At 39.1% G+C, this 60,948-nt stretch overlaps 1 protein-coding gene and 1 pseudogene across 2 annotated transcripts; both read right to left on the bottom strand.

Annotated features, from left to right (window-relative positions):
• Positions 1 to 17,170: 17,170 nt before the first annotated feature.
• On the bottom strand, positions 17,171 to 21,444 carry LOC119877196 (annotated as a pseudogene).
• Positions 20,888 to 60,552, bottom strand: FMO5 (flavin containing dimethylaniline monoxygenase 5). 2 transcript variants are annotated; one of them, XM_038561965.1, is made up of 9 exons: positions 60,399 to 60,552; positions 59,798 to 59,970; positions 37,517 to 37,705; positions 34,858 to 35,020; positions 33,942 to 34,084; positions 30,565 to 30,764; positions 26,953 to 27,305; positions 25,379 to 25,451; positions 20,888 to 22,495 (listed from the first exon to the last, which is right to left on the bottom strand). In XM_038561965.1, exons 2-9 carry the CDS (start codon positions 59,930 to 59,932, stop codon positions 22,150 to 22,152), a joined length of 1,602 nt encoding a protein of 533 aa, XP_038417893.1. In that variant the 5' UTR covers positions 59,933 to 59,970; positions 60,399 to 60,552; the 3' UTR covers positions 20,888 to 22,149. The 2 variants fall into 2 exon arrangements, with proteins under 2 accessions (XP_038417893.1, XP_038417894.1); XM_038561966.1 differs by lacking the exon at positions 60,399 to 60,552 and adding an exon at positions 60,216 to 60,356.
• Between the last annotated feature and the right edge of the window lie 396 nt (positions 60,553 to 60,948).

Here is a 60,948-nt window from a genome sequence, read left to right on the forward strand (position 1 = left end):
TTTCGATGGACACCGAGGCTCCTTCCACAGTTTGGCTATTGTGGACATTGCTGCTATAAACATCAGGGTGCAGGTGTCCCAGCGTTTCACTGCATCTGTATCTTTGGGGTAAATCCCCAGCAGTGCAATTGATGGGTCATAGGGTACTTCTATTTTTAACTCTTTGAGGAACCTCCACACAGTTTTTCAGTGTGGCTGTCTGTACCAGTTCACAATCCCACCAACAGCACAGGAGGGTTCCCCTTTTCTCCGCATCCTCTCCAACATTTGTTGTTTCCTGTCTTGTTAATTTTCACCATTCTCACTGGTGTGAGGTGGTATCTCATTGTGGTTTTGATTTGTATTTCCCTGATAGCAAGTGATGCAGAGCATTTTTTCCATGTGTTTGTTGGCCATGTATATGACTTTTTTGGAGAAATATCTGTTCATGTCTTCTGCCCATTTCATGATTGGATTGTTTGTTTCTTTGCTGTTGAGTTTAATATGTTCTTTATAGATCTTGGATACTAGCCCTTTATCTGATAGGTCATTTGCAAATATCTTCTCCCATTCTGAAGGTTGTCTTTTAGTTTTGTTGACTGTTTCTTTTGCTGTGCAAAAGCTTCTTATCTTGATGAAATCCCAATAATTCATTTTTGCTTTTGTTTCTCTTGCCTCCGTGGATGTATCTTGCAAGAAGTTGCTGTGGCCAATTCAAAAAAGGGTGTTGTCTGTGTTCTCCTCTAGGATTTTGATGGAATCTTGTCTCACATTTAGATCTTTCATCCATTTTGAGTTTATCTTTGTGTATGGTGTAAGATAATGGTCTAGTTTCATTCTTCTGCATGTGGCTGTCCAATTTTCCCAGCACCATTTATTGAAGAGACTGTCTTTCTTCCAATGGATAGTCTTTCCTCCTTTATCAAATATTAGTTGACCATAAAGTTGAGGGTCCACTACTGGATTCTCTATTCTGTTCCATTGATCTATGTGTCTGTTTTTGTGCCAGTACCACACTGTCTTGATGACCACACTGTCTTGATGTCTTGATGATATGGGTCTTGATGACCACAGCTTTGTAGTACAACCTGAAATCTGGCATTGTGATGCCCCCAGCTATGGTTTTCTTTTTTAATATTCCCCTGGCTATTCAGGGTCTTTTCTGATTCCACACAAATCTTAAGATGATTTGTTCCAACTCTCTGAAGATACTCCATGATTATTTGATAGGGATTGCATTAAATGTGTAAATTGCCCTGGGTAGCATTGACATCTATGAAAAGCCCACAGCAAATATCATTCTCAATGGAGAAACATTGGGACCCTTCCTCTAAGATCAGGAACAAGACAGGGATGTCACCACTGCTATTCAGCATAGAACTAGAAGTCCTAGCCTCAGCAACCAGACAACAAAAATAAATAAAAGGCCTTCAAATTGGCAAAGAAGAAGTCAAACTCTCCCTACTTGCCCTGGGTAGCATTGACATTTTCACAATATTAACTCTTCCAATCCATGAGCATGGAATATTCTTCCATCTCCTTGTGTCTTCCTCAGTTTCTTTCAGAAGTGTTCTGTAGTTTTTAGGGTATAGATATTTTACCTCTTTGGTTAGGTTGATTCCTAGGTATCTTATGCTTTTGGGTGCAATTATAAATGGGATTGATTCCTTAATTTCTCTTTCTTTAGTGTCATTGTTAGTGTATAGAAGTGCCACTGACTTCTGGGCATTGATTTTGTATCCTGCCACACTGCCGAATTGCTATATGAATTCTAGCAATCTTGGGGTGGTCTTTTGGGTTTTCTATGTAGAGTATCATGTCATCTGCGAAGAGGGAGAGTTTGACTTCTTCTTTGCCAATTTGAATGCCTTTTATTTCTCTTTGTTGCTTGATTGCTGAGGCTAGGACTTCTAGTAATATGTTGAACAACAGTGGTGAGAGTGGACATCCCTGTCGTGTTCCTGATCTTAGGGGAAAGGCTCCCAGTGTTTCCCCATTGAGAATGATATTTGCTGAGGGCTTTTCATAGATGGCTTTTAAGATGTTGAGGAATGTTCCCTCTATCCCTGCACTCTGAAGAGTTTTGATCAGGAATGGATGCTGTATTTGTCAAATGTTTTCTCTGGATCTATCGAGAGGATCATATGGATCTTGTTTTTTCTGTCATCAATATGATCTATCACGTTGATGCTTTACGAGTGTTGAACCAGCCTTGCATCCCAGGGATAAATCCCAGCCTTGCATCCCGGGGATAAATCCCACTTGTGAATAATCTTAATGGACTGTTGGATCCTATTGGCTAGTATCTTGTTGAGAATTTGTGCATCTGTGTTCATCAGGGATATTGGTCTATAATTCTCCTTTTTGGTGGGGACTTTGGTTTTGGAATTAAGATGATGCTGGCCTCATAGAACGAGTTTGGAAGTATTCCGTCCCTTTCTATCTTTCAGAGCAGCTTTATTAGAATAGGTATTTCTTCTTAAAACATTTGATAAAATTCCCCTGGGAAGCCATTTGGCCTTGGACTTTTGTGTCTTGGGAGGTTTTTGATGACTGCTTCAATTTCCTCCCTGGTTATTGACCTGTTCATGTTTTCTATTTCTTCCTGTTCTAATTTTGGTGGTTTTTGGTTTTCCAGAAATGTGTCCATTTCTTCTAGATTGCCTAATTTATTGGCATATAGCTGCTCATAATATGTTTAAAATTGTTTGTATTTCCTTGGTTGGTTGTGATCTCTCCTTTTTCATTCGTGATTTTATTAATTTGAGTCTTTTCTCTTTTCTTTTTAATAAGGCTGGCTAATGGTTTATGTATCTTATCAATTCTTTCAAAGACCCAACTCCTGGTTTTGTTGATCTGTTCCACAGTTCATCTGGTCTCTATTTCATTGAGTTCTGCTCGAATCTTTATTAACTCTCTTCTTCTGCTGGGTGTAGGTTTTTTTTTTTTTTTTACTTATACTAAAAATTTATTTATCTGAAATTCTAATTTAATTGGGCATCCCTCCTATTATCTCTACCCCAACCTCAAGCCCTCTGCCTCTGCACCCTTAGAACCTACACAAGGGCCTCATCCTTCCCCAGTTCAGGGAGTCAAGAGGATTTTTTTTTTTTTAGGAAATTTTAAATTTAATTTAATTTAATTTTTTTAAATAAATTAATTTTTTATTGGTGTTCAATTTACCAACATACAGAATAACACCCAGTGCTCATCCCTTCAAGTGCCCCCCTCAGTGCCCGTCACCCATTCACCCCCACCCCCTGCCCTCCTCCCCTTCCACCACCCCTAGTTCGTTTCCCTGAGTTAGGAGTCTTTTTCTTCTCCTTTCCCTTATATTCCCTTTCACTGTTATTTATATTCCCCAAATGAATGAGACCATATAATGTTTGTTATTTTCCGATTGACGTATTTCACTCAGCATAATACCCTCCAGTTCCATCCACGTTGAAGCAAATGGTGGGTATTTGTCGTTTCTAATGGCTGAGTAATATTCCATTGTATACATAAACCACATCTTCTTTATCCATTCGTCTTTCGATGGACACCGAGGCTCCTTCCACAGTTTGGCTATTGTGGACATTGCTGCTATAAACATCAGGGTGCAGGTGTCCCGGCGTTTCATTGCATCTGAATCTTTGGGGTAAGTCCCCAGCAGTGCAATTGATGGGTCGTAGGGCAGGTCTATTTTTAACTCTGAGGAACCTCCACACAGTTTTCCAGAGTGGCTGCACCAGTTCACATTCCCACCAACAGTGTAAGAGGGTTCCCTTTTCTCCGCATCCTCTCCAACATTTGTGGTTTCCTGCCTTGTTAATTTGCCCCATTCTCACTGGTGTGAGGTGGTATCTCATTGTGGTTTTGATTTGTATTTCCCTGATAGCAAGTGATGCAGAGCATTTTCTCATGTGCATGTTGGCCATGTCTGTGTCTTCCTCTGTGAGATTTCTCTTCATGTCTTTTGCCCATTTCATGATTGGATTGTTTGTTTTTTTGGTGTTGAGTTTAAGAAGTTCTTTATAGATCTTGGAAACTAGCCCTTTATCTGATACGTCATTTGCAAATATCTTCTCCCATTCTGTAGGTTGTCTTTTAGTTTTGTTGACTGTATCCTTTGCTGTGCAAAAGCTTCTTATCTTGATGAAGTCCCAATAGTTCATTTTTGCTTTTGTTTCTTTTGCCTTCGTGGATGTATCTTGCAAGAAGTTACTGTGGCCAGTTCAAAAAGGGCGTTGCCTGTGTTCTCCTCTAGGATTTTGATGGAATCTTATCTCACATTTAGATCTTTCATCCATTTTGAGTTTATCTTTGTGTATGGTGAAAGAGAAAGGTCTAGTTTCATTCTTCTGCATGTGAATGTCCAATTTTCCCAGCACCATTTATTGAAGAGACTGTCTTTCTTCCAATGGATAGTCTTTCCTGCTTTATCAAATATTAGTTGACCATAAAGTTGAGGGTCCACTCCTGGGTTCTCTATTCTGTTCCATTGATCTATGTGTCTGTTTTTGTGACAGTACCACACTGTCTTGATGACCACAGCTTTGTAGTACAACCTGAAATCTGACATTGTGATGCCCCCAGCTATGGTTTTCTTTTTTAAAATTCCCCTGGCTATTCGGGGTCTTTTCTGATTCCACACAAATCTTAAAATAATTTGTTCTAACTCTCTGAAGAAAGTCCATGGTATTTTGATAGGGATTGTATTAAACGTGTAAATTGCCCTGGGTAACATTGACATTTTCACAATATTAATTCTCCCAATCCATGAGCGTGGAATATTCTTCCATCTCCTTGTGCCTTCCTCAATTTCTTTCAGAAGTGTTCCATAGTTTTTAGGGTATAGATCCTTTACCTCTTTGGTTAGGTTTATTCCTAGGTATCTTATGCTTTTGGGTGTAATTGTAAATGGGACTGACTCCTTAATTTCTCAATTTTCAGTGTCATTGTTAGTGTATAGAAATGCCATTGATTTCTGGGCATTGATTCTGTATCCTGCCATGCTACCAAATTGCTGGATGAGTTCTAGCAATCTTGGGGTGGAGGCTTTTGGGTTTTCTATGTAGAGTATCATGTCATCGGCAAAGAGGGAGAGTTTGACTTCTTCTTTGCCAATTTGAATGCCTTTGATGTCTTTTTGTTGCTTGATTGCTGAGGCTAGGACTTCTAGTACTATGTTGAATAGCAGTGGTGAGAGTGGACATCCCTGTCTTGTTCCTGATCTTAGGGGAAAGGCTCCCAGTGCTTCCCCATTGAGAATGATATTTGCTGAGGGCTTTTCATAGATGGCTTTTAAGATGTTGAGGAATGTTCCCTCTATTCCTACACTCTGAGGAGTTTTGATCAGGAATGGATGCTGTATTTTGTCAAATGCTTTTTCTGCATCTTTTTTTTTAATTTTTATTTATTTATGATAGTCACACACACACAGAGAGAGAGAGAGAGAGAGAGAGAGAGAGAGAGAGAGGCAGACACACAGGCAGAGGGAGAAGCAGGCTCCATGCACCGGGAGCCCGACGTGGGATTCGATCCCGGGTCTCCAGAATCGCGCCCTGGGCCAAAGGCAGGCGCCAATCCGCTGCGCCACCCAGGGATCCCAGCTTTTTCTGCATCTAATGAGAGGATCATATGGTTCTTAGTTTTTCTCTTGCTGATATGATGAATCACATCAATTGTTTTACGAGTGTTGAACCAGCCTTGTGTCCCGGGGATAAATCCTACTTGGTCATGGTGAATAATTTTCTTAATGTACTCTTGGATCCTATTAGCTAGTATCTTGTTGAGAATTTTTGCATCCATGTTCATCAGGGATATTGGTCTGTAATTCTCCTTTTTGGTGGGGTCTTTGTCTGGTTTTGGAATTAAGGTGATGATGGCCTCATAGAACGAATTTGGAAGTACTCCATCTCTTTCTATCTTTCCAAACAGCTTTAGTAGAATAGGTATGATTTCTTCTTTAAACGTGTGATAGAATTCCCCAGGGAAGCCATCTGGCCCTGGACTCTTGTGTCTTGGGAGGTTTTTGATGACTGCTTCAATTTCCTCCCTGGTTATTGGCCTGTTCAGGTTTTCTATTTCTTCCTGTTCCAGTTTTGGTAGTTTGTGGCTTTCCAGGAATGCGTCCATTTTTCTAGATTGCCTAATTTATTGGCGTATAGCTGTTCATAATATGTTTTTAAAATCGCTTGTATTTCCTTGGTGTTGGTAGTGATCTCTCCTTTCTCATTCATGATTTTATTAATTTGAGTCTTCTCTCTCTTCTTTTTAATAAGGTTGGCTAATGGTTTATCTATCTTATTAATTCTTTCAAAGAACCAAGTCCTGGTTCTGTTGATCTGTTCCACAGTTCTTCTGGTCTCGATTTCGTTGAGTTCTGCTCGAATTTTAATTAACTCTCTTCTTCTACTGGGTGTAGGATCTATCTGCTGTTTTTTCTCTAGCTCCTTTATGTGTAAGGTTAGCTTTTGTATTTGAGTTCTTTCCAGTTTTTGAATGGATGCTTGTATTCTGATGTATTTCCCCCTTAGGACTGCTTTTGCTGCATCCCAAAGATTTTGAACGGTTGTATCTTCATTCTCATTAGTTTCCATGAATCTTTTTAATTCTTCCTTAATTTCCTGGTTGACCCTTTCATCTTTTAGCGGGATGGTCCTTAACCTCCACGTGTTTGAGTTCCTTCCAAACTTCTTGTTGTGATTTAGTTCTAGTTTCAAGGCATTATGGTCTGAGAATATGCAGCGGACAATCCCAATCCTTTGATATTGGTTCAGACCCGATTTGTGACCCAGTATGTGGTCTATTCTGGAGAAAGTTCCATGTGCACTTGAGAAGAATGTGTATTCAGTTGAGTTTGGATGTAAAGTTCTGTAGATATCTGTGAAATCCATCTGGTCCAGTGTCTCATTTAAAGCTCTCGTTTCTTTGGAGATGTTGTGTTTAGAAGACCTATCGAGGGTAGAAAGAGCTAGATTGAAGTCACCAAGTATAAGTGTATTATTATCTAAGTATTTCTTCACTTTGGTTATTAATTGGTTTAAATATTTGGCAGTTCCCACATTCAGGGCATATATATTGAGGATTGTTAAGTCCTCTTGTTGGATAGATCCTTTAAGTATGAGATAGTGTCCTTCTTCATCTCTCACTACAGTCTTCGGGGTAAATTTTAGTTTATCTGATATAAGAATGGCTACCCCTGCTTTCTTTTGAGGACATTTGAGTGGTAAATGGTTCTCCGACCTTTTATTTTCAGGCTGTAGGTGTCCTTCTGTCTAAAATGAGTCTCTTGTAGACAGCAAATAGATGGGTCCTGCTTTTTTATCCAGTATGACACCCTGAGCCTTTTGATGGGGTTATTAAGCCCATTCACGTTCAGAGTTACTATTGACAGATATGAGTTTAGTGTCATCATGATATCTATTCAGTCCTTCTTTTTGTGGATTGTTCCATTGAACTTCTTCTTAAAGGGGAATTTTAAGAGTCCCCCTTAAAATTTCTTTTCTTTTTCCTGGTTTGGAGGTCACATATTCTTTCAGTTCCTGCCTGTCTTGGAAGCTCTTTATTTCTCCTTCCATTCTGAATGAGAGCCTTGCTGGATAAAGTATTCTTGGTTGCATGTTCTTCTCATTTAGGACCCTGAATATATCCTGCCAGCCCTTTCTGGCCTGCCAGGTCTCTGTGGAGAGGTCTGCTGTTACCCTAATACTCCTCCCCATAAAAGTCAGGGATTTCTTGTCTCTTGCTGCTTTAAGGATCTTCTCTTTATCTTTGGAATTTGCAAGCTTCACTATTAAATGTCGAGGTGTTGAACGGTTTTTATTGATTTTAGGGGGGGATCTCTCTATTTCCTGGATCTGAATGCCTGTTTCCCTTCCCAGATTAGGAAAGTTTTCCACTATGATTTGTTCAAATACATATTCTGGCCCTCTGTCCCTTTCGGCGCCCTCAGGAACCCCAATTAAACGTAGGTTTTTCTTCTTCAGGCTGTCGTTTGTTTCCCTTAATCTGTCTTCATGGTCTTTTAATTGTCTGTCTTTTTTTTCCTCAGTTTCCCTCTTTGCCATCAACTTGTCTTCTGTGTCACTCACTCCTTCTTCCACCTCGTTAACCCTCATCGTTAGGACTTCTAGTTTGGATTGCATCTCATTCAATTGATTTTTAATTTCTGCCTGATTGGATCTAAATTCTGCAGTCATGAAGTCTCTTGAGTCCTTTATGCTTTTTTCTGGAGCCACCAGTAGCTGTATAATAGTGCTTCTGAATTGGGTTTCTGACATTGAATTGTAATCCAGATTTTGTAACTCTGTGGGAGAGAGGACTGTTTCTGATTCTTTCTTTTGAGGTGAGGTTTTCCTTCTAGTCATTTTGCTCAGTGCAGAGTGGCCAAAAACAAGTTGTATTGGGAAAAGGAGCAATAGAGGAGAGAAAGAAGGAAAGAAAAAAGAGAAAGAAAAAAGAAAAAGGAAGAAAAAAAGGAAAAAATAGAAGAAAAAGAGAAAAAGAAAGAAAGGGAAAAAAGGGGTGGGGGAAGCAATCAGAAATAAAAAAAAAAACACGGGGGAGTTTCTTCTGATTCTGTGTACTTTAAGTCCCTTGGCTTCCCCTGGAACTTGTCCATCTAGCTGGTCTTCTGGGGGAGGGGCCTGTTGTGCTGATTTTCAGGTGTTAGCACTCGGGGGAGCTGCTCTGCCCCCTGACTGGTGTAGGGCTCAGTGGGGGTTGTTTACCCCGTGAAGCCCCTGGAGGAACAGCCCCAGTGGCAGGGGCAGCTCTGGAAACCTGGATTCAGCCCCCGCAGTAACTACTGAGCTCTCCGTCTGCGGGGCCTGGATGCTCCGGGGCGGGGCCGCTGATCTGCTCAGCTCTGGGCAGGAGCGTCCTTGCTGTCCTGGCCCTCCCGGCCTCTGCCTCCCCGGGGGAGGCCGGATTCTGGGCTGTGTCCTGGCGCCCTGTGCTCCGGAGCTTGCGCTGTTGGATTCGCGCTCCCGCCCCGCAGCCCCCTCCGCGGAGCCGCCGCCCGAGCCCCCTCGAGCTGCTCCGGGTCCCGCCGTGCGCGCTGCAGCCCTTAGGGAGCTCGGCGCACTCTCCCGGGGTGCAGGTGTCTGTTAGTGTCCCAGGGAGCCCGAGGGCATCCCCGCCCTCCTGGGTCCTGCTCTAACTCCCTGCGGGTGCCTTTCCGCCGGAAAGATTAGTGCAGCTCCTGCTTCTTCGGGACGGGGCTCTCCTGTCCTGGGGTCACTCACCCTGGCCTCAGCCCGGCTCCTCGCGGGGCCCCTCCCCCTTGGAGGCCTTTTGTTTCTTTCTTTCTTTTTCCCCGTCTGCCTACCTTGATAGAAGCGCGAACTCTTCTCACTGTAGCGTTCCAGCTGGTCTCTCTTTAAATCTCAGGCCGAATTCGTAGATTTTCAGGATGATTTGAAGGTTATCTAGGTAATTTGGTGGGGACAGGTGACTTGGGGACCCTACTCTTCTGCCATCTTGCCCCTCCTCCCGGGTGTAGGTTTTATTCGCTGTTCTTTCTCCAGTTCCTTTAGTTGCGAGGTTAGCTTGTGTGTTTGAGTTTTTTTTCCAATTTTTTGAGGGAGGCATGTATTGCGATATATTTCCCTCCCAGGACTGCTTTGCCGTATCCCAGAGATTTTTAACAGTTGTATTTTAATTTGCATTAGTTTCCATGGATATTTTTAAGTTCTTCTCTAATTTCCTGGTCGACCTTTTCATCTTTTAGCAGCAATCTCTTTAACTTCCACGTGTTTGAGTTTCTTCCAAATTTCTTCTTGTGATTCAGTTCAAGTTTCAAAGCATTATGGTCTGGAAATATGCAGGGGACAATCCCAATCTTTTGGTATCGGTTGAGACCTGCTTTTTTACCCAGTATGTGGGCTATTCTGGAGAAAGTTTCATGTGCGCTTGAGAAGAATGTGTATTCAGTTGCATTTGGATGTAAAGTTCTGTAAATATCTGTGAAATACATCTGGTCCGGTGTATCATTTAAAGCTCTTGTTTCTTTGGAGATGTTGTGCTTAGAATATCTGTCATTTGCAAAAAGTGCCGTGTTGAAGTCTCCCATTATTAGTGTATTATTATCTAAGTATGTCTTTACTTTGGTTATTAATTGATTGATATACTTGGCAGCTCCCACATTAGGGGCATAAATATTCATGATTGTTAGGTCCTCTTGTTGGATAGATCCTTTAAGTATGATGTAGTGTCCTTCTTCATCTCTTACTACAGTCTTTGGGATAAACTTTAATTTATCTGATATGAGGATGGCTACCCCTGCTTTCTTTTGAGGACCATTTGAATGGTAAATGGTTCTCCAACCTTTCATTTTCAGGCTGTAGTTGTCCTTAGGTCTAAAATGAGTCTCTTGGAGACAGCAAATAGATGGGTCTTGCTTTTTTATCCAGTCTGATACCTTGTGTCTTTTGATGGGATCATTTAGCCTATTCAAGTTCAGAGTTACTATTGAAAGATATGAATTTAGTGTCATCGTAATACCTATTCAGTCCCTGTTTTTGTGGATTATTTCTTTGGGCATCCTCTTTCTTTTACATAATCCCCCTTAATAATTCTTGCAGAGCTGGTTTGGTGGTCACATATTCTTTCAATTTCTGCCTATCTTGGAAGCTCTTTATCTCTCCTTCTATTCTGAATGGGAGTCTTGCTGGATAGAGTATTCTTGGCTGCAGGTTCTTCTCATTTAGGACACTGAATATATCCTTCCAGCCCTTTCTGGCCTGCCAGGTGTCTGTGGAGAGGTCTGCTGTGAACCTAATATTTCTCCCCATATAAATTACGGATATCTTGTCTCCTGCTGCTGCAAGGATCTTCTCTTTATCTTTGGAATTTGCAAGTTTCACTATTAAATGTCGAGGTGTTGAATGGTTTTTATTGATTTTAGGGGGGGGGGACCTCTCTATCTCCTGGATCTGAATGCCTGTTTCACTCCCCAAATTAGGGAAGTTCTCAGCCAAGATTTGTTCAAATATGCTTTCTGGCTCTCTGTCCATCTCAGTGCCCTCTGGAACCCCAATTAAATATAGATTTTTCCTTCTGAGGCTGTCATTTATTTCCCTTAACTTTTCCTCACGGTCTTTTCATTGTTTTTCTCTTTTTTTTTTTCATCCGCTTCCTTCCTTGCCATCAACTTGTCTTCTATGTCACTCCCTCTTTCTTCTGCCTCATTAGCCCTCATCGTTAGGACCTCCAGTTTGGATTGCATCTCATTTAATTGATTTTTAATTTCAGCCTGATCAGATCTAAATTCTGCAGTCATGAAGTCTCTTGATTCCTTTATGCTTTTTTTTCCAGAGCCTCCAGTAGCTTTATAATTGTGCTCCTGAATTGGCTTTCTACCTCAAATTGTAATCCAAATTCTGTAACTGAGTACTGTTTCTGATTCTTTCTTTTGTGGTGAGTTTTTCTTTCTAGTCATTTTGCTCAGTGCAGAGTGGCTGTATGAGCAGGCTGAGTCAAGAATATCAACCATGACCTAGGTAAATTTCACCCTAGATGATTCTGCCAAGGTCAGAGACTAGAAATTGAAAACAAAGATCAGAAAAAAATAAAACAAAAGGACCACTAAATTGAAAAACGAATTTTAAAACAAAGTAGTAAAAAATAAAAGGCCAGGAATCCTAAAGAAGAAGAGAGAGAGAAAAAAAAAGGAAAAGAGAAAAAAGGGAGAAGGAAAAAAAGGGCGGTGGGATTGGGAGATGGTGGTGGTGATGAAGTTGTAGTGGAGAGGGAATGTAGTCTACCTGAGGGGTTCTAGAGGGTGATCCTCTTGTTTCTGAGTAAATTAAGTTCTGTATGCTAGAAGACGCTCAGTCCCAAATTTATATAAACCAGAAATATGTGTAGAGTGCCCCAACATTGACCACCAAAACATAAATGAGATAAAAGAGCAGGGCAGAATGGGAATGAGGACCCTCACAGAATGAACCAGCATGGTATACCACTTGGCTCTGTGTGCATGCTGGTCATGAATCAGAAGGTATTAACTTCCGCTATTGTAGAACAAAATGAGGCAGAGAAAAAAAACACAAAACAAAACAAAAAAACATATCTTGTATATCTCCCAAAACTGAATTGACTATGTTGAAGGAAATCTAGAAGTGGAAAATATATCTAGGACCTGTAATTGTAGAAATATGAAAGTCAAAAAGGAGATCTTAAAAATTAAGCGGTGGTAAAATATTATAGTTAAGGTGGGGAAAAGAGAAAAAAAATAGGAAATTTACAGTCTGATATAAAACGAGTTGTACTGGAAAAAGGAAGAAAAACAATAGGAGGGATACTCTCTGGTTCTATATACTGTATGTTCCTCGACTTCCCCTGGAGCTTTCCAGCAATGCTCGGTCAAGAACTTGCTCTTCCCCTGTCCTTCCAGCTGGTCTTCTGGGGAAGGGGCCTGCTGTGCTAATTCTCAGGTGTGTGCACCTGGGGGAGCTGCCCCACCCCCGCCAGGTCCCGGGCTCAATGGGAGCTGCTTACTCCCTGAGGCCTCTCTTCCCTGGCAGCCCCACCCCTCCCAGGCACAGGGTGACACCAGGAGGAACAACAACAGTGGCGGTGGCCAGCTCTCCAGGACTGGAGTCAGCTCCTGCAGTAACTACCCCAGCTCCCAGTCCGCAGGGGCTGGATGCTCCGGGGGCGGGGGGGCGCCGATCTTCACAGCTTGGGGGAGCCCTGCGCCAGGAGCGTCCTCGCTGTTCTGTGCCCTCCCGCCTCCGCCTGTCCCGGGGGGAGCACAGGATCATGGGCTGTGTCCCCGGCACCCTGGGATCTGGCCCCTGTGCTGCAGGAATCGCACTCCCAGGGCTGCGTCTCCCCAAGGCAGCAGGGTGCAGATCCCTCAGCCTGGAGCTGCCGCCTGACCGACATTTGTTATTTTTAATGGCTGAATAATACTCCATCATATATGTATACCACATCTTTACCCATTCATCAGTCACTGGACATTTGGGCTGTTTCAATAATTTGGCTATTGTTAACAGTGCTGCTATGAACATTGGGGTGCATGTGCCCCTTTGAATCAATATTTTTGTATCCTTTCACTAAATACCCAATAGTGGGGGCACCTGGGTAGCTCAGTCAGTTAAATATCTTAGTCTTGATTTAATAATCTCAGGGTTGTGGGATTGAGCCCTGCCACAGGCTCTATGCTGGGCATGAAGCCTGCTTAAGATTCTCACTCCATATTCCTCTGACCTCCCCCCCTCAAATATCCAGTAGTGCAATTACTGGATCATAGGATAGTTCTATTTTTAACTTTTTGAGGAACCTCAATACTGTTTTCCAGAGTGGCTGTACCAGTTTACATTCCAACCAGTGGTGCAAAAGGGTTCCCTTTCTCTACATCCTTGCCAACATCTGTTATTTCCTGAGTTGTTAATTTTAGCCATTTTGACTGCTGTGAAGTGGTATCTCACTGTGGTTTTGATTTGTATTTCCCTGATGATGAGCGATGTTGAGCATTATCTTCTCATGTGTCTGTTAGTCATTTGTATGTCTTCCTTTGAGAAATGTCTGTCCATGTCTTCTGCCCATTCCTTAACTGGATTATTTATTTATTTATTTTTGTATATTTTTTATTGGAGTTCAATTTGTCAGGATTGTTTATTTTTGAGGTGTTGATTGTGATGAGTTCTTCATAGATTCTGGATACTATAACCCTTTATCTGATATGTCATTTGCAAATACCTTCTCCTATTCCATAAGTTGCCTATTAGTTTTGTTGATTATTTCCTTCACTGTGCAGAAGCTTTTTGGTTTTGTTGTTGTTTGTTTTTTTTTTCTTGTTTTTTAGAGAGAGAAAGAGCACTGTGGGGAGAGGGGCAAAAAGAGAGGGGGAGAGAAAGAGAGACTCTTTAGCAGGCTCCATACTCAGCCTGATGCAGGGCTCCATCTCACAGCCCTGAGATCATGACCTGAACCAAAAGTGAGTCAGATGCTTAACTGACTAAGCCAGCCTGATGCCCTTGTGCAGAAGCATCTTGTTCATTTTTGCTTTTGTTTCTCTTGCCTCTAGAGATATGTCTATTAAGTTGCTGCAGCTGAGATGAAAGATGTTGCTGCCTATTTTCTGCTCTAGGATTTTGATGGTTTCCTGTTTTACATTTAGGTCATTCATCCATTTCTAATTTGTTTTTGCATATGGCACTTTCATTCTGTATGTTTCTGTCCAGTTTTCCCAACACCATTTGTTAGAGACTATCTTTTTTCCTTTGGGTATTCTTTCCTGCTTTGTTGAAGATTAATTGACCATATAGTCATGGGTCCATTTATGGGTTCTCTGTTCTGTTCCATTGATTTATGTGTCTGTTTTTGTACCATGCTCTTTTGATTATTACAGCTTTGTAATATGGTTTGAAGTCTGGAATCATACCTCCACTTTGCTTTTCTTCTTCAACATTACTTTGGATATTTGAGGTCTTTTGTGGTTTCATACACATTTTCAGATCATTTATTCTAGTTCTGAAAAATGCTGGTGTTATTTGGTCAGGATTACATTGTATTTGTAGATTGCTTTGGGTAGTATAGACAGTTTAACAATGCTTGTTCTTCCAATCCATGAGCATGGAATGCCTTTCAATTTTTGTCTTTTTCAATTTCTTTCATAAAGTTCTATAGTTTTCAGATCTTTTACCTCTTTGGTTAGGTTTATTCCTAGATATCTTATGGTTTCTGGTGCAGTTTCTTTCTCTTTCTGCTGTTTAATATTGTTGTATAGAAATGCAACAAATTTCTGTACCTTGGTGTTATATCCTGCAACTTTGCTGAGTTCATATATCAGTTCTAGCATTTTTTTGGTTGGAGTCTTTTGGCTTTTCTACATAGAGTATCTTGCGAAGAGTAAAAGTTTGACTTCTTCCTTGCTGATTTGTATGCCTTTTATTCTTTTTGTTGTTTGATTTCTTTTTTTTTGTATATATATTTTTTATTGGAGTTTGATTTGCCAACACAGAGCATAATCCCATGCTCATCCCGTCAAGTGCCCCCTCAGTGCCCGTCACTCAGTCACCCCATCTCCCCATCTCCCCTTCCACCACCTTGTGTTCGTTTCCCAGAGTTAGGGGTCTCTCATGTTCTGTCACCCTCACTGATATTTCCCAAACATTTTCTCTCCTTTCCCCTTTATTCTCTTTCACTATTTTTTATATTCCCCAAATGAATGAGACCATATAATGTTTATCCTTCTCCGATTGATATGCTTCACTAAGGATAATACCCTCCAGTTCCATCCACATTGAAGCAAATGGTGGGTATTTGTCATTTCTAATGGCTGAGTAATATTCCATTGTATACATATACCACATCTTCTTTATCTATTCATATTTTGATGGACACTGAGGCTCCTTCCAGAGTTTGGCTATTGTAGACATTTCTGCTATAAACATCGGGGTGCAGGTGTCCCAGTGTTTCACTGCATCTGTATCTTTGGGGTGGATCCCCAGCAGCGCAATTGCTGGGTCATAGGGTAGTTCTATTTTTAACATCTTGAGGAACCTCCACACAGTTTTCCAGTGTGGCTGTACCAGTTCACATTCCCACCAACAGTGCAAGAGGGTCTCTCATTCAGAACAGAAGAAGAGATAAAGACATGTTGTTTGATTTATGAGGCTAGGACTTCTAGTACTATGTTGAACAACAGTGCTGAGAGTGGAAGATCCTTGTCATGTTCCTGATCCTGCAGGAAAGAAAATCGCTCAATTTTCTCCCATTGCGGATGGCATTAGCTGTTCTTTCTCCAGATATTTTTTTTTTATTGTGAGTGGAAGGAATTATTTCATTGTATCTTTTTTTTAATAAATTTATTTTTATTGGTGTTCAATTTGCCAACATATAGAATAACACCCAGTGCTCATCCCATCAAGTGCCCCCCTCAGTGCTCGTCACCCAGTCACCCCCACCCCCCGCCCACCTCCCCTTCCACCACCCCTAGTTCGTTTCCCAGAGTTAGGAGTCTCTCATGTTCTGTCTCCCTTTCTGATATTTCCCACTCATTTTTTCTCCTTTCCCCTTTATTCCCTTTCGCTATTTTTTATATTCCCCAAATGAATGAGACCATATAATGTTTGTCCTTCTCGGATTGACTTATTTCACTCAGCATAATACTCTCCAGTTCCATCCACGTCGAAGCAAATGGTGGGTATTTGTCGTTTCTAATGACTGAGTAATATTCCATATATTCCATTGTGTATACATATACCACATCTTCTTTATCCAGATATTTTAGGTGTAAGGAGAGGTTATGTATTTTATACTTTTCTTGCTTCTTAACTAAGGTCTGTATTGCTAGATACTTCCCTCCTGGGGCTGCCTTTGCAGCATCCCAAAGATTTTCAACTGTAATGTTTTCATTTTCATTTATTTCCATGTATTTTTAAATTTCCTCTTTAATTTCCTGGTTGACCCATTTATTCTTCAGTAAGATCTTTAACCTTCATGTATTTGTTGTCTTTATAATTTTTTTCATGTGGTTGACTTCAAGTTTCACAGTGTTTTGTTCTGAAAATATGTGTGGTATGATCTCAATCTTTTTGTACTGGTTCAGGTCTGATTTGTGACCCTGTATGTGATCTATTCTGGAGAATGTTTCATGTACACTTGAAAAGAATGTGTATTCTGCTGCTTTAGAATGAAATGTTCTGAATATATGTTAAGTCAATCTGGTCCAGTGTGTCACTCAGAGCCATTGTTTCCTTGTTGATCTTCTGCTTAGATGATCTGTCCATTGCCATATGTGGGGTATTAAAATCTCCTACTATTATTGTATTATTATCCCTGAGTTTCTTTATGTTTGTTATTAACTCTTTCATATATTCAGCTGCTTTCAAGTTGGGAACATAAATATTTAACATTTTTACATCTTCTTGTTGGATAGATCCTTTTTTATTATGACATAGCACCTTTCTTCATCTCTTATTACAGCCTTTGGTTTAAAATCCAGTTTGAGGTAAGCATGGCTACTCCAGATATCTTTTGATGTCCATTAGCATGATAGATGGTTCTCCATCCCCTCGCTTTCAATCTGGAGGTATCTTTGGTTCTAAAATAATCTCTTGTAACTAGCATATCACTGGGTCTTTTTTTTAAATCCATTCTCATACTCTGTGTCTTCTGATTGGAGCATTTAGTTCATTCACATTCAGAGTGATTATTGAAAGATATGAATTTAGTGCCATAATATTACCTATAAAGTCACTGTTCTTCTATATTGTCTCTGGTCCTTTCCAGTCTTTGTTGCTTTTGGTCTTTCTTTCCCACTCAAAGGGTCCCCTTTCATATTTCTTACAGGGCTGGTTTAGTGTTCGTGAACTCTTTTAGTTTTGTTTGTCCTGGAAATTCTTTTTTCTTTCTTTCTTTCTTTCTAGCTGAGTTAGTGATGGATGTAGGGAGGGGGGAGTGGTGGAGGGGAGGGAGGGGAGGGCGGCGGGAGGGAGGTCGGGGGGGGAGGGAGGGAGTGTAGGGGTGAGGGAGGGAGGAGGGCGGGAGACTGCGGACGGAGAGGGAAGGGGCGTCGTAGTAGTCTGCTTATTCTACTTATTGTTGTCTGTCTTCTTCTTATTTCTTCAGTCTTTTCTTATTCGTCTCTTCTTCTTCTTCTTCTTCTTCTTCTTCTTCTTCTTCTTCTTCTTCTTTTCTTCTTTATTCTTTCTTTTTTTAAGATTTTATTTAAGGGGCACCTGGGTGGCTCAGCAGTTGAGTGTCTGCCTTCAGCTCAGGGCATGATCATGGGGTCCAGGATCGAGTCCCACATCAGGCGTCTTGTCTCTCTGTGTGTCTCTCATGAATGAATAAATAAAATCTTTAAAAATTTTTATTTATTTATTTGATAGAGAGTGAGAGTGAGAGAGAGCATGAGCAGGGCAGAGCGAGAGGAAGAAGCAGATTCCCCACTGAGCAGAAAGCCCAAAGTGGGGTTCAATCCCAGGACCCTGGGATCATGACCTGAGCCTTAAGCAGACACTTAACCAACTGAGTCACCCAGGGACCCCTGTTCTAGAAACTCCTCATCTCCTCTATTCTGAATGACAGCCTTGCTAGATAAAGTATGCTCATCTGCCTATTTTTCTCATTAAGCACATTGAATATATCATGCTATTCTCTTCTGGTCTGCCAAGTTTCTGTGGGCAGATGTACTGCTAAGCATAGGTGTCTACCTTGTAGTTTAAGGACCTTTTGTCCCTAGCTGCTTTCAGAATTCTCTCTTTATCTTTGTATTTTGCAAGTTTCACTATGATATGTCTTGGTGTTGACCTATTTTTGTTGATTTTGAGAGGGAGTTCTCTGTGACTCTTGGACTTGAATGTCTATCTCTTCCCCCAGGAAAGCAAACAATTTCCCTTCCTGTGTCCCAAGCTCTTATCAGATCCCCCCCCCCAACCTATCTGTGCCCAGGCCATTGGCATACTCTGTTCTCTTATGTTTTATCTCTGGCCAGCAGCTGGGATTCAAAACTCCAAATCATAAAGAACTCAGCAATGCATGGACCCACTCTCCTCTCCCAGAGTGGAACCTCAGAGCATTACACCCAGCGCCATTCTGTCTCAGAAAAGCAATTGCATGGCCACAAAAGTGCCTGGTGTCCATGGTGAAGCATAGTGAAAAGCTATGACCATGTTATCTGCCTTCTGTGCATGTCTCTGTGCCTGACTTTTGAATGGCTGCTCAGTGGCACCTGGTGGGTCTTTTATCCTTGGAGAGGTAATATACCGTCTTCCAAATGTAATCCAGGAAGGGAAATGTTCTCTCCCAATGTGACTCAGGGGATCCCCACACCACAGCCTCATAGACAAAACCAGTGTACCACTCTATCTTCCGTTCTCTCCTTCTCTCCATGACTTCTCTCTATGAAAAGGGCTCCGTCCTCTCTATAGGACTGTGGATTTTCTCTTCCCCATTTCATATCTCTGAACCTTGCATCTATCAAATTCCCTCCCTCCACAATTGTGCAGATTTTCTTAATCCTCAGATTGACTTCCTAGTTGTCAAAAATGATTTGATGTTGATCTAGCCGTATTCAAGGGATGAGGAGGCCTAGGGTCCCCCTTCTACTCTGCCATCTTAACTCCTCCAAAACATAGTAATTTAAATAAATGGTACTATCCAATAGTTTTCCTCTTTCTGAGACAATTCCACTAGAATGTGGTTCTGGTTCAAATTCTGAACCAAATAAATATATTTCTTTTTTTAATTTTAATTTTTTAATTTAAAATTTTTGGCTCAGCTCATAATCTCAAGGTCATGAGATCAAGCCCTGCATCAGGTTCCATGCTCAGTATGGAGTTGGGTTGGTATTCTCTGCCCCTTCCCCTGCTTGCACGCACACTCTAAAATAAATAAATCTTTGAGATAAAAGGTCAATATGAAATCATTTGATTATAATAGCAATATCTAACATGTGACATGCATCCATGCTCTTTTGTATAATCATATTAGAATCAAATATATTTATTTTCACATCCATTATAACTGCTATTGCAAAGGAAGAATATTGTCTTATTTTCCAAAAGATATACAGAGAACAATTTTGTTTCTTCAGGGGATTCATGGAAACCTACATAAGATTTCATTTCTTCACAAAATGTGTAAAACAAGAGAAGCCTCTTCAGCTTCCATCCCATTTGAAGTTGGAATGCTAATACTTCCCAGTTAGGCAACAGTTCATACCTGTAATCTGGCCCAGAGGTGCTTATTACATGTCTAAAGTAGGAGATATGATTTCTTTCCTATTTATCTATGTGAGCAGATCATAAATATCTCATTAATGTTGATCTTTGACTTTGCATAAGATTCTAAAAAGGTATAGTCACATCACTGTCGTGTTAAATTCTGACCTATTCTTTGCCAACTACTCATTCATCTTCCAGGCCACATTTATTGGCAACCAAAATCATTGGAACATCCTCTGTGCCCTTCACCCATCAAATGGTCCCATAAGTCATTAAACATGGGTCGAGCTATATAGAATATACTAGTGCAAACCCTTGGCCATTCTTCATATACAAATCCCTCATCGCTGTAAATTTCTCTGTCCTGCTGTGTCCAGAATTTTGAACATGTGCTGTTGGCAATCTACTTCAACTTGCTTTCTGTAGGAATCTTCTATCATTAGATCATATTTTTCAACAAAAATTCCAGGAACAAACTGAACTGTCACACCTCCTTAACCAAGGACTACTAGTTGGTACTCATGCACGATGTCTTTTTAAATACTGACATTCAGTGCCATTGAAGGTGCAGTGAGATACACACTGTTATATACAGAGTAACCACCCTCTGATCCAGTTATCCTAATTCTGAGAATCTATCCCCGCCTGCCCCACCGAGGTCTGGGCCTCTTCCCCCTCTTTGTAGTGGCTCCTGCTCTGGCTCAGCAGAGTAGCAGCATCACTGGCTGCACCTCCAGAACACACTTGCCCGTTTAATTTTTACTTAATCTTCTTTTTATGTTCCAGTTCCCATCCAGGATATATTACATTAGGTCATTTATTTTGTTGTTCAGATTGTCTTGTCTTTGACCATTGAGACCACTTTCAGTTGGCTTCTGTATCCCTTTGACATATTCCTATCAGGTTTGCTTTTTGAGCACTTGCTTACTTTCTGGCACAACAATGTGTGTGTGTGTGTGTGTGTGTGTGTGTGTGTGTGTGTGTCTGTGCATGTGTGTAATATAAAGGAAAATTATATAATGGGAAAGTGATATAACCTTTCAACATAATTACAAAAGCAAGGTATGGTAAATTGATGAATATTAGTATACAGTCATCAGCAACTAGGGCTTTGTATCTTGAGTTGTTTTTAGTTCAGTTTCCTACTCACAACTTACTTTTAGCTTGGTTTAGAAGTTAACCAATGATTTTTTGGTAACCTTGCATATTGTAAGTAAAATGAGAGAGTCAATGAATTTAGAATGATACACTTTTTATTTAAAGAGGAAACTGAAAAAAAAATAAAGAGGAAACTGAGATACTGATGATGATATTATATTATCAAAGGACTATTCATTCAAAAAGCTCACATGTTAAAAGAGGTAAATTTATAGGTTAAAAGAAGAAAATGAAAAAGAAGCAAGCAACTTTTATTTTTGAACTAGAATAACCTGCAGATTGCAAAATACTAAGACCATTTTTACAGATGATAAATCACTAGTATCACAAGTTTTAGGGAAGAAATAGGAAGAAGTTGTTCTCACATTTCTGTTCTCTTATGTGTATTCACATTGGGAAAGATTATACTTGCTACTATTGTTCCTTATTCAGATTTAATCTTTCGTTAAATAATAGGCAGCAATGGAAAAACGTATTGCACAACAACTTATTTATGAATATAAACCTGACTGGTATATCCAGTATTATTTTTTATGAAATTCGATGTGCCCAGCAGTTAACACTTACTGAACTTGTGAGACATGAACAGAACAAGGCTTTTATTGATTAGACTCTTATCTAAAATCCCAGGCATTTTAACCAAGTTGAACCTATTGACAGATGCTAGATTATCAGAATGATTCATGAGCCTAGAAAGTTGAAGGTAGTTTTCTCATTGAAAAAATAAAGAAAAAAGAAAGATACATTGCTTAGGGGAAAAGAGATAAAAGGATCAGAATCAGACACACTAGTGAATAGCTAGAAAAATAAAATGATTGTTTATCTTATCTTAGATGTATACAAGACCAATATTTCTCTTATATCTCAGGAGATACACATTTAGTTACAATATTAAAAACAAACAAAATATTGAGCTTCTAATAGGAAGCCAAATCCTATCAGACACAGAATTACATGGAGTAACCCATTTCTTATATAGATATTGAGTGCTCCTCACCATAATATTTGATAAACAACAAAAATTTATTAAGCACATACGACATGTCAAGAAGTCTGCTAAGGACATACAAAGATGACTAAAAGAATACCTGAGCTCATAAATTCAGGGGTTACTGAAAGGAAAAAGTGATGGGTCAGAGAAGGAAGAGAGGGAAATCAATATGAATGAAAGTCTATAATCTCATTGTAGGGAAAAGAGGACAGAGGATTAATGCTTTGGTAAGAAAAACAAAAGATTCTTGGGCAATGTGAAGCTGAGAGTTGTTCAATCTCATCAGATTCTGAAGGCAACTCTAGATCCAGTTTTCCAAAGAAAACTGGAGCAATGACAAATGGACAGCTAAAAGTAGGTCATAATTATAGCAAAGAAAACAACAGCCACCATAAACCTGACCATTGTTATTGTTGAAGTCGTGGAAGTACTGCTTTCAATTATTCTGGTCATCATTGGCTTCCTGATACGATCTTCTGTGCTGAGAATAGCTTTTCGGGCACCATCCCATTTTCCAGGGCCTTGTAGACGATACTGGATTGGAGTACAGGGTCCCCAAAATAGCTGTATTGCCAATTTGGGGTCAGTGAAGGCCAGAGACAGCAGATTGGGCCTGACACCCACCAGATCAGCAAGCTCTTCCATGGTATCTATGTAGTCTCCCTGAATAGTATGGCGTTGGCTCTCCACATACCTGAAACAGGGAAGACAAAAACCATGGCCTATCATCAATTCAATCAATCAGTCAATTATTCAATGCTTCTGAATACCTGTTATTGGTTCCATATTTGGCTAGGAGATGTAGAAAACAGAGAAGAAAGACAAGACATTGTCCCCAATCTTAAGGATCTTATATAATCTACTGGGGGATATAACATATGTACACATGAGGGAGAAAGGAATATAAGACTTTTAATATATTGTATGGTTTTGTATTGCTAAATAGAAATGTTAGAGGAGGGTAGTTAAAATAGAGCAATAAGTCCTTGAAGGATGTGGAGGATATATCTGATAGCAAACGACAAAGTGTTACAAGTCAGGGGAGCAGCAGAGTGAAGGAATAAAGTACGAATAAGTGTGAAAAATGAGCATGGAATATCTATGGGCACTACCTATGGTAAAAGAGGCATGTTGTAGAAAGCAAGGATTGATAAAGAGAGTCAAATATAGCAGATACAGATACAGAAAACTCTGGTGTTATGAGAGTATTCATCACCAAAATTCTCAGACTTGGGATTTTCAATTGTTTTATGAGGGCAGTGGTAGTGGGGTCCACAGACCCAGGGACAGTGCTAATTTGGAATCCTAAAAGGAGGGGGAGAATGACTTATTCTACAAGAGGAAGTGGCTGTCCAAACAGAACCAGATGGAGTGATTACACCAAGTGCAGATTTGAAGAGCTAGAACTTTTTATGAGAAAATATGGTAACAGATACTTGTGGAAGGAATGTGATTTAGACAGCTAACTGAGGGACGCCTGGGTGGCTCAGTGGTTGAGCCTTCTTGCCTTGGCTCAAGGCATGATCCTGTGATGCGGATGGAGTCCCGCATTGGGCTCCCTGCAGGGAGCCTGCTTCTCCTTCTGCCTATGTCTCTGCCTCTCTCTCTGTGTCTCTCATGAATAAGGAAATAAATCTTTAAAAAAAAAGAGAGAGAGCTAACTGATTACTCTTTTTACTTCCCATAAGGAAAATAAATTATAGTAGGACAGAAAGGAAGTAGGAGAAAAGCCAAGTCAAACTAATTGAGATTAGATGGGGAATCCAAAAACAAGGACAGGAAAAAATGATAGAAAATAAATTTGAGGTAGAATCGATAAGATGGAATTCCAGAGGAACTAACAGATGGTCAAATTGGAATTTATTGAAATGGGACTAATTTCATGGAAATGGGACAAAACAGGAAAGAATTTGAGAGCCTCCCCTTATGGATGTTATATTGGCTCAAGGGTCTCTAGGCCTTTATCCTCTAGGCATTTACCCTATAGTAGTTGAGTCAAGAGCTGAGTATTCATGAAGGTTTCACAAACGGGATTCACTGGTACCAGCCTTATAGGGTTGTTGCAAGGATTAAATAAACTCATGTGTATGAAACACTCTGTGTACAAAGGTGATCTTTATATTCTATCTTTGGGGACTGCTTACAGTCAGAAGGTAGTTAGACAAAAGTAAGTCAAAGGAAAGAGAGGAGGAAAGTTGAAATAGGATAGTTTACTGCCAGAAAATCGAGGAAAGAAAGCACTCTATGAAGGAAGAGACATTTAGAAGCACCAAACTCAGAAGTAGAAGAAAACTGGGGTTGGTCATGGATGACCTTCAAGACAGCAGTTGCAGAATTAAGGATGGAAGTTATAATGCAGGAGGGTTAGGAGAGAGAAAAGAGTGAGAATTTAGAGCATATATTATAGAATATTTCTTGTAGAAATTTGGCAGTGAAATTAAGAAGGGAAATAGAGTACCTAGAAAGGATATCAGGGTTAACGTAAGCTTTCTCCTCTTGCCAGATAGGGGAGAGTTATGCTAGTGCAATCAATTAAAGAAGACTACCTCTTTGGCCTTGGAATGACTGTACCTCTGATTTTTCTATAAAAATTTAGAACTTACCATCAACTTCCACTTTGTCCAAATAAAAATCATCCAGTGAATAAATTCAAGTTCTGAAATTCAGATTGCTGATTTACCATGTTTACCCAAGCAACTAGTTGATGTTACCACCTTCCCAAATCACACTCATGAACCACTATGACTTGGGTATGTTGTCACATGATGACAGCCAGCAAAGTAGCCTATACTAATTTATAAATCTACCTACAGATTTGTAACTGGACCATATCTTCCTCCCATTAATTCATTGACATTCTTCCTTTGTTTGGGAGCTCCACTAGCATTTCAAGCAATCCTACCAAAATTAATATACCTGATTTTCTCTCCATGTGCTTTTTCCTACTTGTCTTTTCTTTTAGGTTCTAATCATAGGCTTTTAAATGCTTTTCTCTCCTTTTCCATGCATATTCAAACCACTTGGTGCTATTTCTCCATTTTATTGTCACAAACTATTATTTCCCTTCCCTTCAAAATATAATCTAAATCCTTTAAGTAACACAAGGAAGATTAAATATAATATAATAGGGGCATGTCAGTGGCACAGTTGGTGAGTATCTGACTCTTTTTCTTTTTAAGATTTTATTTATTTATCCATGATAGACACACAGAAAGAGGCAGAGACCTAGGCAGAGGGAGAAGCAGGCTCCCTGCAGGGAGGATGCAGGACTCCAGGATCATGACCTGAGCTGAAGGCAGACGCTCAACCACTGAGCTACCCAGGCGTCCCAAGTATCTGACTCTTGGTTTCGGCTCAGGTTGTGATCTCAGAATGGTGGGATCGAGCCCTAAGTCAGGCTCCATGTGCAGTGCGGAGTCTGCTTAAGACTCTTCCTTTCTCTCTGTCCTTCCCTGCTGCATGTGCTCTCTCTCATATAAGCAAATATTTTTAAAAATTAATATGGTGCAACATCACTCTAATTAAGAGCTAACAAAGTAGAAAATTAATCACAAACCCTCCTGGGAGAATTTCTTACCTTTTATCAATTTTATCTTGAGCCTTAGTTATTTCTGCTTTCATTTCACTTTCTGAGGGCAATGTCTTTAGCCCTAAAGAGGAAAATAAAAATTTTAAGTGTAAAATTACCTCACTGGGAACAAAAATTCTATAATTACTATGCATGGAGAACTCAAAGAAATAGAGGATAATTTTCCATAACCAAGGAGGTTACAATCCACTTGATCACCTTAGCCTATCACCACCACAATATGACATTACTGACAGTAACTTACTCTATTCTACTTTGTCTTTGCAAGATATTTCTCCTATTCTGCCTTCTAACCAATATCTTCCTCCTCCTTAACATCATCTTCCTCATTGGGAAATGAAATAATGGACATGAGGAAATGATAAATCATCCCAAAAGTATGTGAAAAATAAGGAAGTAAAAGGGCAGAGTAGGGGAACCAAATCCACATTTGTACTCTTTGTAACAAAGACGCTTTATACCACAGAGAGAAAGATGGAAAAATAAACTCTTGATCCCATTTTCTACCAAAAGTCCTATAAAGATAAGTGTTTTCCTATTCTGTTTGGATTCTTCACAATTTCAGAGGCAGTCCATTCCATCTTAAAATGGCAATAGCTGACAAAACAAAAACAAAAACAAAAACAAAGTTGGCATGTTTCTTTTTAATGTTAAGCTGATTTTGTGCAACTCTTTAAGTTTCACTCCTTGATTCTGATTCAACCATTTGAAATGATAATGATAAGCAAATAATATTCTTTTGCTATGGGACATTCTTCAAACATTTGAAGGGAATTCTACAATCTTCCCTGAATCTTATCTTCTCTAGGTAACTCTCTGGCTCCTTAAGTTGTACTTCAGATTCTTTCATCAATCTTGTCTCTCTCCTTTTCATGCACTCCAGTTTCACTATTAAAATATCTTTGGCAAAAAAAAATTTTAAATAAAAAATAAATAATAAAATTAAATTTAAAAAAATAAATTAAATTAAAAAAATAAAATAAAATAAAAGTCTTTGGTTAAGTGCTGACCAGTTTAGAGAGTAACAATTGTTAAGTTATAGGACATTATAATTATTTAATGATGCTAGATATAATCAAGCCTTGTAGAAACCATATCATTCTCCTGACTCATAATAAGCCTACTATCCCAAACCCCAAAGTTTTTTCTCATGTTCTCCTTGCCAAAACTTAAAGAGGGAAAATAAAAGGGGGAAAAGTAGGAATTTGAGAGGTTGATCTTAAACATTCTGGACTAGTCTCTAACCAGGTCTTAATTTTTGACACATCGAAATCAATGGAGGAATATTTTCTCAGAGATCTTATGTCTGCCTCACCTTAGATTTATTACATAAACACCACCAGGCAAAGCATACCTATTTTGGGACAATTTCCCAGGAGATTCTAATATATGTCTACAGTTATAAGTTATTACTTTACATTCACTCAAAAATAATTTTTGAGTACTAATTTTTTGACAGGTACTGTTACAGTCATACATACTGTTTCAGCTATTTTAAAAGCAAGAACATAATTAAACATACCCACTAGGTAGTTAGGTAGTCAACTTGCATGGTCACCTACCTTTAAATACTTGAGTGACCCAGCGTCCTTGCAGCTCTGAAATAGGCATAATGGCACCCAAAGGCTGGATCAAGCCTATGATTGCAAGAGTTGGCTTTTCCAGGTTAGGAGGGAAGACCTTTTTATAAAGGGATATCTTGTTTTTTACTACTGGGACAGAATCTTTAAGAAAAGGGAAGGCAAAGGTATAGCCTGTGGCAAAGATAACGGCATCAATGTTGTCTTCCCTGGAGCCATCCTCAAATATGGCAGCTGTCTCTGTGAATTCCTTCACATTTCCTTTCACCTTCACCAAGCCAGAAATTATACGATTTGGCAGGTCATCATTCACTGTTGGATGCTGACTCAGAGCTCTGTGAATAAAGACCAGAAGAAGGAGATAGGAGAGAAAGGAAAAATGAGACCAGTAACATGTAAACAAAATTTTACTTTGATGAAGATTCTTTCTCTCTTGGTCTATCCATGAAGTTTGGGAAAGGTCTAGCATATACCAGCTTGGCACAGATCAGGATCTCAGAGCAGAAGTTGGGCCCTGGATGGCATTGAAAGAGAAGACATTGGAGAAGTAAAAGAAGAACGGTCTTATCTGAAGAGTATATATATGGTTTCTCAAGGAATAGTAGTAATATTCTCAGTTATATAAGGCCACAGGCCTATAGTTTCTATCCACATATCAGTAAGTCTGGAAAACTGAACTATCTGTACTCTGTTGAGTCTCATTTCTAGTTTCAAAGACCCAAGGGCTAGAATTAGACCATCATTTTCCAAACTGTATAATAAATTACATGTATATAGTAATTTATAAATTGATTCTATATACATTCATTTGAGTCTCACACAAAACCAAAAAAGGAGGCAGAACAGGTGTCATTATCTAGGTTTAGAGGTGAGGAAATTGAGGCCTAAAGAAGTTAAGTGGCTTGCCCAAGGTTACACAGACTAGGATTTTAGAATTTACATGAAAATGGTTTTCTATGAATTTCCTTGGGAGCCACTGAGTCTGTTAAGCAGTATTTTCCAGAAACAGCATAGGATAAAGGTGCTGAAAAAAATAGGATTTCCTTTGTCTTGGGCCTTTCTAAAAATCAGTCTGGGTCCTTGGACCCTTAGTTAACAGGCTCTGAGAATTCTCAGCCCATCATGTTTAGATAGAGCTGGCCTAGCCTCAGGAACATGGCATTACTATCACTGGTTTGTTGCATTTGGTTATGCTTTGACTCTAACCTTTTAGATACAGATTCTGTTCCCATTCTGACCTCATGATTTTATATTTTTCTCCAAACTACTGCTTTTCACAAACCATACCACCATCTACATAGTTGCCCAAGCCACAAAACTGTGAGTCTTAATATCTGGTCGCATGGGCTTTTCCCTTTCTTCACTTAACATCCCCAGAATAGTTTTATCTATTTTCTATCTTATCTAGACTATTAAAATTGTCTTTAGGGCCTGCTGCTCCATCTCCCTCAGTCTGTCTTCTACATCATTTTGGAGTGGTTTTTCCAAAATATATTTATGTTTGTTTATTTTTCAAAAATATATTTATTATTAGTCACTCACTTGCTTGAAATCTTTTAATGGCTCTGGACTGTCTTCATTCCACATATTTTATTTAGCAGAGTATACAAAAGTTTTAATGTACCTGTCCAGTGAGGCTAGAGATGTACTCAATCACTCTTTCATCTTTGTTGTTTTATTATAGTCCAGCCAAACCAGACTACATTAAGGTCCAGAGAAAAATGTATTTTTCATATTCTAAGACCTTGTACTTATAACTAGAATGCTACTTCCTTACCCTATTTACTTGACTAGCTCCTATTATTCCAGCCTTAATTAATTTTGTAATCACCAATGTTATAAATGTATAAATGCTCATTTCCATTAATGGGTGAAATAAATGAGTGAAAGATTGTTGAGGAGCATAGTCTCAAAGTATCACCCCACTGATCAAAGGAAAAAAGTCTTTGCAAAGGAGAAACCTAGGGGCACTTGGGTGGCTCAGTGATTGAGCATCTGCCTTTGGCTCAAGTCATGGTTCTGGGGTCCTGGGATCCTGCAGGGAGCCTGCTTCTCCTTCTGCCTATGTCTCTGCCTCTCTCTGCATATCTCTCATGAATAAATAAATAAAATCTAAAAAAAAAAAAAAAGGAGAAACCTGGTAGGTGCCACCTTAATCAGGTGATCAAATTTAATATCATTAATGCTGATAAACTGATATCATATGAATGCTGGCATGATCCACAAAGAAGGCACAATGTAGCCTATGAGAATTTGTGCCAGAATGTTTAACCTGAATACAGTAAAGGTACAACAACTATGCAAGTCCAAGCTTAGAGCTTTTCTATAAAACAATTGGCTCAATTCTTCTTAAAAAAGTGTATGTCAAAAAATGGTGTCTTTCAGAAGAAGAGAGATTAAAGAGACATGACCATTAAATGCCATGGGGTAATACCTGAAAGGATTCCAGATTTAAAAATAAAAGAGCTGTACATGATACTTTTGGGACAATTTAGGAAATTTGAATACGTGAATTATTAGATAATAGTATTTTATCAATGCTGAATTTCCTGTGTGGTCACTATGTTATGTTTATGTGGGGGAATGCCCTACTTCTTAGGCAATATATGTTGAAGAATGTAGGGTAAAGTGTCTAAGTAACTGTGACTTACTCTCAAATGGTTCAGGAAAAAATATGTATGTATGCATCTGTGGATCGATGGATGCTGAATATACAGGGATTTATCTATCTTCAGAGAGAGGGAGAAAGAGAAAACAAACATAGCAAACTATTGATAGGTGAATCTAAGTAAAAGGTATATAGGCACTCTGTACTTACTGTTTTGTAGTAAGTAAATCTAAACATTTAAAAAAAAAGTTGGGAAAAAGCATTTAAAATCAGCCTCTAGAAATACTTTCACAGTCTACCTCCTTGACTATGTGAGGACTGCCACTTCATACCCCCATAGCACTCCATGTATTTATCATATTCTATTGCCTGTCTTCTCCTTAGAGTATTTAAGGTAAGATCCATTTCTCGAGTCTGACATTTATTTCTTGTGTGACAAATTAATTTTTCTGTCAGTTTTTATATCTGCAAAATGAAGATTAAAAAATAGTACTAACCTTAGAGTTGTTGTGAGGACTAAAGAGTTCATATATGTAACTCATTTACCCATGTGCTTATATTAAGTACTCAGAAAAGTAAGGTGTTATTATTTGTATTAGTATTACTATTAGGTCTTTAGTCTCTATTCTCATGCACAGAATGAGAATTATACTTGGCTCATAACAGGTGCTCACTGTTTGTTGGATGAATGAATGAATGAATGATACACAGCCATCATCTACCATTTTGTTGTTGTTACTGGGTATCATGTAAAAAGAGCTTGTATCTGAGACAATGATAAAATGAATGATGCCAAGGAGAATCATAGGTTGAAGATTACAGATCAGTAGATCTTGGACTTCTAATGGGGCAAGGTAGAAATCTGATCTCAGATCTGCGGATTTTCTTAATGTACGGATAGAAGTAGCTATACTGTTAGCCTGTGTGAACAGTCCTTATTCTTGTGCCTTGGCTATCACTGCCCTGCTACCATCGTGGCAACATACCTGTGTTTAGGCTTTAGACCAAACATTTCATGGTCGAACCTTTGGTTCATCTTTTTCTCCAAAAAATTGTTTATTAGTGATTGACCACAAATCTTCGAAAGAAAATAATTAAATCGAGAAGAGAGTAACACATCAAAAGGATATCCATAGTCTGCTACACGATTGAGGATCCAAGCCCCTCTCCTGGTGCTGAGGAAAACCTGGGGCATGGGAAAAAAATTATTTGCTTTTGCCATCCTCTGCTCATAATCCTTTAATAGCACCTCACTCCCTTCAAGATTAAGTTCAAACTCCGTCTTTTTAGTCCCTGCACAATCTTTTTTTAATTTCTTGCAATTTCCTTTTGAAACACTAAGTATACAATTAAATTAGCACATTCACTAACCAAGAATCTTTCTCTGAACCACCACTGCATTTGTTTAATGTCATTATGCCTCCTTGAAAAGTCACCTAATCTCTTAATTCTCCAAAGCCTTTTTAAGATCAGATCAAGTGTGCCTCCTCCCTAAGACACCACTGACTGTTTTACATGACAATTTTCTCTCCATCCTCTGAGCTTCTCTAGCATTTACCACTTGTCCAACTTATTTGTTTTTTTTTTTTTAACTTATTTGTTTTTTGTCCAACTTATTTAAAATCAAGAAGCAGTAGAGTGGAAAGCAACTGGACATCATTTAATCTAAAACCCTTACAGTCTTTTTTGCTTTTGACATTATTTGCATTACCTAAAAAAACCCACTATTTATCATTTATATTGCTATTAAACTTTTTACACTCTTATTTCTGTCCTGCAAATGTGCTTCCTCCAGGGTGGGAGGTACAGCATACATGTCTTTTAGTCTCCCCAACACATCATCATCATTACTTCCATTGATTGAGAATTGTGGCCTGCAAGTCACTATGCCAGGTCCTTTATCTATATTCTTATTTAATCAATGTAACAACCTCTTAAAGTAGATATTATTATCCTCATTTAACAATGAGAGGCATGAAGACGATGAATAACTTGCCTGAGATCATACAGTTAGTATGTGGCAGAGTTGAATTTCCAACCCAGGTCTGACAACCCCAAAGCTTGTGCTTGAAGAAATGTTTCATTGATTATTTAATGGAAAAACTGCAGATCACTAGTAAAACAACAGGAAACCGATCAGTCTTTATGTGTCCTCTGCTGGCTAAAGTCCACGTTCAGAGCTGATAAAGTTTTGACATTCAACTACCTGGTGAAAGTGTCCCTTTCCATTCAAAACTCTCAGGATACAGTTTCCAGGATTGTAAGGTATAACACCTGCTTTATAGTCTTTTGCGTAAGCTCTCATATAAAAAAGTGATCAGTCTACAGAGGGATAATAATGTACTTCATTCATACATTCTCACTGAGGGTAACCGTATATACTTTGATGATTAAGCTGTTTTACATGTCACAGTTGAAAGAGCATGCATGGTCTCAGGAACACACAGCTTTGTGTGCAGTCTGTATAACTTCTGTTATATAAATATGTGAATAATATAAATGCTCAGAGTCTCAATTAAAAGATTCCCTATGTATAAAGTAGTGACAATAATACATCACAAGGCTGTTGTGAGAATTAAATAGTGTTTTTGCAAAGGGTGGAACATATAGTAAACATTCAATAAATGCTTAATGGCTATCATCATACTTCTCAATTCAGTTTTCCATCTGTACCTAATTTTAAGCAAACACTGTATTTACAAATCCAGATTTATAGGAAAAAAATGTAAGATTGTTTTGTATGTCTTCTAGAACTTTACAAAAGCATTATACCACAAAACTTATTATACCAAAACTTCCCTGATATGCTGAAACTTTTAGGTCCATTAAAATTTTTTTGATCTACAAACAACTTCTAATAAATACAATTTAATATATAAAGCAAAAAGTTAGAACCTGGTAATTGTGTTTCTTTGGCTTGCATTAGTGGTGTGCTGGTGTTGCCCCTGCCATGCAGACATGGTTGTGCTGTGTGTTGTCCCCAGGCTTTCTCAGACACAGCCACATATCTCCACCTACTCTGGATGCTTTGTTCTTTCTTTTTTTTAAGATTTTATTTATTTATTCATAGAGACACAGAGAGAGAGGCAGAGACACAGGCAGAGGGAGAAGCAGGCTCCATGCAGAGAGCCTGACGTGGGACTCGATCCAGGGTCTCCAGGATCACGCCCTGGGCTGTAGGCAGCACTAAACTGCTGCGCCACCCACCGGGTCTGCCCTGGATGCTTTGTTCTTTAGCAATCTAGAGTTCTCCCTGCATGGAAGGCTCAGCTTCCTTATAACTGACCATTCGATAAGCCAGTGATATTAATGTTAAAGATATTAAGGTGATATTAAAGCCAGTGACTCATGCTTTGGGTCACCATAAACATACCTTGCACACTCTTTTATCATAACACCCATACAAATTTTTACCCTTTTTTGTTTATATACCTATTTTCTGATAAAACTTGTTGAATTAATTTATGAAGTAATATATGAAATTACTTTTGTAGCGACAGATGGGGACAATACTGAGAAGAAGTGCTATTGAATGGAGTTTCTGGGTAAATCATTTAACAAAGTTGTGGCATTAAACTCCCATTTAAAAACATTTAAAACATATTTGCGAAGGAACACAGCTTAATTAAAGTTGCTGGAAAACGACCAGACACTTACCTATTGCCAATAAAGTTATTCAGTAAAGACATGAATAACAAGATATAACAATGACATGTCTTTTTCTGGGAATTTATAATGAAGACATTTTCTTCCCAGTTCAAAATCTATGATGCAAGAAAACAAAACAAAACAAAAAACCTCTAGGACATAGAAATTGCTTAAGTATGAATGTCATTCTGTTACCTAACTGTATGTAAAGGCTGGGGTGAACTCCTTGCACATGTGCATGCTACAGCATGGATGCTTTTCATACGTATATCCATGTTCTTTGGAAAGATTAGACTGTTTCCATTTTCAATTGGGGAGTGAAAAGGAAAATCCTATGAGTGCAAAGTCTTCCACTAAACCAGTGTGCTTTCCTTCACATAAGAGTGTGGCACTTCTGGTGGCCTAAACAGGAGCATTCTGAATGCTGCGTTCAACCAAGCAACTGCTTGGTCTTCAAAGTCAGAGGCATACTCAGAAGAGACAGCTGATTGGGATCCTTGGGATTATTTAGTGTGAGGTCAACTGAATGATGGGAATCTAACAGGGAACACTGGCTCCGTCATATCATCATCATAATGTTGCCAACTGAAGCAACAGAGCCAAGCCCTGTTTGCCATTAGCACTGATGGACTACGTGTGGAGGTATCCGTACTCTATGGTGGGTCCACATACAGCTTCCTTGGTGAAGCAAAGTAAATAATTAACTGATTCAAACCTGCTTGGCTGTGTGGCAAATTTCCACAGCCAGATCCCCTCCAGAATTCCCAATGCCAATTATAATGACTCTCTTTCCAGCAAAAATCTCTGGATTCTTATAGTCTCGGCTATGGAAGTACTGTCCTTTGAATTTCTCAATTCCTGAAAGAGAAGGGAAAATAATTATTGGACAAGGTTTGTCTGCTCTCATTTGTCAAACCATTCATTTTGCTGGCATTGTGTAGAGTTTAAGCACACATCTCCAGATAGTCTCCCTTTACTCAACTGCACACTTGCCTTTCTGAATACTTTTGCCTATTTTCTTTTCTCACAGTCTCAGAGCAGAACCTTGTGACTTTCTTATCATGAATAGCCTGCTTACCTCAGGATCTGTTTGTATTTTGGACTTGTAGACTCTCAAATCCACACTGCTGCAGAAAATATACTTTATCTTTTGTTTTTTCATCTTTAAATACCTACTCCCATTTCAATTGGAGTATATATGTTTTCATATACTCTAGAGTATACAGAGTGCTTTTTTTCAAAATGAAAATCTAGGTCAAAGACTATAATTAAATTCTTTATGTTTTCATTTCTTCCTTAGAAACTCAATCTTTGTTTCCTTGATTGCTGAAAAAGTCCTTATTCAACCTAATATGGATCAATTCCATGTTTTCTTTTGATCTTAGAAAAACTAAGGTTGTTTTGAAACCAAAGATAGAGCCCTCTAATTGTTCTCTGGTCTCCAAAATGAATGTTATTTCTATTTCCCAAATGGCAGTAATCAAAGTTATCCCAACATCTTTCAGAGGAACATGTAGAATTAGGATTAGCCTTATCTGTAGGTAGGAATCACTCAAGCCACAATCCTCCCATTCCTCAGAGATCAGGTCACAGGCATGGTTCAAGGGTCTCCTTCCTTGTAGGCTACTCACCAGGAAAGCTTTCCAAGGGTAAGTGAGCATTGGTGTGATGGCCAGTGCAAACCATGACTCCATCAAAAACATGTACCTCCTTTTTGCCTTCAGATTCTGTAACTACCTCCCATTGGCCTGACGTGGAGAAATCAGGCTGCTTCTTCACACTGCACACAGTGGTCTGAAAAGAAAAGTGATAGCTATAGGAGACTAACCACAGCCAATACAGTGGACATCTTCCTTGACATAACTCTCTTTGCAGAGTGTTACACAAGGCTGATATCACATAATAGAGCCCATGTAGGGATATTTGATTTTCATATTCCACACATAAGAACTTTTTGGTCTGGCTGTGGTCAGAGTGAGAAAACTCCCATGAAGTAGGTTAAATAAAATAGTTGGCAGGTTAACATTGCACTCTCCTCTGCTTTTACAAGTGTGCAAACTACTAGTTCTCTTAGACCATGCCCTAAGATGTCATGTGACACTTGAACAGAAAGAACTTGGACTTCTGTGCTTCTAAGACCTTCCATGCACTAAATGCCTATTCCTCTCCTGACCCCTGGACATCTTCTTACCTCAAGTTCTGTTTTCACTGTCTAGTCTTAAACTTGTGACTGAGTCATAGGACTCTTTCTCTTAGAGTATAGAAACATCCCAGTGGCTCATATTTTATGAAAATGAACCTCTCTTTGGCTCCCTTAATGCCCATTTTACAAGTAATTATAAAGAAAGAGGCTGCAAGATAGGATAGTCAGTGGTATAATTTTTAGGTTTTAAAAAATGCATTATTCTGTCCAGCCTAAGGAAACATTAGGAATATGTTCCTATGTAGTTCTAGGGTCTCTGGCTATAATGTCTTGGTGGACTCGGAGATACCACTTCTGTATACCCTAGTCATCCTGCAGTATTTACAGTTCTTCTCCATAATATTCTTGCTTTTACACAGGTTCATGTCTCTGTGTGGATCATCCTTTTATTCCTTCTTCATTTGGCAGATTCCTACTTACCTTTCAACATTTAGCTTATGTATTATCTCTTCTAAGAAAACTTCCCTTGGGCCTATTGTCTCATGCCCTGATGAGTTAAGCACCCTTCCTCTGAGCTAACAATATATAAATCACTGGGCATTTATTACCCTGTGACTCTTTACTTTTTTTGGTTAAATTTATGCAAAATTTTTTATTTTTATATCTCCTAACCATGCTATGAAGTTGGCTTTTTTTGTTTTTATATCTCCATTGACTAGTGTGGTAACAAACTTGTTAAATGTGTTTAAACAAGTAAAAGGAAGTCACTGAGCTATAAATTACTTACTGTGGAAGTTGTTACTGGATATTACCAATTTATTATCATTGTTAAATAGAAAAAACCATGATTTAGCAGAATGATCAGAAGGTAGAAGGTATGGTATATTTGAAAATTGCTAAGAAATCCTAATAGTTCTCATCACAAGGGGAAAAAAAGGGTAGAATATTTAGGCTTTTTTGCCAGCTGTCATAAATATCTGTTCTTCTATGGCCATGGTTAAAGATGATGGAAAATTATGGAAGACTTAACAACATAAAGAAAGCATTGGAGTGATCTAATATAATCATCTTGTTTTACAAACAAGAAAACAAGAGTCATCAAAGTTGAGGAATTTACTTGTCTGAAATCACAAGTTGATTAGTCGTAGAGCAAAGACTAGAACTCAAGTTTTTGTTCCCCAATTCAATGTTCTTCCCCCTACACAAGACTTAACTTCTTGGCTTCCTCAATAACTACCCAATAACTACCTCACTGGGTTATTATCACATAAAAATAATGCATTGGCAAGTACTTCAAAAAGCATAAAAGGGCTAAGCAGTAGCAGACAAGTTGTGGTGGATTCAGAAGTTTTAAGTTCCCATACCCCAAATGAATGAGAACATAAAATAGTGAAGGGGAATAAAGAGGAAAGGAGAAAAAAAATGAGTGGGAAATATCAGAGAGGGAGACAGAACATGAGAGGCTCCTAACTCTGGGAAACGAACAAGGGGTGGTGGAAAGGGAGGTGGGCGGGGGGTGCCTGTGACTGGGTGATGGGCACTGAGGGGGGCACTTGATGGGATGAGCACTGGGTGTTATGCTATATGTTGGCAAATTGAACTCCAATAAAAATAAAAAATAAAAAGTTCCCATACCTATCAATTACCCTCTCTAACTGGGAAAACACTTCCCCTCATTTATTTTATTGCAATCGAATAGTATAGTATAGTATAAAGTGAAGGAATGAAAATATTCTGGCGGTTGGCTTCTAGGATCTGTAGCTAAAATATAGAAAATGGATGCCTGGGTGGCTCAGCGGTTGGGCGCCTGCCTTCGGTTCAGGTCTGATCCCACGATGTGGGATCAAGTCCCACATCAGACTCCCTGCAAGGAGCCTGCTACTCCCTCTGCCTCTCTCTCTCAGTCTGTGTCTATCATGAATAAACAGATAAATCTTAAAAAAAAAAAAAGGAAAGAAAAGAAAATGGACCTTTCCATGAATATATTTCAGGCACACAGAAGATAAAAAAATGGAGTCTTTGTCTGGATAGGATAGATACATGGGCATATTAAATCACTCTTTACATGTAAGCCCCGATCAATGAAGCCATATTATTCATTTATTTGACAAACAACTTTGAACACACACACCCACAATATTCCCTACCTTCAATTGAATATACTTTAGAAGATCAAATTCTTTCGCATACATCCTAAAATATTCAAGGACCTGGGAGTTATGCATGAAGTTGGGATAATGATCTGGGATGGGATAGTCACTGAAGCACATCATCTCCTTAGATGTGTTGATGATCACTGATTTGTAAATACTGGCCCTTCCTTCTTCAGGATTTTCCTGCATTAAATAAGAAGCATACATAGCAACCTGAGAATTAACTTCACAGTTTATAAACAGTCAATAAACATTTGAAAAACTTTTCTGAAAGAAATACCAATTTAAAAAAGTTATACACACACACACACATCCCTCCACATCTCCCAATATTTGTGCCCTTGTGTAGTCTCTTCCCCCTTGAATCTGAGTTGTCTTTGTGACTTGGTTTTGACCAACAGCATGTAGTTGGAATGATACCAAATAGCTTTCAAGAGAGTCCTAAGTAGTCTTATGGCTTCTGCCCTCTGTCTCTTAGGTTGATCTGGTAGAAATCAGCAGCTATGTAAGAAGTCCAACCACCTTAAGCTACCATTCTGTAAGCCCAAGTCAGACAAATGAAGAGCATGTTTGAGATACAGAGATGTGCAGCCAGCCCCCAGAAATTCCATTTATCCCAGCTGAAGTTCTAAACATGTGAACAAAGAAACCATAGCAGATGTACAGTCTCAGTAGTCACTTAATTGCAATGACATAAGATTCCAAGTGAGAACTGCTCATCTGAATAATAGTCTTACAAATATTTTATATATTTCAACACCTCGTTGAGTTTCAAGGTTCATCATACACTGGTGAGACTGCTCTCCAGGAAACATTATACTAACTCCTATTCTCTCCAGCATACGTTGCCATGTCACCTCATTTTTACTCATTTAAAAGACTGTTAGTCGGTGTTAGAACAAACAGAAACTTATGAAATGGGAATGTATGCTGGAGAGTGTAGTTAGTACAATGTTTTCTGGAGAGCAATGTCGCAAGTATATGAAAACCCCTGAAATTTACTCAGCCTTTTTAAGAAAAATTCAGCATAGTAGACAAAGTTATGTTAAATGCTATTAAAGATTGCATTATTTATAGAAAAGAAATAAGCTAAATGCCTGTGATATTGTGACTTATAAGAAATATATGTTTGGTCATTCAGACAACCAAAATGTATCTTTCCTATGTATTTGGTCTTTGTATACATTTTGCATATTTTTGTGGACTTGCCCGTAGTTCCTGACTCTTAGCTCCCCAAACCCTTGGAGTTTCCTATGTGTTAAGAATGATAAAGATGTCTTTTGTTGTGTTAATGAGGTGACTTTAGGAAACTACTTAAGGATAGGGACTGATTGCCAAAGGAGCCAACCAAGGGGCACCTGAGTGGCTCAGTCAGTTAAGTATGCAACTCTTGATTTTTGGCTCAGGTCATAATCTCAGGGTTGTGAGATTGAGTCCCGCACTGGACTCCAGCTGAGTGGGGAGTCCACTTGAGATTCTTTCTCTCCCTCTCCTTCTGCCCCTCCTCACCATACATATGCTCTCTCTCCTCTCTCTCTCTCTCTCTCTCTCTCTCAAAAAAAAAAAAAAAAGGGGGAGCCAACCAAGTGATTAGAGGGCTGGAACTTTCAGTTACCCCACCCCGAACTTTGGGGAGGAGAGAGAGGCTGGAAGTTGAATAAACTGTCAAGGCCATGATTTAATAATGTCATCAACCATGCCTACATAATGAAGCCTTGATAAAAACTGGAAAACATGGAGTTCAAGGAACTTCCAGGTTGGTGAAGCTGAGGAGATATGAAGAAAGTAGGGCACTCCGAAAGAGCACAGAAGCTCTGTCCCCTGTCCCCATACTTTGTCCTATGTATGCATTTCTTCCATTTGGCTGCTGAGTTACATCCTTTTATAATAAACTGGTAATCTAGTGAGTAAATGGGTTTTTCTGAGTGCCGTGAGCCACTCTAGCAAATTAATCAAACCCAAGGAGGGTGCTGTGGGAACCTCTGATTTATAGCTGGTTAGTCAGAAGTACAAGTTACAACCTGAATTTGTGACTGGTAACTAAAGTCGGGTCTGGGGATAGGGGTTCAAGTGGGTGGCCCCTTCACAACTTTAAACTTTAAAAGTACATATTATTGTTTCTTCATTAGAAAAATCCCTATCTTTCATTCCAGAATCACATCAAATGGCACTTCTTTGGAGAAGACTTACCTGTTTTTCCCCACAGAGTCAGATGTCCCATTCGTGTTCAAGCTCTCAAAGGCAACTTAAACCTAACACTGTATTATGACTGTGAGGTACCCGACGATGGGATATATATCTTGTTCTTCTCTGTGTCTCTACCATCTGTATAGTAGCTGATAATATATTGGGTGTTCAATAAATGCTTTGAAATGAATTAATGACTAAACTATGGAAAATGAATTTGGAGATACAAAAACTATAATTTTCAAATCTATGTAGGAACACTGAAAAAGACATATAACTTCTCATAAAAAAGTAATAGTACAAAGTTAAATTCACATTCTCATCACCAAATATATAAAATATGTCTGCATGGGGCAATTGTATACTACCTATGTTCACCCATGTTTATATACTTATATGTTGTATAACCTCTATTCTGTCAGCTGGTTCTGCTTACATTTTTAAAATTTTAAGTCAATAGAACTTGAAAATAGGAAAAACAAGTTCATTTATTAAGGAGGTAGTATCTTTCTTTTGTTTTTGTTGAAATGTTGTTTATAGAACACCCGTTCATGATTTAAAATGAGGAGTCTTCTTGAGACCCTTTCTCTCCCTCTCCTTCTGCCCCTCCTCACCATACATATACTCTCCTTCTCTCTAGCAAACTTAGAGAAAAATTTCTTCAATTTGATTTTAAAAATCTACAAAATACCTACAGCTAAACATCATAACTTAATAGTGATAAAATGGACAATTTTTCCCTTAAAATTAGGAACAAGACAAAGATGTCCTCTCTTACCATTCCTGTTCAACATGTAGAAATCCTAGTTGGTATAATAAGACAAGAAAAGGAATAGTGGCTGTACCAGATTGCATTTCCACCAACAAAGCAAGAGGGTTCCCCTTTCTCCACATCTTCACCAATATCTATTATTTCTTGTGTTGTTGTTTTAGTCATTCTGATAGGTGTGAGGTGATATCTCATTGTAGTTTTGATTTGTATTTCCTTGATGATCAGTGATGTTGAGCATCTTTTCATGTGTCTGTAGGTCTTCTTTGGAAAAATGTCTATTTGTGTCTCCAGCCCACTTTTTAATTGGATTATTTGCTTTTGGGGTGTTGAGTTTAATAAGTTCTTTATAGGTTTTTGGATACTCCCCCTTTATCAGATATGTCATTTGCAAATATCTTCTCCCATTCTGTAGGCTGCTTTTTATTTTGTTGATTGTTTCCTTTGCTGAACAGAAGCTTTATTATTTTGATGAAGTTCTCATAGTTTATTTTTGCTTTTGTTTCCTTGCTTTAGGAGACACATCTAGAAAGAAGTTGCTATGGCCATTGTAAAAAATGTTGCTGCTTGTGTTCTCCTCTAGGATTTTTATGGTTTCATGTTTCATGTTTCACGTTTCTGAATTTATTTTTATGTCTAATGTAAGAAAGTGGTCCAGTTTCATTCTTTTGCATGTTGCTGTCCAATTTCCCCAACACCATTTGTTAAAGAGACTTTTTTTTTCCTTTGGATATCCTTTCCTACCTTGTCAAAGACTAATTGGCCGTATAGTTGTGGGTTTCTTTGTGGGTTTTCTATTCTGTTCTATTGATCTATATGTTTATTTTTGTGCCAGGACTATACTGTTTTGATTACTACAGCTTTGTAATATAACTTGAAGTCTGGAATTGTGATGTTTCCAACTTTGCTTTGCTTTTTCAAGGTTGCTTTGGCTATTTGGGGAAAATAGTATGGAGGTTCCTCAAAAAGTTAAAAATAGAACTACCCTATGACCCATCAATTGCACTACTAGGTTTTTACCCAAATACAAAAATACTAATTCAAAGAGATACATGCACCCCAATGTTTATAGCAGCATTGTCTACAATAGCCAAACTATGCAAGTGTCCATCAACTGATGAATGGATAAAGAAGATGTGGTATATATACATACAATGGAATATTAGAATATTACTCAGCCATAAAAAAGAACAAAATCTTGCCATTTGCAACAACATGGATAGAACTCTAGTTCTAAGCAAATAAATCAGTCAGAGAAAGACAAATACCATGTAATTTTATTTATACATGGAATTTAAGGAACAAAACAAATAAGCAAAGAAAAAAAAAAGAGAGACAGACTCTTAACTATAGAGAACAAACTAATGGTTTGGTAACTGATGGTTACCAAAAGGGGAGGTGGGTAGGAGAATAGGTGAAATAGGTATTGGGGATAGGAGTGCATTTGTTGTGATGAGCACTGTGTTTTATGGAAGTGTTGAATCACTATATTGTATACCTAAAATATTACACTGTATGTTAACTAACTGAAATTTAAATAAAAACAAGCTAACTAGTAAAGTGGCATTAAAGCCCTCCCCAAAAGGAAAGGAAATAAAAGTATACAGATTGGGATGAAGAAATAAAATTATTTTTAGTCACAGATGACACGTTTATGTAGAAAATCCCAAAGAATTTAAAACAACAACAACAACCTGGAACTAATAAGCAAGTATAGCAGGGTTGCAAGATACAAAGTTAACTTTAAGGTATAAAGTTAATTGCTTTCCTATATACCAGAAATGAACAATTAGATTTAAATTTTTTTAAACACCATTTACAATAATACCCCCAAAATGAAATATTTATGCATATAAATTTAATAAAATATGTATAGGATTTATATGCAGAAACTATAAAACACAGACGAAAAAAATCAAGGATCTAAATAAATAGAAAGAGATTCTGTGCTTATAGATAGAAGGAATCAACATTATTAAGATGTCAGTTCTTCCCAACATGTTTTTAGCTATTAGCAACTTGATTCTAAAGTTTATATGGAAAGACAAAAGGCCTAGAAAAGGCAGCTTTGACCTTAAGTATGTATTGCGCATAGTGACTTTCAAAAAGTACAGTATAGCAAGGGGGGAAAAAAGAAGAGTGACTTTACAGTGGTAAAACATGACAAAAACCGTCTCAAGCCAGGTCATCGAGGTTAATATCAATAGTGAAAAGTCATATTTATAGTACTACTGAGATGATGAGAATGGCACTGTATCTCTATGGTCTTCTGCCCCCAAATCCATAACCCCAGTCTAACCATGATAAAAACATCAGAAAAATCCCAACTGAGGGACATTCTATAAAATAATTAATAATCCTTAAAACTGTCAAGGTCATCAAAAACAAGGAAAGTCTGAGAAATTGTCATAGTCACAAGGAGACATGACAACTGAATGTAATGTGGTATCCTGGATGGGATCCTGATACAGGAAGGGCCATCAGAAAGAAACTGAGCAAACGTGAATAGAATATGGACCTCTAGCTAATAACTATTAGTATTGGTTCATTAATTATGACAAATGTATCATATTAATAAAAAAACGTTGAGAGGGAAAACTGGGTGTCATGTATTTCGGGATTCTGTACTATCTTCCTAATAATTCTGTAAGTCTAAAACTGTTCTGAAATTAAAAGTTTATTTAAACATATTTGCACATAACACATTTCTTAAAGAAATTAAAATGAATGAGGGGCAGGCTCATTTTGGAACTAAGATGTTTATGGGGGTAAGAGTAGATATGTTCCTACCTTCTGAAATTTATTTCATTCATTTATTCAACAGATATTTCTAAAGTCATTCTGTAATAAAAACACTATTTAATTTGTCCTTGCCTTCCAGAGGTTCAAAATTGAGTATAAGGAGTAGAACCACACTTTGTAGAGCAGGTCTGTTGGAGTCACGGAGCTAAATGAATCACAGATTTTAGCCCTGTAGCAAAACTCATATATTTATATTCTTTTTCACAGTACTGACACAGCAAAGTGTTTTCTTGTGTCAATAAAAACCATCAAGCTCTTCCAAATACTTGATTGGATCCCAGGTAGTGTTTACCATTGTGTCAACTCACTGCTTTTTATAAAAGAGAATAGGAGCAGAACAGTATTGGGTCAGAAAGTGGAAAAAGAAGCTGCTGCTCCTGGGTTTTAAATTTTCCTACAATCAATTAATAATTCTGCCCTGTACAAATGCACCTTGCTTGTATTTCCTGCCTGAGCACATGATTCACACATTTGAGCAGGAAATTCATACAAGAAAAGAGAACAGGGGCAGTGTTGCTCTTCTGTTCCTTTGACAGACTCAGAATTCCATGGGACAGAAGCTTTAGGACTGTTCTCAACCTTGTCTGCACATTAGAATAATCTAAAATAAACAGTAACATAATGCCTCATCCCCATCCTAGAGGCCCCATTTTAATTGCTCCTTGTCTAATATGCAGACAAAGTTGAGATCTGCTGGTAAGAGGTAGTGTGCAGGCCCCGGAAAGCTCAGGGCATCAGAGCTCATCCCATCAACCTCAAAGTCTTTTCTCCACACATTCTCAGCAAAACTGCAGAATGTTTGAGGACAGTGGCAGGAGTTTATCTATGTCAACAGCATCTAACAAAGTCCAAAGTCCAGTAAACTGGTACTGATTTTGCATGTTATCCTCATTTATCAACTGGGAGAGCTGGGTTTAAAAACTATAGGGCAAAAGTCTCTATATCAGCTGCACAGGGGACATTAGTAATAAAGAGCTTTACTGGTACCACAAGCCAATCACACCAGAATTTCTGGATGGACTAACATTATTATTTGTTAAAATTCCCCCAGGCGATCCTTTAAAGTATGGCCAGTGCTGAGAACCACTGCTCTCCACCCTCTTCTAAGTGGTTTTGCATTTATTTGTTTGTTTGTTTTTTTTAGAAGGGAGAGAGTTAATAAGAATTTTTAAAAACCTAGTCACCTGCTTAATTTATATTGCATTTTGTTTTCATTTTATCTTTTAAATTAACATGCCACATCTTATATTATCCTGTATCCACTTCATATATTTTCTTGTATATGCTCTGTTTTCCAAAGATTTTGTTTTTAAGTAAGCTCTACACCTGACGTGGAGTTCAAACTTACAACTATGAGATCAAGAGTCACACACTCCACTGACTGAGGCAGCCAGGTGCCCCCTAACATATACTCTTTAGAGCTTTTTTTTGTTTTTAAGACTTATTTATTTATTTATTTATTCATGAGATACACAGAGAGAGGGAGAGAGAGGCAGAGACACAGGCAGAGGGAGAAGCAGGCTCCACGCAGGGAGCCCGACATGGGACTCAATCCTGGGACTCCAGGATCACACCCTGGGCCAAAGGCAGGCGCTAAACCGCTGAGCCACCAAGGGATCCCCATCTTTAGAGCTTTACTACTGGGAAAGTAGTTCTCACATCAGCAGCATTGGTGTAACCTAGGGGTTTATCAGAAATTCAGAATCTTAGCAGCACTCCAGATTGAGGAATCAGGATGTATATTTTGGCAACATTACCAGTGATTCCTATGTATATTAAGGTCTGAGAAGCTCTGTTTTGGTATGCTTTAAGGATTTTAAAAATTCAGGTTGATTACAGAATTAAAAAAAATATTTTCCAGCATTAAATACTTATTAAATCCTCAGCATTCATAAAGGGTTTATCATGTTAAAGTTCTTTCACTCATAAAGTAATATTAAAGTATGAAAAGTCAAATGGTATGTTTCACATTAACACTACTTTCCACTGTCACTCTGATGTGTTCACGAGGAGACAAGAACTAACTGAAATCAATGTCTTGAGAACTTATAATTATTATTATTTATAAAGACCTCAAATAACAAACCAGGGGGTGGTAGAGCAGCAGATCTCAGAGGAAGTTCTTTTTATTTTTTAAGATTTTATTTATTTATTCATGAGAGACAGAGAGAGAGAGAGAGAGAGAGAGAGAGAGGCAGAGACAGGCAGAGGGAGAGGCAGCCTCCATGCAGGGAGCCCGATGGAGGACTCGATCCCAGGTCCCCAGGATCACGCCCTGGGCTGAAGGCGGCGCTAAACCGCTGAGCCACCCAGGCTGCCCCTCAGAGGAAATTCTTAAGGAACACAGCATCAGCACATAACATGTTTAATCCAAAATTAATGGATGTTTATATACCTCAGGATCCACATTGTGTAACTGTGGAATATGTGAGAATGAAGGTCTCTATTTCCACAAGGATTCTAAGCAGCCCCTCAAGACATTTGGCCTCTTGAGGATTTATTTATAAAACATAAATATATTTGGCACCTAACACATGTCAGACATCACATTTGACTCTAGAAATACAGGAGTGTAGTTGTACACATGTGTATGTATGTATATAGATGTGTGTAAAATATATTACGTATGATATATAATATAATGGACACAGATGTAGTCTGTCTTAACAGAAATCAGAACGTCATGACAAAATATAGCTTATTGATTTTCAAAGAAGCAGTTCATATGGTGTTGAAATTTTGCCAAGTGGATATTCAGGAAAAAAAATCCCATTTTTAACAGAGAACAAGTTTAAACCGTTTTGCAGAGAGGCTGGAAGTTGAATAAACTGTCAAGGCCATGATTTAATAATGTCATCAACCATGCCTACATAATGAAGCCTTGATAAAAACTGGAAAACATGGAGTTCAAGGAACTTCCAGGTTGGTGAAGCTGAGGAGATATGAAGAAAGTAGGGCACTCCGAAAGAGCACAGAAGCTCTGTCCCCTGTCCCCATACTTTGTCCTATGTATGCATTTCTTCCATTTGGCTGCTGAGTTACATCCTTTTATAATAAACTGGTAATCTAGTGAGTAAATGGGTTTTTCTGAGTGCCGTGAGCCACTCTAGCAAATTAATCAAACCCAAGGAGGGTGCTGTGGGAACCTCTGATTTATAGCTGGTTAGTCAGAAGTACAAGTTACAACCTGAATTTGTGACTGGTAACTAAAGTCGGGTCTGGGGATAGGGGTTCAAGTGGGTGGCCCCTTCACAACTTTAAACTTTAAAAGTACATATTATTGTTTCTTCATTAGAAAAATCCCTATCTTTCATTCCAGAATCACATCAAATGGCACTTCTTTGGAGAAGACTTACCTGTTTTTCCCCACAGAGTCAGATGTCCCATTCGTGTTCAAGCTCTCAAAGGCAACTTAAACCTAACACTGTATTATGACTGTGAGGTACCCGACGATGGGATATATATCTTGTTCTTCTCTGTGTCTCTACCATCTGTATAGTAGCTGATAATATATTGGGTGTTCAATAAATGCTTTGAAATGAATTAATGACTAAACTATGGAAAATGAATTTGGAGATACAAAAACTATAATTTTCAAATCTATGTAGGAACACTGAAAAAGACATATAACTTCTCATAAAAAAGTAATAGTACAAAGTTAAATTCACATTCTCATCACCAAATATATAAAATATGTCTGCATGGGGCAATTGTATACTACCTATGTTCACCCATGTTTATATACTTATATGTTGTATAACCTCTATTCTGTCAGCTGGTTCTGCTTACATTTTTAAAATTTTAAGTCAATAGAACTTGAAAATAGGAAAAACAAGTTCATTTATTAAGGAGGTAGTATCTTTCTTTTGTTTTTGTTGAAATGTTGTTTATAGAACACCCGTTCATGATTTAAAATGAGGAGTCTTCTTGAGACCCTTTCTCTCCCTCTCCTTCTGCCCCTCCTCACCATACATATACTCTCCTTCTCTCTAGCAAACTTAGAGAAAAATTTCTTCAATTTGATTTTAAAAATCTACAAAATACCTACAGCTAAACATCATAACTTAATAGTGATAAAATGGACAATTTTTCCCTTAAAATTAGGAACAAGACAAAGATGTCCTCTCTTACCATTCCTGTTCAACATGTAGAAATCCTAGTTGGTATAATAAGACAAGAAAAGGAATAGTGGCTGTACCAGATTGCATTTCCACCAACAAAGCAAGAGGGTTCCCCTTTCTCCACATCTTCACCAATATCTATTATTTCTTGTGTTGTTGTTTTAGTCATTCTGATAGGTGTGAGGTGATATCTCATTGTAGTTTTGATTTGTATTTCCTTGATGATCAGTGATGTTGAGCATCTTTTCATGTGTCTGTAGGTCTTCTTTGGAAAAATGTCTATTTGTGTCTCCAGCCCACTTTTTAATTGGATTATTTGCTTTTGGGGTGTTGAGTTTAATAAGTTCTTTATAGGTTTTTGGATACTCCCCCTTTATCAGATATGTCATTTGCAAATATCTTCTCCCATTCTGTAGGCTGCTTTTTATTTTGTTGATTGTTTCCTTTGCTGAACAGAAGCTTTATTATTTTGATGAAGTTCTCATAGTTTATTTTTGCTTTTGTTTCCTTGCTTTAGGAGACACATCTAGAAAGAAGTTGCTATGGCCATTGTAAAAAATGTTGCTGCTTGTGTTCTCCTCTAGGATTTTTATGGTTTCATGTTTCATGTTTCACGTTTCTGAATTTATTTTTATGTCTAATGTAAGAAAGTGGTCCAGTTTCATTCTTTTGCATGTTGCTGTCCAATTTCCCCAACACCATTTGTTAAAGAGACTTTTTTTTTCCTTTGGATATCCTTTCCTACCTTGTCAAAGACTAATTGGCCGTATAGTTGTGGGTTTCTTTGTGGGTTTTCTATTCTGTTCTATTGATCTATATGTTTATTTTTGTGCCAGGACTATACTGTTTTGATTACTACAGCTTTGTAATATAACTTGAAGTCTGGAATTGTGATGTTTCCAACTTTGCTTTGCTTTTTCAAGGTTGCTTTGGCTATTTGGGGAAAATAGTATGGAGGTTCCTCAAAAAGTTAAAAATAGAACTACCCTATGACCCATCAATTGCACTACTAGGTTTTTACCCAAATACAAAAATACTAATTCAAAGAGATACATGCACCCCAATGTTTATAGCAGCATTGTCTACAATAGCCAAACTATGCAAGTGTCCATCAACTGATGAATGGATAAAGAAGATGTGGTATATATACATACAATGGAATATTAGAATATTACTCAGCCATAAAAAAGAACAAAATCTTGCCATTTGCAACAACATGGATAGAACTCTAGTTCTAAGCAAATAAATCAGTCAGAGAAAGACAAATACCATGTAATTTTATTTATACATGGAATTTAAGGAACAAAACAAATAAGCAAAGAAAAAAAAAAGAGAGACAGACTCTTAACTATAGAGAACAAACTAATGGTTTGGTAACTGATGGTTACCAAAAGGGGAGGTGGGTAGGAGAATAGGTGAAATAGGTATTGGGGATAGGAGTGCATTTGTTGTGATGAGCACTGTGTTTTATGGAAGTGTTGAATCACTATATTGTATACCTAAAATATTACACTGTATGTTAACTAACTGAAATTTAAATAAAAACAAGCTAACTAGTAAAGTGGCATTAAAGCCCTCCCCAAAAGGAAAGGAAATAAAAGTATACAGATTGGGATGAAGAAATAAAATTATTTTTAGTCACAGATGACACGTTTATGTAGAAAATCCCAAAGAATTTAAAACAACAACAACAACCTGGAACTAATAAGCAAGTATAGCAGGGTTGCAAGATACAAAGTTAACTTTAAGGTATAAAGTTAATTGCTTTCCTATATACCAGAAATGAACAATTAGATTTAAATTTTTTTAAACACCATTTACAATAATACCCCCAAAATGAAATATTTATGCATATAAATTTAATAAAATATGTATAGGATTTATATGCAGAAACTATAAAACACAGACGAAAAAAATCAAGGATCTAAATAAATAGAAAGAGATTCTGTGCTTATAGATAGAAGGAATCAACATTATTAAGATGTCAGTTCTTCCCAACATGTTTTTAGCTATTAGCAACTTGATTCTAAAGTTTATATGGAAAGACAAAAGGCCTAGAAAAGGCAGCTTTGACCTTAAGTATGTATTGCGCATAGTGACTTTCAAAAAGTACAGTATAGCAAGGGGGGAAAAAAGAAGAGTGACTTTACAGTGGTAAAACATGACAAAAACCGTCTCAAGCCAGGTCATCGAGGTTAATATCAATAGTGAAAAGTCATATTTATAGTACTACTGAGATGATGAGAATGGCACTGTATCTCTATGGTCTTCTGCCCCCAAATCCATAACCCCAGTCTAACCATGATAAAAACATCAGAAAAATCCCAACTGAGGGACATTCTATAAAATAATTAATAATCCTTAAAACTGTCAAGGTCATCAAAAACAAGGAAAGTCTGAGAAATTGTCATAGTCACAAGGAGACATGACAACTGAATGTAATGTGGTATCCTGGATGGGATCCTGATACAGGAAGGGCCATCAGAAAGAAACTGAGCAAACGTGAATAGAATATGGACCTCTAGCTAATAACTATTAGTATTGGTTCATTAATTATGACAAATGTATCATATTAATAAAAAAACGTTGAGAGGGAAAACTGGGTGTCATGTATTTCGGGATTCTGTACTATCTTCCTAATAATTCTGTAAGTCTAAAACTGTTCTGAAATTAAAAGTTTATTTAAACATATTTGCACATAACACATTTCTTAAAGAAATTAAAATGAATGAGGGGCAGGCTCATTTTGGAACTAAGATGTTTATGGGGGTAAGAGTAGATATGTTCCTACCTTCTGAAATTTATTTCATTCATTTATTCAACAGATATTTCTAAAGTCATTCTGTAATAAAAACACTATTTAATTTGTCCTTGCCTTCCAGAGGTTCAAAATTGAGTATAAGGAGTAGAACCACACTTTGTAGAGCAGGTCTGTTGGAGTCACGGAGCTAAATGAATCACAGATTTTAGCCCTGTAGCAAAACTCATATATTTATATTCTTTTTCACAGTACTGACACAGCAAAGTGTTTTCTTGTGTCAATAAAAACCATCAAGCTCTTCCAAATACTTGATTGGATCCCAGGTAGTGTTTACCATTGTGTCAACTCACTGCTTTTTATAAAAGAGAATAGGAGCAGAACAGTATTGGGTCAGAAAGTGGAAAAAGAAGCTGCTGCTCCTGGGTTTTAAATTTTCCTACAATCAATTAATAATTCTGCCCTGTACAAATGCACCTTGCTTGTATTTCCTGCCTGAGCACATGATTCACACATTTGAGCAGGAAATTCATACAAGAAAAGAGAACAGGGGCAGTGTTGCTCTTCTGTTCCTTTGACAGACTCAGAATTCCATGGGACAGAAGCTTTAGGACTGTTCTCAACCTTGTCTGCACATTAGAATAATCTAAAATAAACAGTAACATAATGCCTCATCCCCATCCTAGAGGCCCCATTTTAATTGCTCCTTGTCTAATATGCAGACAAAGTTGAGATCTGCTGGTAAGAGGTAGTGTGCAGGCCCCGGAAAGCTCAGGGCATCAGAGCTCATCCCATCAACCTCAAAGTCTTTTCTCCACACATTCTCAGCAAAACTGCAGAATGTTTGAGGACAGTGGCAGGAGTTTATCTATGTCAACAGCATCTAACAAAGTCCAAAGTCCAGTAAACTGGTACTGATTTTGCATGTTATCCTCATTTATCAACTGGGAGAGCTGGGTTTAAAAACTATAGGGCAAAAGTCTCTATATCAGCTGCACAGGGGACATTAGTAATAAAGAGCTTTACTGGTACCACAAGCCAATCACACCAGAATTTCTGGATGGACTAACATTATTATTTGTTAAAATTCCCCCAGGCGATCCTTTAAAGTATGGCCAGTGCTGAGAACCACTGCTCTCCACCCTCTTCTAAGTGGTTTTGCATTTATTTGTTTGTTTGTTTTTTTTAGAAGGGAGAGAGTTAATAAGAATTTTTAAAAACCTAGTCACCTGCTTAATTTATATTGCATTTTGTTTTCATTTTATCTTTTAAATTAACATGCCACATCTTATATTATCCTGTATCCACTTCATATATTTTCTTGTATATGCTCTGTTTTCCAAAGATTTTGTTTTTAAGTAAGCTCTACACCTGACGTGGAGTTCAAACTTACAACTATGAGATCAAGAGTCACACACTCCACTGACTGAGGCAGCCAGGTGCCCCCTAACATATACTCTTTAGAGCTTTTTTTTGTTTTTAAGACTTATTTATTTATTTATTTATTCATGAGATACACAGAGAGAGGGAGAGAGAGGCAGAGACACAGGCAGAGGGAGAAGCAGGCTCCACGCAGGGAGCCCGACATGGGACTCAATCCTGGGACTCCAGGATCACACCCTGGGCCAAAGGCAGGCGCTAAACCGCTGAGCCACCAAGGGATCCCCATCTTTAGAGCTTTACTACTGGGAAAGTAGTTCTCACATCAGCAGCATTGGTGTAACCTAGGGGTTTATCAGAAATTCAGAATCTTAGCAGCACTCCAGATTGAGGAATCAGGATGTATATTTTGGCAACATTACCAGTGATTCCTATGTATATTAAGGTCTGAGAAGCTCTGTTTTGGTATGCTTTAAGGATTTTAAAAATTCAGGTTGATTACAGAATTAAAAAAAATATTTTCCAGCATTAAATACTTATTAAATCCTCAGCATTCATAAAGGGTTTATCATGTTAAAGTTCTTTCACTCATAAAGTAATATTAAAGTATGAAAAGTCAAATGGTATGTTTCACATTAACACTACTTTCCACTGTCACTCTGATGTGTTCACGAGGAGACAAGAACTAACTGAAATCAATGTCTTGAGAACTTATAATTATTATTATTTATAAAGACCTCAAATAACAAACCAGGGGGTGGTAGAGCAGCAGATCTCAGAGGAAGTTCTTTTTATTTTTTAAGATTTTATTTATTTATTCATGAGAGACAGAGAGAGAGAGAGAGAGAGAGAGAGAGGCAGAGACAGGCAGAGGGAGAGGCAGCCTCCATGCAGGGAGCCCGATGGAGGACTCGATCCCAGGTCCCCAGGATCACGCCCTGGGCTGAAGGCGGCGCTAAACCGCTGAGCCACCCAGGCTGCCCCTCAGAGGAAATTCTTAAGGAACACAGCATCAGCACATAACATGTTTAATCCAAAATTAATGGATGTTTATATACCTCAGGATCCACATTGTGTAACTGTGGAATATGTGAGAATGAAGGTCTCTATTTCCACAAGGATTCTAAGCAGCCCCTCAAGACATTTGGCCTCTTGAGGATTTATTTATAAAACATAAATATATTTGGCACCTAACACATGTCAGACATCACATTTGACTCTAGAAATACAGGAGTGTAGTTGTACACATGTGTATGTATGTATATAGATGTGTGTAAAATATATTACGTATGATATATAATATAATGGACACAGATGTAGTCTGTCTTAACAGAAATCAGAACGTCATGACAAAATATAGCTTATTGATTTTCAAAGAAGCAGTTCATATGGTGTTGAAATTTTGCCAAGTGGATATTCAGGAAAAAAAATCCCATTTTTAACAGAGAACAAGTTTAAACCGTTTTGCAGTCAAAAAACCAGAAACCTGATACTCAGGTAGAACGGGGACTTGAACTGATTTCACTGGCTGATCAGTTTTTGGCAAACCTGGCTAGGACACTTTCTAGAGACACCAAATGCACCGGCCATACCCCAGGCCTACGGAATAATAATAATGACAGAGATGCCTGGGTGGCTCAGTGGTTGAACAAGTCTTCCTGCTTTTGGCTCAGGTCGTGATCTCAGGATCCCAGGACTGAGTCCTGCATCAGTCTCCCCCTGCCTATGGCTCTGTCTTCTCTGAGTCTCTCATGAATAAAAAAACCAAAATCTTAAAAAAAATAACTATGACATGTGGCACTTGCTGTACACTTGGCACTGTTATTAGTGATCGACATAATTATCCATTCACTTACTCCCTGCAGTAACTCTATGAGGTGAGTGCTATTATTATCTCCTTAAAGAACACAGAGATCTAATTATATTCCCCAAGGTCACACTGCTCTTAGGTACAGACCTGGGATTTGAACCCAGACTGTGCTCTTAACCTCTATACTATGTTGTGACTAGATTTCAAAAGTATAATTTTATATTAATTACCAAACACTAATTAACAGCCTTTTCAGTTCATGCCCCAGATGAGGCATGGGGGTACTGCCAGGAGGTATTCACTCTAGGACTGAGTAAGGACTACTGTCAAATAGAGTTTGTTCCCCTCAACAGAGCCAAGTTGCAAAAGGACTGTCATGGTATTCAACTAGGGATGCTATGAAGCCATTTATGTAATTTTAAACAGAGAGTGAGTGCACGAGTGTGAGGGGCAGAGGGAAGAGAGAGAAAATCTCAAGCAGACTCTGCGCTGAGCACAGAGCCCAATGTGGGGCCCCATCTCATGACCCTAAGATCATGACCTAAGCCGAAATCAAGAGTCAGACGCTCACCTGACTGAACCACCCATGCGCTCGGCTAGAAGGCATTTTTAAGTGGCTGAGCAATGCTATATTCATTTGTACAGAACACAAAACACATCTGAATACCTTAATACCACTCACTGGTTTAGAAAACGAGTTTAAAAGCAAACCCAATGAATGCCTGCCACTTTGAAGTTCAATAAAGGAGGTTGGTATTCTTTGGCATATAATTAGCTTAATCATCTTTTAAGTAGATGATACCTAAACTCAGGAACAAGTCGCAGGGCTGGATGTATGTATTAATAACTCAACTTTAAAACTGAATAAATACAAGGACAAGAAGTACCAGTTGCAGGTGCCCTCTGCCCTCTTCTGAAGACAGGCCCTGGAATAATACCAATTTGATTTTTCAAGGGAAAGAAAAGTTCAAAGCAAAGAAGGCAGCCAGATTTTATATTCTATTCAAGGACAGGATTATTATAGAATTATTTAAATTGAACCAGAATTCAAAGAAAGGAAGAAAAAGAGAGAGAGAGAAGGAAGAGTGAGAGAGAGGGAGGTAGGGAGAGAGGCAGGAGAAAAGAGAAGACCAGAAGGTCAGAGAGAACTGAAAAGGAGGAATCCCTAGAAGGAGTTGTAAGCAAGTATTCTAGACACTAACTAATGCAGACCAGGAGCAACCACTCTAAATTTTCTAACCACTTTACATTTTCTAATGTTTGTTATCTTGTTACACTCTGCCCTCCCCCCAAGATTGTTTACCCTCTTTTAGATAGCAGCAAAACTCATTAAGTGAAAATGATCACTGTGCCATTTTCATTTTCACAGATATCAGTAAAGGACAAACAAGGGATATCTGTGCCCCATTTTGCTGCTAGCCTAGGGAAAGAAAAACCTGAACAGAACCTGAGGTGATGGCTCTGAGAAGAGGTCAGCAGGCTCAATTCTAGCAAATTTGATCACTGTTAAGCCCATCATATTTCCTGACACAAGATAAAATATCTCATTGTTGGAGGAAGTCATCAAGAGGACATGACCACCAGTTGACTGGCAAGCTGGACTCGCAATTGGAGGCTCCTCACCCGTCCCCTGCTCTTGGGCACATCTCCATCAGTGAATTCCACCTGTGGGTAATCAAACCAGTGCTGAAGGGAAGTGTCAATTAGTAACCAGTAACCCTGTCATCTCTGTAGAGTGGTAATTGTCTATATAAATTTCCTGGAGGGCATAGGAAATAGGATAAGCAATCCCAAACTGCAAATGGCCAGTAAAAAAAAAAAAAAAAAAAAAAAAAAAAAAAGATCAATTCATGGTGGATGACAGCACACTACTGAGAACTGAACAAGGTAGTCCCTCCCCATCCATGCAGCTGTGCCCAACACTGCCACCATCTTAGATACCTGGGCCATAGTCCTAGGAGTGTACTATGCTGTGCTGGACTTAGCAAATGCCTTTTCCCAGTATATCCCTGACCACTGACTCACAAGATCAATTTTCGTTTACATGGGAGAGGCAACAATGGGTATTTTGAGTGCTTTCCCAAGGTTGCCTACACAGCCCCACAATATTTCATGGGATGCTAGCCTGAGACCTGCCCCGTTTTCCTTCCCCACATCACTAAAATTGATCCATTACAATGATGATATAATGTTGACACGGGAAGATTTGCCTTTGCTGCAGGGCACCCTGAAGGCTTTGCTGGAGCATATGTGAGAGAGACTATAGGCAGTGAATCCATAGAAAATTCATGGTCAAGGAACTATTATAACATTTTTGAGAGTTGTTTGCTTAGGTAAGAATTGTGTTGTTCCAGAAGCTGTGATCGATAAGGTGCAAGCCCACCCAGCCCCTAAGAATGTGAACAAGATGCCAGCCTTTCTAAGATTTTGGGGACTTTGGAGGACTTTTATACCCTACCTGGCACAGTGCCCCCATTCCTTTTACAGTCACTTGGTAAAGAAAGGGCACATGTGGAACTGGGGATCAGAGCAGCAAGCTGCCTTTGAAAAGGCCAAAATACTAGTAAAGCAAGTTATGGTTCTGGGCCTCTCCCCAGCAGGACTACTATCTGAATTAGATGCGTCTGTGACTCTGGAATATGTGAACTGGGCACTAGCACTAGAGAGGGAGAGAGTACTCCTAGTATTCTGGTCTCAGCTCTAAAAGACGGCAAAAACCTATCTACCACCGTAGAGCACCAGCTCCTATCAGTATACAAAGGACCCCTCCTGGTTAAGCCTCTCACTGAGGAATAGTGCATTGTGCTAAGAACTTCTCTGCCCTTCAAGGGATGGGATGAGAATACGTTCCATTGACCCACCTCTGCCACAGCTCAGATTCCCTCTGTGATGAAGTGACATGCCTATTTGCAGCAGAGGAGCATCCTATCCACCAGCCTACTAGAAATGCAGGTGCTACTATGACCTGTGGAATATGTAGATCCTCCAGATGCCCCTGCCCGTATACCTGTTGTGTTGCTGTAGCCTGTAAGGAGGGAGTGAGGAAATTCCAGCTGATGCCTGGTAAACAGATGGGTCTAGTCAGGGTAATCCCTTCCAGAGGACTGCAGTCACTATTCAGTCCAACAATGACACTATCTGGATGGAAATTGGAACAAAGTACAGTAGCCAGTGGTCTGAACTCAGATCTTGGCTGGTGATCCATCATTCATAAGTTTGGCCTTTACTCCCTTGTTAACTCTTTGTACTGATAATTGGCCTGTTCTAAAGGGATGGAACCTATGGCTTGGACATTGGGAAGCCAAGGGTTAGATGATCGTGAATGAGCCCCTGTGGGGATTAGAATATGTAGAAAGACAGTTTGGTCCACCTATAAGAGCCTGAGGTATAACTCACTATTTTCTAGATCCCTGCTTATAAAGCACTGACATCCCCTGGCAATCAGGAAGCTGATACCCTAGTTTATACTGCCCTTGAACTATAGTGACTCAAGTTAATGCAGTAACAGCATGTCTTGTATGTTCTAAACAAAACCAAACACATCTACCAAGGAATTTGGAGCTACCCATCAGCGTTCTCAATCAGGGAGAGATTGTCAAATTGATTATACTGCCTCCCTCCCTCGGAGTAAAAGTTATACGTATGCCCTGGTTTGTGCAGACACTGCATCTGGCCTAACCCAAGCTTTCCCTGTTGGTGTGTAAACCAGGCTGCTACTGTTAGTGGATTATAGAAGTTGAGTACCATGTATGGATACCCTCATTAGTAAGACATGATGGGTGGGGGTGTGTGGGGGTCCCATTTCAAAGGTCATGATGTGCAAGACTGGGCAAAAGTCATGATGGCAAATGGAGATTCCAGCTCCCCTAGAACCCCCAAGCAGCAGTTGGTAGAAAGGAAAAGGGATATTATAGGAAGAGATGAAATTACTACCATTTAAAAACATTTTGGCCAAGTAGACTAAAGTACTGTCTCAGACTTTAACATGTTTGCATGATCAACCAGTAAGTCCTATTACCCCATATGCCAGACTGGCCCCAGTGCCGTGGCCCTGCTAAGGCACTCAATACTGTAAAGGTATGGAGGTTGCAGAACCCAGACATTGCCCCAGTGCTCACCAAGGATCAGCATGCTGTGCTGTTGAGAACACCAAACTCTGAGAAAGGCATTATCTACTGAAATTTGCAGTGAGAAATTCTGCTGGGATAGGTGAGTTACTTTGTACTCCTGGGTAAGGAGGAACTACTCAATTTCCACTGGGATCCCACTGCCCTACTACAAGCTAGATCTGTTGAAAAGAGGGGGAGAAGATGGGGATTTCTGGTCTGGCATATCCCACCCCTATCCCAACTCACATCTGAGAGTGCTGCCTCCCCTGGCCAACATGGTTGGTATATGTGACCTGGTCAAATTCCTAAAACTGTAGCCACACTAACATCTAAAGATCAGGCCTTGCCATTCTTGTAGCAGAGAAACACCTCCCCATACAAGTTCCTACTAAATATCTCTTTGACCTTAAACTCTGAGGCTCCTTTGGTATCCAGTTACAGGATAGGCACCTGATGGAATTCCTTTCTACAGTGGGTTCATTCCTATGTCCAACAAAGAAATCAATCCAACTGATAGCTATGTGGGCAGCTGCCCCTCTCTAGTTCTTCGGGATTGCCATGGTGAGTATCACTCCTCCAAGAAAGAAACTGAAAGGCCCTAAAGCAGTCCATTAAGGAAGAATAAGCTAGGATTAGCATTCTTGGTTCATCTGATAATACTAATACTCTCCAGATATACTAAAATACTAATCCAGAAACCTGGCCTGTGGCACAGACTATCAATAACCCTGGGCATGGATCTTCTTTTTCTGTCAACCAAACTACACAGGTAGCCCATTAGCCCGCTAACTGGGAGGGTCCTAGAAATGCCATCATTGAGTCAGATCTGGGATGGCTTTAGGGACATGTGAACACCCAGGCATCCCTATGTTGGGAAGAAAAAGTCATTCTAAACAGGATCAACAAAACTGCACCAGGAATATAAGATGGATATCACTGGAACTATGTAGTCAGTCACTCTGTCATACTAAAGTACAATGACTGGTTTGGCACTAACTGGTCATACCACCCAGGTATTTATTAGGTAGCTCCCAAAGGGGTCTAGTGATTGTGTGGGACAAATTTTTGGCCATGGCTCCTACCTAGATGGTTGAACTATTGCGCCCTGGGTTTTCCCTTTGCATAGGAGAGAATTCCCCCCATCCATGGTAACAATATTTGCCAATTTCCCTCACCTCAAGGCTTGATGGGCATGCTGTGTCTTTCACTGACATGGATTATTTGGCTGCTGTCATTGTTTCCTCCATTGGCTCGGTGGATGTTATAGCACATATTTAAGCCCTTAGTAAATTCACCCAGCAAGCATTAAATGATAACCAATAAAACTGGTCCTTACTGAATAATGAAATATCTCTAGTGAGAAAAGTTGTCCTCCAAAACAGAATGGCTTTGGGCACTATTTTTGCCTCAAAAGGAGGCACCTATGCCATTATCCAAACAGAACACTATGCATTCATACCTGAGGAATCTGCTAATATGTCACCTTTACTAAATTACATGAGAACATCTGTGAATACCCTGAGTGATCCAACCCCCAGCTGGCGAACTTAATAAATCAGTGGTTGGGAGCGTGGGGTTCTTGGTGGAAAAACATTGTTTGGGGAATCATTACCTTCATCTTTGTTTTCTTTTGCATGTGCCTACCCTATTGCTGTGGTATCCGACTACCACACAGACAGACAGACACCAAATGGGCCACCTCCATGATAGCAAAACCCCTTGCTTACTTCTCAGGGGACACTGCAGAAAAGGGGGTTGTGTGACATTGTAAAAGCTGGTCAGGAGAGGTGACATGATGGGGGAAGGTCATCAAGAGGATGTGACCACAGGTTAACCCAAGAGCTTGATCCTCAGAGACTTCTTGGAATGTACATTCTACTTGCCTTACTAGTGGGGTGGTGGGGAGACCATGTGGATGGTGCTGATTGAACCCAGTTACAGCCTGTAATATAAAAGTTTTTAAAATGGCAGGTGTGGAGATCTACTTGCCTTGCAGTTGCCCACAACAAGCCTCACATGTAAGTTCCTTTGTTTATTTAAACCTGCCACCTCATGGTTTGTGTGATGGGCACTGAGGAGGGGACTTGATGGGATGAGCACTGGGTGTTATACTATTATATGTTGGCAAATCAAACTTCAATAAAAAAATAAATAAATAAGATAAACCTGCCACCTATCAACCTGGAGTGGCTGCCTCTTTTCTGGGTCTCTCTCTGCCCTTCACGAAGGGGATCACTTCCAAATTACACCTGGGATGCTCCTGAGGTTTCAGACTAACTCTCCTGCTGGGCATGTAGTAGCAGTGAGGGTTCCAAGTATTAAAGAACCAGGAGACTTACCTGGAACCTCCAGAGCCCTCCAATGTCATCAGTCCTTTCAAAGCAGACTGGCTCCAAGCCTTCCTCTAGGCAGCACTTGATAGAGGAGAGCCCGCTAGCACCTCCTCCAATCACAGCAATTCTTTTCTTGGTCATGGTCTCCAGATATCTTCACCAGGCTGGATCAATGTAATCTGTCAAAAAAAAAAAAATGACAAAAGACAGAAAGCATATATCAGCTAACACATGTCAGGAAAGAAAGACCTTGACCATGGCATCCTCCAGATAAATGCCGTGACAAGTGCTTTGGGAGAAGTCAGATTCTGGGGTCCCCCTAACCATAGGGAATTGCTATGCAAGGGATATGGGAGCCCTGCGTCTGAGAGACCAGGAGCTCGAGAGCCCTGCTGTGGTGGCTGCACTGCCTTTCCCGCAGCACCTGGCCGATCCTTCAGCTGCCATCCAGAGGCTAATCTGCACTTTTGGCTCTTGTTGAGGAAATATAAAGCAACAAAGTGTAAACAGCAACAGCCAATGGCAGGGAGCTGTTCCTCTCCACCTCCTTTCAGCCAAAGCCCTGCCACTCAGCGGCACCCCTTCCCTCCCCCAGCGAGACTATTACCTGAGCCAAACCTGCTTTGGGCAGAAAAGAATCCTACAACCTCTGTTTTTGGGTCGCAGTTGCCCGGATGCTCAGCTACCCTCTCTAGAGACAGAGCGACCCTGTGTTTTGGTCCCTCCCCGCTCCAGAGTATGCACTTTGAACTTCCTGCTATCTGCCTTAAAGTGACAAACTCCTCCTGGTGAACGGAGAAACTAGCAACAGACTCAAAGCAAGTCGTGCTCTAAAAGCTTAAACGAAGAACATCTACCTTTCAGAAGATGTGTTAAAACAGATCCCAGTGCCCTCATCTCCGTCTCCACCCCACTCTCACCTCACAGATTGGCTCTTTGGTTCCAGGCTGCTGGCTGCTGGTAGGAATTTACTTAAAACACTGGTGCTCTAAGCTGGCTGCTGGGGTTCAGGGAATTTCTACTTAGAGGAGCTTATAGTTTAGCAGAGAAGACCAAACACAAACAGATACTTTCAATAAAATAGAAATAGATTTTATTTTTAAGATTTTATTTATTTATTCATGAGAGACACAGAGAGAGAGGCAGAGACATAGGCA

This window comes from Canis lupus, chromosome 17 (genome assembly GCF_011100685.1).
Source record: "Canis lupus familiaris isolate Mischka breed German Shepherd chromosome 17, alternate assembly UU_Cfam_GSD_1.0, whole genome shotgun sequence".
Taxonomy (NCBI): Eukaryota; Metazoa; Chordata; class Mammalia; order Carnivora; family Canidae; genus Canis; species Canis lupus.

What these genes read in the sequence shown, in the direction of transcription:
- FMO5 (XM_038561965.1), bottom strand. Translation starts at nt 59,932, where the DNA reads ATGACCAAGAAAAGAATTGCTGTGATTGGAGGAGGTGCTAGCGGGCTC. An exon ending in GGTCTAAAGCCTAAACACAG is followed by an intron (nt 27,306 to 30,564) that starts GTATGTTGCCAC and finishes CTTTATTCACAG; the next exon opens with AGCTCTGAGTCAGCATCCAA. An exon ending in CAAGATAAAATTGATAAAAG is followed by an intron (nt 22,496 to 25,378) that starts GTAAGAAATTCT and finishes TCCCTGTTTCAG; the next exon opens with GTATGTGGAGAGCCAACGCC.